The 72,089-nt window shown below is 41.0% G+C and overlaps 1 long non-coding RNA gene across 2 annotated transcripts; it reads right to left on the bottom strand.

Annotated features, from left to right (window-relative positions):
• Positions 1 to 19,115: 19,115 nt before the first annotated feature.
• Positions 19,116 to 40,388, bottom strand: LOC115896569. Of its 2 annotated transcripts, none has more exons than XR_004056486.1 (3): positions 40,160 to 40,388; positions 22,134 to 22,226; positions 19,116 to 19,567 (listed from the first exon to the last, which is right to left on the bottom strand). It is a non-coding gene; the product is annotated as an uncharacterized LOC115896569 (long non-coding RNA). The 2 variants fall into 2 exon arrangements; XR_004056487.1 differs by having other exon boundaries at positions 19,116 to 20,470.
• Between the last annotated feature and the right edge of the window lie 31,701 nt (positions 40,389 to 72,089).

Here is a 72,089-nt window from a genome sequence, read left to right on the forward strand (position 1 = left end):
AGTTCAGCATGGTTGGGGAGGCCTCAGGAAACTTACAATTATGGCAGAAGGAGAAGCAAACATGTCCTTTTTGACGTGGTGGCAGCAAGAAGTGCCAAGCAAAAGTAGGGGAGGGAGCCACTTATAAAAGTATCAGAGCTCATGAGAACTCTCTATCACAATAACAGTATGAAGGTAACTGCCCCTATGATTCAATCACCTTCCACTAGGTCGCTCCCACAACACATGGGGATTGTGGGAACTACAGTTCAAGATGAGATTTGGGTGGAGACACAGCCAAACCATATCATCTACCTTTATTCATTTATCCATTAAACATTTATCAAATGTCGGCAATAAGTCAGGTTTTGAGATAAGTTCTGGGACATAAAGACAATGAATAATCACAGAATCTGGCATTTAGTAAAAAGTGTTTTGGAACAAATGGATGAATAAATAAAAAGAACATATCTGTTCTAAAGCACTTATATTCTAAGGCAGCGGTCTCTAGCCTTTTTGGCTCCAGGGACTGGTTTCATGGAAGATAATTTTTCCATGGACAAGGTGACAGTAGGAGATAGTTTTGGGATAATTCAAGCACATTGTGTTTATCATGCACTTTATCTCCATTGTCATTATATTGTAATATATAATGAAATAATTACACAACTCACCATAATGTAGAATCAGTGGGAGCCTGAGCTTATTTTCTGGCAACTAGACAGTCCCATTTAGAGGAGGCAGTGACAGATCATCAGGGATTAGATTCTCATAAGGAGCATGCAACATAGATCCCTTGCATGTGCAGTTCACAATAGGGTTTGTGCTGCTGTGAGAATCTCATGCCACCGCTGATCTGAGAACAAGTGGAGCTCAGGTGTTAATGTAAGCAATGGGCAGTGGCTATAAATATAGACGAAGCTTTGCTCACTCTCCCACCGCTCACCTCCTGCTGTGCGGCCAGGTTCCGAACAGGCCATGGCCTGGGGGTTGGGGACCTCTGTTCTAGGGGCTAGATACAGACATGTAAACCTTTTTGTATCAATTTTCTAGGGCTGTTGTAACAAGGTCTTAAAACCTGGGTGGCTTAACCAACAGAAATGTATTGTCTCACAGTTTTGAAACTAGCAGTCTGAGATCAGGGTGTTGTCAGGGTTGGTTCTTTCTGAGGACTCTGAAATAGAATCCATTTAATTTGTGTTTCCTTGCTTCTTGTGGTTTTCTGACCATCTATGGTATTCTTTGGTTGGAGAAGCGTCACCTGTATCTCAAACTTCATCTTCACATGGCATTCTTTCTGTATGCATGTCTCTGTCTAAATGTTCTCCTTTCAAAAGAGACTAGTAATATTGCATTAGGACCCACCAAAATGACTCTCTTAACTAATTACATATACAACTATCCTGTTTCCAAATAAGGTCACATTCTCAAGGACTGGAAGTTAGAACTTCAACATTTTAATTTTAGAGGGACACAAGTCAGCCGTTAACACTTTGCAATAAAGTTATCTTTAGTATGATGAAAAGGGAATGGAATTGCAGGAACAAGTGGTGAAGTTAACTTGTTGAGGGTCAGTCTTTTTAGGTATGAAGAAGTTTTAGGCGTTGTGCTTTGACGTGGTAGGTGCTCAGCAAATGCACTTGATTGCATTTTTAATTGATCTGGTATTTTAAAATAAATTTGTCTTCAAAATCATGTGTACCACAAAAGTTTCTTAGAGAAGGCAAGCTCTTTTCAATATTTATCCATGTGTTCAGTTTCATAGGAAAGCTATGCTCAAGATAGTAACATTCGTGCTATTTGCAAGTAAGATTGACTTTGCAAAGGCAGTATTTATTCTTACCTATTCCTGCATGTTTCAAAAAAGAAATGAAATTATATCGCCCTCTAATTTCCAAAGATTTAGAGGCTCCATTAATTTCTTTGGGTTTTTGAGTATCTTAGATTCATCAGTCTAAGCTTTTTTAGGACAATATCAGGTTGTAGCAACACATGGGACTAGGCTGTGGGTCAGGAAGATGGATTCTAATTCTCAAGTCACTTTCCTTCTGTCTTAGTCTATTTGTTCTGTGTAACAAAATACCATAGACTGAGTGGTTTATCAACAACAAAAACTTATTTTTTGCAATTCTGGAGGTTGGGAAGTTCCAGACCAAGGAGCCAGCAGATTCAGTGTCTGGTGAGGACCTGCTTCCTCATGGATAGCTGTCTTTTCACAGTGAGGCCACATGGTGGAAAGGTATGTGGGAATTTCTCTATGGTCTCTTTTATAAGGGTACTAATCCCAATCATGAAGATTCCATATACATGACCTAATTACCTTCCAAGGCCCCAAATCCTAATATCATTACCTTGGGGGTTAGGATTTTAACATATGAATTTGAGGGGACATAATGCATAAAACATTCATGCTATTGTACTCTCTTAATACTCAGCTTCACAACATGTAAGTTAAAGGTATAGGCTATATCAGGGCTTGGCAAAGTACAGTTCATGGGCCAAATCCAGCCATCTGTCTGTTTTTCTAAATAAGGGTTTATTGGAATGACATTCATTTAGGTATTATCTATAGTTGCTTTTGTGCTATGATGACAGAATTGAGTAGTTATTGCAGAGAGAGTATGGCCTGCAAAGCTAAAATATTTACTATTTGGCCCTTACAGAAAAAGTTCGCTGACTCCTGAATTATATGGTTGTTAAGGTTCTTCCTGGTTCACAGCACTCTATAGTTGACTGCAGGGTCCTGTCAGAGAGTATAAAATGGAACTGAAACTGCCTTTGCAAAATTATGACAGTAAGAGAATCTGACATAGTTGACTGTATCTTGCTTCTAACCTCCAAGCTGTCCTTGGTCATTCCTGGCTATAGGCCAAGCTAACTTAGGGAAGAATTTAATTTACAATTTACCCTTAGGCAAGAATGATAATAACCCTTCCCTGAACTAAACCACCTTTGTGAAAACTAATGAAAGCCCACAAGGTTAGGAATATGAGAGGGGGCTGAATTCTGCTAAGACATAGGCATGGTTAAGTGATAACTGGCCATTGTTCCAGAGTCACAAAATTTATAATTGTTCATATAGATAACATCACTATTATAGAACCTAAGATTGGCCTTCTGAGATCATTTTCAGACTTTTGCCTTTCTGATGACCAACTGACTGTACTCAGGCCCACCCACTACTCATGACTCAACCAGTCTTGTGGCTCCCACCCAGAGACTGGCTCAGGGCATAAGAATTCTTTTCTATACCCCTGTGATTTCATCCCCAACTAATCAACATTTGCCATTCTCTAGCACCCTGCCCAGCAAACTATTCTTGAAAAACCCTAACCTCTGAGCCTCCAGGAGACTAATTTGCATGAGAACTCCAGAGCTCCCAAGTGGCTGGCCTTATGTTAATTAAATTTTTTCTTTACTGCAATAATGTGGACCCAGTGAATTGGATTTTGTCTGGGCAACAGGCAGAAAAAAACTGTTGGGTGACTACAGAACTTATTTTAGATTAACATGATGGATATCTGAGGATGTGGTATTGTAATTTGAGACACGGGATTTTTAAGAGTTAAGGAAGTCAGAAATGGGGGGAGGGTCTTCCAAGCACAATAATAGTTTTGGGCCAGGTGTGGTGGCTCACGTCTGTAATCCCAGCACTGTGGGAGACCGAGGCAGGCCGATCACCTGAGGCCAGGAGTTCGAGACCAGCCTGGCCAACATGGTGAAACCCCACCTCTACTAAAAAGACAAAAATTAGCCGGGCGTGGTGACAGGTGCCTGTAATCCCAGCTACTCGGGAGGCTGTGGCAGGAGAATCTCTTGAACCTGGGAAAAGGAGGTTGCAGTGAGTCGAGACTACACCACTGCACTCCAGCCTGGGTGACAGAGTGAGACTCTTTCTTAATAATAATAATAATAATAGTTTTGTGAGATTTCATTTCCAAAAGAAAGTTTGATGGCCCAACAGAAGAGGAAAATGAACATATAAATACTATAAATATTATTGTATTGTATAAGGAATAGGATACTATGATTTATGACCTTAATTAGTGATCTTATACCTCTTTCTACAGCTAACTAAGCATGTGAAATGAGAGGTCATTCAACCTTTTAGAGAAGAGGTCAGCAAACTTTTTCTTAAAAGACAAATGCTAAGTATTTTAGGCATTGCCAGCTATATAATCTCCGCCACACACAGACGCATCTCTGTCATTGCAGCATGAAAGCATGACACAATATGTGAATAAATGAGCATTTGCTGTGTTTTGATAAAAGTTTATGAATACTGAAATTTGAATTTCATTTTATTTTCAGTATTCATGAGATATTATGTTTCTTTTGATTTTTTTTCAATGACTTAAACATGTAAAAATTATTCTTATCTCATGGGCTGTGCAAATACAGGTGACAGAGTGAATTTGGCCAGTGGGCCATAATTTGCAGACTCCTGTTTTAGTCTTACATTCCTTGTGTGTAAAATGCAGATATAATTCCTCTACCAGTCATTCAGTGTGGTTATGATTGAATGAGAAACATTTGCCCTTGAAAAGTTCTTTGCATACAATAATATATTCAGATATAAGATATCCTTTTATAGTCACAAGACTTACTGAATTATCTACGGTTGCAGGATACACAATTCTCCTGGGAGCTGATGAGAAATTTATCTTTTTCATGAATAATTTTTGCTAAAGGAGGAGAAAAATAGGAATGCATCTTGCATATTTAATATGTATAAGCATGATTCTATTATTCCAAATATTCCTAGAACATTGGTTGGTAAATCAAGTAATTTCCAAAGCAGAGAAGGTTTTGAGCTGATTACCTCAACTTGGAAATCCTATTGTACTTTACTTTTACTCTTCTCATTAAACTTATTATTTTCTATTTATGAAGTTAGTTTATTGTACAGACTGGATGTGAGAAGGTGCAATCAGGAGTCAGCTGCATTATTATTATTTTTAGAACAGCTTTATTGAAATACAAGTCAGATACCATACAATTCACCCACTTAAAGTGTACAATTCTATGGTTTTTAGTATGCTCACAGAGTTGTACAACTATCACCACAGTCAATTCTAGAACATTTTCATTACCTAGAAAAGGGACTCAATAACCATGAGTAGTCATTTCTCATTTTTATCCTCCCCCCGTCCTCTCTCCTACACTCTGGCTCCAGGCAATCACTTATCTAGTTTCTGTCTCCATAGCTTCATTATTTTCTAAGTACTGCCTTCACCTACGCTCTTTGGGTTCTCCTTCCCTATGGCAAAAGATTTCTTAGGCAAATCTTATATGCCTGCAGGTATTAGTACAGTCTAATTATCAGGTGTTAAGAATTTTAGTTTAACCTTGATCAAAGCTCTAATCTGTCATCTAAGTCAACATTTCTGTCTGTCCAACCTTTCTCCTAGGTCTGCCCCTGATTCCTCAGTCCACCAGTGGGAGGGCCATGGACTAATTCTCTGCTCTGCCTTCTCCACCTCTTCTTCCCCATTCATCTGTGCTCTGGCTCCTGTAGAGTAAAATATTGAGCATGTGAGACAGAGAGACAGGCAGAAAGAGAGAGAGAGAGAATGGGAAAGAGAGAGAGGGGGAGCATGTATATGTGTATATCAAGTATGTGGGCTAAATTTACAAAGAAAGGGCAAGTATTATTTGCCTGATTCTGGTTTATTTGATTGCCAGTGGTTTCTTTCATGTCAAGGCAACGTTTTGGCTCTTCCTGACATGGGGCACTTATAAGAACTCTTTGAGTACCCAGTATGGAGCACATGCTATCCTCTTAGGCTCTTGACTTTCCCTTAGCGCCTGCCTATTGGCAGTACACTGCTGGCTTCCCTTCATCCTAGAGCAAGAGGCTTTTCAAGAGGACTCTGGTCCAGCTACCTTTCTATGTGAGTACTTACCTCCTCTTCCCTCCACACACTCTGGGTTTCTCTCCTCCCATCTCCCTGAGGAATTCTCTTGCCAACCTTTCAGGTGGCTGGAGGAGAGAAAGGGGATAAATGTCACTCTATCCCTACAAATACCCTTCAAAGTATTTTCTGTCTTCCTTATAGAATCTCTGGGCTTCTTTTATTGTGGTTGAAGGTTTTTGATGAGCTAAGAGTTCCTACTAGACTGGTTGAGTTACCTTTTAGCATGTCCTCCAGACGTGTCTAGCACACTTGTGTCAAATGCATGGGCATTAGTTACCCATCATGGTCAGCATCAGGTCTCCAGGAGATAACAAGAAATTGCTGTTTCATTTGTATATAGCTATTTGTTTACCCAGACATATTTCCTTTTACTGTATTCATTAGCTATCTGAGAGCAAGGCTCCTTTTAAAATTTTTTTCAGTCCATGTAACTTGTGTGATTTCTTCAAAGGACTTATTAGTGAGCCCTTGAAAAACCAATGATATGAATCAACAATGGTGGTAGGTAAATATTCTTAGCCACCAGGCTTTGTGGTGCTTGCATTAGGGAGAGGGTGATAGACGTAGAATACAGCCCACTCAATGAATAAGTAGACATTCAGTCCCCTAATTACTAATTAAATGGGGATAGAATGTGCCAAATTTTATAGTAGGTGTTGGGGATATAGCAAAGATAACAAAGACATAGCCTATGACTTTAAAGTTCTATTTTAATGGAGTAGGTATATATTAAAGAAGCACAAAAACCTACAGTTAATTTCCAATGTCGATAAGTGCTGTAAAACGAAAATGTAGAGTCCTGTCAGAAGGCATAAATGGAGTGGGGTGAGATGAGGATAAAGAAGCAGTTGGGGTCTGACCATGCAGAGCTGCAAGGCACTCAAGAGGATTTGGATTTTATCTTAAGAGCAATGGAAAGCCTTTGGAGAATTTTAAGTACAGGAGCATTGTGTTCCCATTTTCATGCCCAGGTGGTTCAGATTCAATAACTTTTTGGCATAGAGGACATAGATAACAAATATAGGAAAGGTCACTTATCAACAGAGAGCGATGCCTCAGTTTCAGTCCCACAAATGTCCTGCAAATCCTACTGCTGAAGTCATGCTTCCAAATCTTATGCTCCCTGCTGATCTGAGACTGGATTTGATCAGATGGAGCTGTGTTTAATGGACAGTCCTCTTCTCTGCAGAAACATTTTGGTGCAGTCCTGCAGATTTCAGATAACCTAATGGTGAAAATTCTGTTCTTTCAGTGGGAAACCATAGCAACAGGCCACTTAGGAGGCACACTATATAATCTATCTGTTCTTCACTTAGTATTCTGCAGTCCTGAAATAGTCATCATTGCCTAATGTGAGTATGCAAAAGGTCAGGCAAATATAAGCCCCATGACGATGCAGTTCTCTCTCTAACCACAGGGTAGGGGCAGGGAAGGCATCCTCTGTTGGAGGCAAGAATCAGGTTTATTGGGGCCAGGAAGAGGAAAGGATTTGGGACCAGCAGCTCTTTGTTTTAATACAAATTGTAAACCAATCTTTAATCTCCAAGTACATAGAATTGCTTCTTTTCTAAAGCCTTATACATAGATAAATTCAGTATTGTACTTGGTACCACAAATGTTAAACTGCAAGGTTTAGGGTTCAGAATGTTTATGTCCTAGCATTTGTGATGCCACAGCACATCTTCTCATCTGCTTTAAGTGAAAAATAATAATCCATAAGCTCTTTGATAATTGTATGTAGGATTCAGGACTACAAACAGCCAAAACAGCCAAAATTGCCAGCTTAGTATCCATCAAAGCATATAATTTAAAAGGATCTTTAGTAAAAGACAGGTGGAAGTGGTAAGATCTTTAGGGAAGAGGACTCAAAATAGTTGGTCACAGTGTAATTTAGTTAGTATTTGGTAGGTGGAAAATGGAGAGCCATAGAAAAAGAGAAAGGAAAAGGATGTTTTTGGGCTTTCCACTATGGTAGTAAGACTTTTGGAAATATATATATATATTTTGGAAATACTATATATATATAGTAAGCTGTCTGAGGGCAAGGCTTCTTTCACTTGCCCTCAGATAGCTTACCATAGTAGTAGTAATTAAGTAGTAAGCTATATATATATGTATATATAAAGCACATCTTAAGGTGCCACTTTCTTTTTCTTTTTAAACCCTAACTGGAAAAGTTTTCCCTTTTTCTTTCTCCCCTGTGATCTCACTGGGTCTTGCATTTCCATTTTGATTTCTGGTGCTTGGCACTGGTACCGTTTTGTGAAGTGGTTCTCCGAGCAGCCATCCCTAAGTGCTCCAGTGGGCTGTATTCTATGTCTATCACCCTCTCCCTAATGCAAGCACCACAAAGCCTGGTGGCTAAGAATATTTACCTGCCCCCATTGTTGATTCACATCATTGGTTTTTCAAGGGCTCACTAATAAGTCCTTTAAAGAATTCACACAAGTTACATGGACATGACACCATGGCCAGAGGCCTAGGGGAACAGAGGGGTGGATCCCAGTGTAAAATAGACACTTGCTAGGCGGACTGCACCTGAAGTGTAGAAAGGGAGAAGTCAGAGCTCCTGGAAATGATGCCCAGAGGTATTTAGTTTGCTTCACTCCTTTATCTATCCTTTCATTCTTTCATTTATTGAACAAATACTCTTTGAGCTTCTAGTTGCCAGGTGTTGTGCTAAGTATTGGGGACACAACAGAGAAGTGAATAGACATAGTTCCTACCTAACATGGTCTGCTGTGGAAACAAATAGGTAGGCAATTTCAATACAGTGTGATGAGGATCATGAGCCTTGGTCATGTGATTTGGTATGAGTGAGAAATAAACTTTTCTTGGCTTAAGCCACTGAGATTTTATGGCTGGTTGTTGCTAGATCTTAGCTTATCAAAGCTAACAGGCCGTATCTGGATGAAGAGGGATTAGGCTGGCCTAAGTCATCTCTTAAGCCTTGTTTTTTCATGCTTCAGGAAGGAAGAGCTTTCAGAGGCCAGGATTCATTTCACAAATTGATCCCCATTTAGCCACAATATTGTAGAAATTGGCCTTTCTTTATTTCTGTCTTACCAAGAAAGAAAGCTAGGATGGATATTCCTTCTGTTTACCTGCTGTTTAATGAAATCCTCCTGTGCTTTAGCTAACTTTGGCATCTGAGGAAATTTCACACCATCAATTCTCATAAACCAAGGGGGGAGTTCTGTTTATTTCCCAGCTTCCATGCGCCTGCTTGATACAAGTACAGCTGAGTAATTTTTCCCTACTTCTTGCCCTTGAAGAGCACCAAAGATGTCTTTAACATTATTGATTTTTTTCATCCTCTGCAACATTTTTAAGCAACAAAAGAAATTACCTACAGCTGCCTATCAACAGGGCTGGGGCAAATAGATTACAAAAGAAGTTTTATTTTAAATGAAATTGAACTAGTTTCTTCAACACAAAACATGCAGGCTGTCGCTTTCAGCCGTTTGCCGGAAGGGGGCAGTATAAGAACATAGTTTGCTCATCCCTTGCTGCGCCAACTCATTTAAGAATCTGCATTTCAGAGTGTTTATATTAGGAATCACACCAAGTGTTTTGTGAAATTATTTTTACATGTATTTCCAGGGCTGGGAAATTTCAGAGCGCTCTGAAAAAAAAAAAAAAAAGACCCAACATATATGAGAGGTTTTTAATGGACTTGGTTTATACTCCTGAAGACCAAAGTGGATTTGTTTTTTTCTTTTCTTTTCTTTTTTTTTTTTTTTAAAGCTGGAAGGTTGGACAAAAGGTAGGCTGAAGGAAGACCAGGCACATGAATTTCAGCCCATACTGGCCTTTGTCCCGTTTCTTCTACTCTTGGTGGACTGGTTAATGCAGAGTGAAAACTATTTGTAGAATTTGGCTTTCTCATATCCTTTCTCTGACTAGAGGCAGCTAAAACTCAGCAGTCCTTTAAAAAGGATTCCTAAATCAGCACGAATTCAGCATATTCAAGTGCACCAACAACTAGATATTTTGGAATAGAAATGCTGAATCTGACAGGTGTGGTGGAAACAACAGGGGCTTCTGAGTCTGTCGGTGAAAGTCTGCATGGACTTCAGCTGTCTTCTTTATTAACTGAGGGGAATGGATAAGAATCTCTGTGACCCTTTTTATATTTGAGTATCTATGATTCCAAAATCTGGAATTATTAATCTACTACGATTATTACTAATACTACTGCTACTGTAAATGACATTTATTACACTATTAACATCTGCAAGGACTATTAATGAATGCTTCCCATTCATTATGTCCTTCGGTTTTTACAGCAATACAATGAGGTAGACATTATCAACCTGATTTTGTAGGCTAGAAAGCTGAGGATCAGAGAAGTTTAATGAATTGTCCAAGGTCACAAAGCTAGCAAAGGGTGAAGATTTGATCCAGATTCAAATATTCTGCCTCCAAAAGTCTCTATCTATACTTAACCTTTGCTATGCTATTTTTTTTCTTTCAAATTCTAACACGTGTCCCTTTCTTTGGTTTCTGACATACCCATGCATGGTGCCAGGCTAATATCATTACTGTCTTTGGCCACTAGCCTTTGCCCATCCCAGTTTCTAAGTCTCCTACTACCCTCTTCCTATATATCTAAATATTATTCATTCTTCAAGTTCTAGGTTATGCCTAGGCTCTTGCCTGACTCCTGTAGCCCATATGAATCTGTTTTTCTCCTGGAATTTTATTGCACTTATAAACCATTCTGTATAATTTAGACTCAACTCAATCTTGTCTCTCATTTTGCTCTGTGTTTTAAATAAGTTGGCTTCGTCAACATTAACCACAGTGCAAGACTCTTGAGGATGGAAAACACATCTTAGTCTTTTTAAGCTCCTGCTATGAAGAGGACTTGCGTAACAAGTTGGGGATCAATAATTTCTTCTTGTTTGCTAGAGACAGACCTCAGGCAAAAATGATCTCTTTTACTTCCAAAAATTATGGCAGTCTCTGAGAAAAATAGTTTTCTAGTCTTACTTTAAAAACCAAACTAAAAACAAAACAATAAAAACCTAAGAAATTTCAAACCTCCCTGGCCAATATTGTTACTTATTTCACAAGTTGAACAATCAGAAATTATTTTTGTTATTATCATTACTATCATATAAATGGTTAACATTTATAGATTATTATATTCCAAGCATTCGGCTTAGTTGTTTTACATTAATTTTATTTCTATGTTCAAAATAGCACTATGAGGATAGCAAATCTCCCACTTTATAGACAGTATAGCAGGTTTAGAGAGGTCGAATAATTCATATAAGCTGTCACAGAGCTGGTTAGTGGCAGAACGAGGACTATAGCTTATTATTATTATTATTATTTTCTTGATTTCAGGCCTGGTTTTCTTGTGTTTGGCTTAATTGCACCATGTTGCAAATTAGCTTGTTCCTACAAATGACAATGCATGTCTGTTTTTCAAATATACCTGTTCCCCTCCACCTAGAAAACTGTCTAGCTTATTATTTTTAAATCTATATTTTAAATACTCCTCTCCGTCCAAGTGTCCAGTGGGAATTTGGCCTTCCTCATGATGGTAGACTGAATTAGGGTTCTCCAAGGATGTCTACATCCTAGTCCCCAGAACATCACAAATGTTGCAGATGTTGCAGAAAGTTTGCAGAATGTGATTAAGAGTCGTAAAGTGGAATTATCCTGCATCATTCTGTGGACCTTGAAGGTAACCCTAATGGCCCCTGTAAGAGGGAGGCAAGAAGGTCAAAGACAGGAGAAGGCTGTGTGACCATGGAAGTAGATACTGAAGCGATGCTGCCAAGAGTTCAGGAATGCTGCAGCTGTTAGAAGCTAGAAGAGGCAGGGAACAGATGTGCCCCTGGAGCCTTTGGAAGGAACTTGCCTTGCCAACTTCTTGATTTTAACCCCTTAAAACACATGTTGACCTCTGGTCTTCAAAGTATAAGAGAATAAACTTGTGTTATTTTCAGCTGCTGTGTTTGTAATATATACATTTTTAATAAGAGCCATAGGAAACTAGTACTCTAAAAGTTCTGTTGGATGTACACACTTTCACTGCCTGAGGAGCAGGACTGGGTCTGATGGCTTATACTAAACCCTTGCTCTCGCCTCTTGGAGCTACAAGGGATGAATCCATCTGAAAGGAGTGAAGAAACTAGGGACAGCTCTAAATGCTGTCTAGTGTATAGGCAGTAATAAGTGGGCAGTACAGGAGAAAAGTGCAATCGTACCCTCAATCCACTGAAGTTTTTCTTTATTTTGACAAAGTGGGGGGAAAGCTGATGGGACAAGATGTGACTTCATGTACCATGGAATGAGATGGGCTTACTGTTTGAGGGCTTTAATGAAGGTAGTTCTTTTTTTTTTTTTTTATTTTTTTTGAGACGGAGTCTCGCCTGGGCTGGAGTGCAGTGGCCGGATCTCAGCTCACTGCAAGCTCTGCCTCCCGGGTTTTACGCCATTCTCCTGCCTCAGCCTTCCGAGTAGCTGGGACTACAGGCGCCCACCACCTCGCCCGGCTAGTTTTTTGTGTTTTTTTAGTAGAGACGGAGTTTCACCATGTTAGCCAGGATGGTCTCGATCTCCTGACCTCGTGATCCACCCGTCTCGGCCTCCCAAAGTGCTGGGATTACAGGCTTGAGCCACCGTGCCCGGCCGAAGGTAGTTCTTTATTTTGTTGTGTTTGGTTTTGACCCCTTAGCAGATGATGTAGTTTGGGTGTTTAGTCCCCCTATATCTCATGTTGAGATATAATCCCCAGTGTTGGAGGTAGGGCCGGATGGGAGGTGTCTGGGGCATGGGGCTGGATTCCTCACAAAAGGCTTGGTGCTGTCCTTGTGAGAGTGAGTGAGTTCTCCAGAGACCTGGCTGTTTAAAAACATGTGTAGCACCGGGCACAGTGGCTGGGTGTAATCCCAGCACTTTGGAAGGCCAAAGCAGTGGATCATGAGGTCAGGAGATCAAGATCATCCTGGCTAACACAGTGAAACCCCGTCTCTACTAAAAATACAAAAACAAAATTAGCTGGACATGGTGACAGGCGCCTGTAGTCCCAACTACTCAGAAGGCTGAGGCAGGAGAATGGCGTGAACCCAGGAGGCGGAGCTTGCAGTGAGCCGAGATGGAGCCACTGCACTCCAGCCTGGGCGAGCGAGTCTCCGTCTCAAAAAAAAAAAAAAAAAAAAAAAAAATTTGTAGCACCTCCCCTTCTCTCTCTTGCTTCACTCTCACCACATGAGACGTCTGCTCCCCCTTCACCTTCTGCCATGATGGTAAGTTTCCTCAGAAGCCCTCACCAGAAGCAGATGTGGGCACCGCACTTCTTGTACTGTTTGCAGAACAGTGAGTTGAGTTAATTACATCTTTTTTTTTTTTTAATAAATTACCCAGCCTCAGGTGTTTCCTTATGGTAATACAAATGGCCTATGCCAGTAGACTTCTTCCTGTTTGGATTCAAATGTCTGTTTTCAAAATACTACCACCCAGACCCCTGATTTTAGCACAAGACGCTGTGGCCATCTGACATCCTTAAGCTGCCTACTTTTCATTTTGTTTGTGAGCCGTGGTAGATAGAGAGTTGCTGACCCTGCTTTTGGACACCAATATTATGCATTCTTTTAAAGTAGGTGATAAATATCCACCTGGGAGGCATGCTTGGTTTTGGAGGACAAGGAATAATGCTGAACTACTTGAGTTTGACAATGACAAACAGAACCCACAGCTGTTATGAGCTTTGTTGAGGAGTTAGGAAACTAAACCTTTGATGAAATCTTTTTGGAGGACATGCCAGTGAGGTCATCCATCAAGGCTGCTCCATTCTGTTTTTTCCCGTAGAGCTTAGCTGCCAAATGAGAATCGGAGAATTGTGAACAACCTCGGGAAATCATCTAGAAGCTGTCTCACACAATGATTAGGAACAAAGTTTTGTTCAGGAGCTCTCAATTATTTGTTGTATGACCTTAGATAAGTCTCTGAACTTCTCTGAACCACAGTTTCTCCATCTATAAAATGAGGATAATTGTAGTTTCTCACGTACACAAAAATCTTACCTCAGTATCTGGCACATAGGGGTCCATCAAGACCTTTTCAGTTACAGATAGCAGAAACACAATCCAAACTAGTTAAGTAAAAGGAATGCAACTAAAAATCAAAGACTAGACCTGGATTTAGTACTTCTAAGTTCCATAATTTAAAAAATATGATTAGAAAGACACATTCATTTCTGAATAGGTTATCTACCTGCAGGGGGCAAGGAGAGATTGCTTAGCAATCCTGGGAAAGGAAATAAACCTTTTCCTCTAAGAATGCTGGCTGAACAGGGCTAAGGAGGCCATGAGTTGGCCCCCCTGTGATCCATGAACCATGGAAAGTAATTTGAAGGATGAGTGTGTTCTGATTGGCCAGGCCTCCATCTCACGTTGGTTTGAATTCCTTTTGTTTGTAAGGAAGAGAAAAACAAATTCAAACTGTTTGAAACAAGAAAGAAAATCTATATGGTCATGATAGATGGGATTTCAAGTGAAGATCAGTCTACAAACTGTGTCATCAAGCATCGGATTTCTCCCTGTCTCCTCCTCTGTGTCCTATGTCATTGCCTCATTGTTAGGTTCCATACGTGGCCTTGACAGCTGAGGGTCTCCCTTGACAGGGTCAAAATGATTTCACATCTTACACCATATGATCTCTATTTTTTTTTTTTTTTTTTTTGAGACGGAGTCTTGCTCTGCCGCCCAGGCTGGAGTGCAGTGGCCGGCTCTCAGCTCACTGCAAGCTCCGCCTCCCGGTTCACGCCATTCTCCTGTCTCGGCCTCCCGAGTAGCTGGGACTACAGGCGCCCGCCTCATCGCCCGGCTAGTTTTTTGTATTTTTTAGTAGAGATGGGGTTTCACCGTATTAGCCAGGATGGTCTCGATCTCCTGACCTCATGATCCGCCCGTCTCGGCCTCCCAAAGTGCTGGGATTACAGGCTTGAGCCACCGCGCCCGGCCATGATCTCTTTTAACAGAGGAGATCTCTTTCAGTGCTCCCACCGTTATTTCTGGCATTCACTCTCTCTCTCTTTGACTGGCTGGCATTGAGTCACATGCCTCCTGTTGAACCCATCTCTGGGGCCTGGAGGATGGGATACAGAAACTGTATTAAGCGAAACGTAATTCATTCATTTACCTTGGAACATGACGAAGAACGGGGAGATGAGTACTCAAGAAAGAAAATCAGAATTATTTGGTAGGGGAGAGGGAAGCAAATGCTGGGAAGAAAGCTATTGGGCTAGCACAAACTCGGTGCAGATGACTCGTAATGGTTTTCTTATTTATAAGATAGGTTCTGTTACTAGAAAGAAGGTGAAGGGATATTCAGTAGGTAAAACCGTTAGCTATTTATGACACATCAGTCAATAATTGTTACTCATTATATTAGGATGTTATCCATCCATTCATTTTATAGAAAGTGGGGTCCAAAAGATGCTGTGACTTCATCAACGTAGCAGAGGTAGTAAGTGGCCAAATTGGTACTAATATATTCATCAATATATTCTTTTTTTTTTTTTGAGATGGAGTCTCACTCTGTCATCCAGGCTGGAGCACAGTTGCACCATCTTGACTCACTGCAGCCTCCACCTCCCAGGTTCAAGTGATTCTCCTGCCTCAGCCTCCAGAGTAGCTGGGACTACAGGCATGCACCACCATGCCCAGCTAATTTTTATTTTTATTTTTATTTTTCGTAGAGACAAGGTTTCACCATGTTAGCCAGGCTGGTCTTGAACTCCTGACCTTAGGTGATCCGCCTGCCTTGGCCTCCCAAAGTGCTGGGATTGCAGGCGTGAGCCACCGTGCCTGACCAATCAATGTATTTTTATGAAAAGAGGATATGGGAAGTATGTAGAAGGGCCTCAGGGTTCAACCTGGGATGTGGCATCAAGTAGAAGGAGGAAATGCACAAGCACAGACAAAAATACCAAGAATGGAAAAATGAGATTTCTTTTTTATTTTTTGAGACAGAGTCTTGTTCTGTCACACAGGCTGGAATGCGGTGGTGTGATCATAGCTCACTGCAGTCTTCACCTCCTGGGCTCAATCCATTCTCCCATTCCAGCCTCCAGAGTAGCTGGGACTACAGGAGCATGCCACCAAGCCTGGCTAATTTTTGCTTTTTTTTTTTTTCGTAGAGACAGGATTTCACCACGTTGTCCAGCCTGGTTTCGAACTCCTGGGTTCTAGTGATTCTCCTGCTTTGACCTCCCAAAGTGCTGAGATTACAAGTGTGAGACACTGCACTTGGCTGCAAAACCAGATTTCTAGAAAGCACAGCTGTCTTTTAGAAGGGAGATCTTCTGACAACTATTGTTCCGGTGTTTTACTTGAGGATCCATAGTCCAGAGTGTGGGAAATCACTGACACCATTAACTCAACAGCCCTGAGGCATGTTCTCTGCGTGTAGCCACTTCCAGCTTCTCCCATAGTGAGATGGGCTAGACATGTGGCTTCTTTTTTTGAATCCATTTTCCTTCATTTTTTCTTTTCATATATTCTTGCTCTCTTTCATAAGCAGTGTCTGTATCAATTTGTGGGAAACCATTTTAAAATTTTATTCGTCTCAGAATAATAAGGGTCAAGGACCCATCAGCATTTTAAAGAAAATGATTACATAATCTAAAGTCATCCACAACATTTCATGCTGAAATAAGAAATGATGAGTGTATCCAAAAAAGGGGTACTAAAACCATGGTCAGTGTAGGATGAGTTTGACCAGTGGGTGACTAGACTAGACCATGTGGGAATGGCAATTGGACATAAGGCAGTTGCTCGAGCAACCAGAGGAAGAACCAGGCAGATGGGACCTAGTATTTATAGAGTATGGTGGCAGGTGGCAGGTCTTAATCTTGGCTAGTTTTTGAAAGGATGGATATTTGTTTGAAAGAATGTTACAGCAGGCAGGCAGATAGTACCTGTGGGAAAAGTTAGATTTTTTTTTGCCTTGATATCCTTCACACCTAGTATAGTGCTTATCAAATAGTAAAGTCTTCATGTTTCCTCAAAAAAAAAAAAAAAAAAAAAGCGACATTTCGAGATGCAGAAAGGCAGCTGACATAAAGGGAAATGTGGTAGCTGGGAGAGAAGTAACACATCAGTAGACAGGTCTCCTTGGATTCAGGACATTCAGTGGTAAAACTGAGATGATCCTGGGTGTAACAGCATGGTTGGTCACCCTAGCCCACGTGGATGAATTCAAGGAGGACAGTAAGAGTAAACAGCATCCCTTCTCAACTTCCTACCTGTCATGTCTGGTTCAATTCAAGGTATATGGACAAGTGTGGGACCGATTTCCTTGACTTAGATCGCCTCTAGTTTGTTGCTTCTTTGGGATGCGAGATGAGGCGTCTCTTAAGCCTTAAGTTGGTTCAGAAAAACCAATTAATGTCCAGGTATCATGATCAAAATGACCATGGGCGATATGCAATATGCACTGATTCTTGGCCCATCAGAGCACGTATCATTTGGTTGTTAATAATTTGGTCTTTGGGGTCAAAGGGGCCTTGGTTTTCACCCCTGACTTCACATAATAGATTAGGTGAGTTACTCATTTCTCTGTTCCTTCGTCTATGAAATGGGCATAATAGTCCCTACATCAGAGGACTATTGTAAAGCCTAAGTGCTTTATATTCTTAATACTGAAGTGTAAAGCACTCATTACAGCACCAGCCTCATAGCAGAAGACCAATTAATGATAGATAGATACTATCTTATGATAAAGCTTTCTCATCTGCTTATGTGGGCTTAATGATAATACTTTAATATTTTCTAAACACAACTCTAGGTTTGAGAATAACCCAAAGGTGTACATAGTCCAGAAAATAAATGAATTTGATTAAGAGATAAGACAAGCTAGTACATAAAATATGAGAAAATAACTCAAATTTAGTGTTTCATGCACCTGTTGAAGTCTGATAGGATTGTACATTGTGTGAATTATTAAAAAGCAACTCAAATCTGGAATGTTTGTGGTTAATATACTTTTACTGAAAAAAGATAACCATAAAATATAAACTTATAATTTAAAATATTTTTTTCCTAAAAGATGTACCAATATGGTACCTCATATAAAAATGTACCTTATATAAAACCTGTCTATTGAAGTGTTACCTCTCTCCCAGCTACCAAATTTCCCTTATGCCAGCTGTCTTTCTGCCTTATATAAAAATCATTTATGTAAGGTTTCCAGAAGATGGGAAAAATAATTCCATGCCTCAAAGAATTTATATAAATTCATTTTAAGTGTCTTTGCAATTTATTGACGATAATTAATGTTAACTTTGATGGGAATATGATTACTGTTATCTATCTAAATGAATATATTCATTTCCAGAAAAGCAGATCAGCAGGTGTTTATGAACCATGAGTTTGCTTCAGCATTAAATGGGAGGTCTGCTAGTGGGTTTTGCTCTCCTTTCCGCTTCTAATTATCTTTGGTCTTAAACAGATCACTTGTGCTCTTGTGCATAACTTTCTCACTTACTACTTTTATTTGTGGGGGATGGGAGAAGGATACAATGACAAATTAAATGTTTACTCTGGGCTGGACATAGTGGCTCATGCCTGTAATCCCATCACTTTGGAAGGTTGAGGTGGATGGATCACCTGAGATCAGGGGTTCAAGGCCAGCCTGACCAATATAGTGAAACCCTATCTCTACTAAAAATACAAAAATTAGCTGGGCATGTGTCACGCGCGTCTGTGTGAAGAGACCACCAAACAGGCTTTGTGTGAGCAGTAAAGCTTTTTAATCAGCTGGGTGCAGGTGGGCTGAATCCAAAAAGAGAGTCAGCAAAGGGAGATCGGGGTGGGGCGATTTTATGGGATTCATGTAGGTAGTGGAAAATTACAGTCAAAGGGGTTGTTCTCTGGTGGGCAGGGCAAGGGTCACAAGGTGCTGGCGGGGAGCTTCTGAGACTCATTGTCCAGAAGGAATTTCACAAGATAATGTCATCAGTTAAGGCAGGAACTGGCCATTTTCACTTCTTTTGTGATTCTTCAGTTGCCTCAGGCCATCTGGATGTATACCTGCAGGCTTGGGCTCAGAGGCCTGACATTGGTGGCATGCGCCTGGGGGCCTGTAGTCCCAGCTACTTGGGAGGCTGAGACAGGAGAATTGTTTGAACCCAGGAGGCAGAGGTTGCAGTGAACTGAGATTGTGCCACTACACTCCACTCTGGGTGACAGAGCGAGACTCCGTCTCAAAAAAAAAAAAAAAAAGGTTTACTCTGTAGGTAAATGGTTTCCAACTGGTTCTCCCCCAACCCCCACCCCTTTCCTGTAGACATCTGGCAATGTCTGGTGACATTTCTGGTTGTCACAAACAAGGGGAGGTGATGTTACTAGCATCTGGTGGATAAAGGCCAGAAATGAAGCTAAACATCTTACAGCCCTTCTTCTATGTCAAAGAATTACTATGACCATAAAATTAGTTGAAGATTTTTCTCCTTTTACCATTAAAAAATTAGAGAAAAATATCTACCCGTGTTCTCTGCTTTACATACTCCTAAGATTTGTAAATTTGTTTGTAAACAGGGTTTTTATGAATGAATTATGGATGTCCTTCTCCATTCCAGGCTCAGTGCTGAGTGCTGGTATGTGGTAAAGAACCAATTAGGTATGGTCTTTTTCTTCCCACCATTCAGTCTTGTGGATGAGTCCAACAGTGACATAGAAAAACAAGAGGAAATATACATTACAACTTAAATGTCATGAGGGAAAACAACAGGGAGCCACAAAGGGAGGTTAACAGGGAGATTCTCCTTAGAAACAATGCTCGAGGAAGCCCCTCTGAAGAGGTGACTGTTGTGTTGAGACTTTAAGGGTGAGTTGGTGCTAGTGTTTTAAAAGATGAGTAGCAAGATGTTCTAGTGTGTTTACAAGCTCCGAGATGCGAAAAAACTTGCTATGTCAGAGGAACTGAAAAAATCTATTGTGACTCGAGTGTTGTCAGTGAAAGGGAGAGAAAGGTGGAATGAAGTTAAAGAGACAAAAGAGATAGGCAGCCAGCAGAGCCTGTGAGTTCCTGGAAGTGTGGGAATGAACTTGGATGGTTTTGTAAATGTAAGGGGTTATCACTGAAAGGATTTCAGTAGGGAACACATTCTTATTTATGCTTTTAAAAAAGATCATGTTGACTGATACAGGAAAAAGGAATTGGATGAGGGCAAGAGCAAAAGCAAGAGGCCAGTTCGAAGGTTATTACAATAGCCCAGGCAAGAGACAATTATGGTCTGGACTTGTGTAATGGCTGCAGAGCTGAAGAAAAGGTGATCTAAGGAAGACGTAAGTTAAATGGATAATCGATAAAACTTGAAGTGGGTAAATTTGGAGGAACATGAAGGAAAGACAAAAATCAAAGGTGACTCTTAGATTTCTGCTTTGAAAAACTTTGTAGATGAATGAGGGGTGCCATAGTTAGATGTCAATGACAAGGAAAGAGAAAGGCGAGAGGGCACAAAAATTAAAGAGTTCTGTTTCAGACATAGTAATTTTGAGGTGCTTGAGAGTCTTCTAATAGGAGATTCCAAGCAATCGGCTGTAGAATACCTGTCAGAAATCCAGAAAAGTCAGGTTACAGATGTAGTCTGGAAGTAACTTGCAAAGAAAAGTTAATGAAGGCCATGGGAATTGATGGGATCATCTGAGAAGGGGTACAGAGAAAGAACAGTAGTAGGGGGTCTGGTACTGAGCACAGAGGGATTGAAATATTTAGACATCTGGCCCAAAGAAATACAATGCATTGAATGATAACATTTTGTTTGTTAAAAATTTTATTTCATTCTCTTTCCCCCATTCCTCACATTTTAGGTTCCACATTTTTAGTCATGCTTCTTTTGTTTATTGAGCTGATAGAATTCCAGCATTAGCCTTCAACCCATAGGTGCCTGTAATTGCTGGTGCAAGAAATCTTAGTGATACAAGTAGAAAATTCCCACCTTTTCTTGTAGCTACAGAAAGGCAGATTCTATTTTACATCATAACTTCTTGTAAGACACACTAGGACTTCACATATTGTTAAGTCCTATGAAAATAACCTTTAACCTCTAGAATCTCTGCAAATCTCATTAGTTTTGCATAATAATGTGTTGTCTTGGAAATAATATTTAAATGTACATTTTTGTTTTTTAAAAAAGTATAAATACTTGTGAATTTTCTGTTAAACAGAAAAAGGAACCTTCTTCTTCTACATGAAGGAAGGTTAAAAAAAACAACCTTGTATCTCTACTAATTTCTTATTTAAGCAGAACATTTGAGAAACTTAAATTAAAAACATTTAAATTTAGCAGACAGAGAAGCCAGCAAGGAGGGTTGAAAAGAAGCTGTCAGAAAGGCTGGTAAAGAAAACCGGGAGTATGAAGCACAGACCATAATGAAGAGACTTTAACGAAAGTGGTCAGTTATGTGGAGATGTCTAAAAAGATAATGACTGAAAATGTCCAATAGATTGTTACAGGATGGAGGTCACTGGTGACCTCGGCCTGGACAGTTTTAGCATTGCCTGAAGAGGAGGCTGGTCTGTGCTCAGTGGTTTGAGAGGTGAGAAAAGTGAAGGAACTCTGAACGGTGAGGGAAATCTGAACGAGGGAGAAAGGTATGAAGGAAGTAGGTGTAGAGTGCTGAAGGAGGCACCAAGTATCCCCTAAGCAGCATGGAACCAGCATGTAGCAGCATGTAACAGAAGATCATTTTGCAACTTTTTATTTTATTTCCAAGACCTGTATAAAGTTAGTGGGATAGATCTTTTATCCCCATTTATTGATAAGGAAGTAGAAAGCCAGTTAATTACTCAACATTTCAAAGCACAGAAATAGGGAGTCACAGAAGCCAGGGCTTGAAATGAGGTCTGCAGAACCAAAGCCAGTGCTCTTTCATCTTTAACACATAAAAGTGGGAGGAGGAAGTAACAGAAGAACAAAGCATCCAATACAGATCTTTCTAACCTCCCCTCTCTAACTGGGCCTATACTTGGTTTTAACTTTTTGCGTGTGAATGAAATGGTGGAATATGCCTAATTCTTTCCAGAGGAAAGGCTGTATCTGAAAATGCTATATTTTTAAAGGAACCACAATTTAGAGAGTAATAAGCAATGAAGGATAATTTTAAAAACTTAGCGGCAACATCTGAAGCCCTCTCTGTTGCTTCGACTATGCTAATAAGAGGTGCTGTGTCCTGGAAGTATCAGTGTCAAATAAGCTTTGTGTAGGCTCACCTGGTTCATCCTGGTTTCTCAAATCCAACTGCAACATAATGAGAAACTGAGTAAGTTGGTCATAGGACATGGATGTGTTGAACTCTTGAGCACCTTGAATTTAAAATAGGAATAGTATTTTTGTATCATATTCTTTAAAATTTTTGAAATCACTGTGGGATATGATGAGGTTTCTCTTCAAATAATCTGATCAGTCTTTTATTCTTTAATTCATAGTACCCTCCCATTTCTCTCCTTTTTTCCTTCTTGCCTTTGTTAAATGCCCAGGCATGCCACAGTACCAGGTGTTATCAGTGCCAGCTCACATTCCTTTCCTTATTTGGAAAGAGGACGAAGTTTCTGGCTCATTACAGACACCCCTTCCGCTTTCCCTCCACTTTCTTTTACGTGCCCAACCTGTCTAAAAAAAAAAAAATCAAATGTTTAGCCAACTGGGATTGGTTTAGATTGCATGACCCGACCCCGGCCAATGGGGAAAGGGTACAGGGGCAGAACTTGCATCAGGAATAAAGGCTCTTGTGCCCGTTTGTTCAGGTGTGTTCTCATGGCAACTGGCTTAGGAAGCACCCCTCTGTGCAGAAGTAAAATTGCTTTGCTAAGAATCCTTTGTTTGAGTGTTCAATTTCCTTAGGATTTTGAGCGTTATTCCTAATACCACCTGTGCAAAAATTGTCAGTGAGAGAATTATGGCAGTGGGAGAGATCTGATCTAACCAACCCTCCTTCTTGTCGTTATCCTTCAAGCTGCCTTAATTATTCCTGGGCTTAAGGCAAGCTGACTTTGGAAGACATTTAGTTTATAGTTTAAATGATAATAGCCCTTCCCCAAAACTCAGCTGCCTTTGAAAAGCTAATGAGAGGCCAGGAGCCTAGGAGGATAGAGGGGCCTGAATTCTGCCAGCCATTATTCCAGATGTCACAGGATATGCAACTTCCTCAATTATTCCTGCAGATAACATCACTATTGTAGAACATAAGATTCACCTTTTGAGGAATCTTTTTTCTTTTTTTCTTTCTTTTTTTTTTTTTGAGATGGAGTTTCACTCTTGTTGCCCAGGCTAGAGTGCAATGGTGCAATCTTAGCTCACTGCAACCTCCACCTCCTGGGTTCAAGCGATTCTCCTGCCTCAGCCTCCCGAGTAGCTGAGATTACAGGCACCCACCACCATACCTGGAATATGTTTTGTATTTTTAGTAGAGATGCGGTTTCACCATGTTGGCCAGACAGGTCTCAAACTCCTGACCTCAGGTGATCCACCCACCTCGGCGTCCCACAGTGCTGGGATTACAGGTGTGAGCTTTTCTAATATCTTTTTAGATTTTTTTTGTATGTCTGACACCGATGATGACTCTATCTGGACCTACCAACTCCTCCTGTGGCCCCACCCAGAAGCCACTCAGTGCAGGAGAATCATTTCACACACCCCAATGATTGTACCGCCAACCAGTCAGTAGCAATCACCCGTTGCCTAGCCACCCCACCCATTCCCTGAGACTGTCTTTGAAAATCCCCTAGCCTATGGGCCTTTCATGAGACTAATTTGAGTAACAACCCTTTCCCCTGCATGGCGTGGCCAACCTCACATCAATTAAACTCTTTCTTTACCGCAATGTCGTGATCTTTGTGTGACGGGCAGGAAGAATCTGTTGGGCAATTATGATATCAGAACATCTGGATTTGTTCAAGATATGAAACTGTTGAGATCCACTGAAAATCGTTTTACAGCTTTTTCTTAGTCTTTGAAAATATGCAGGAGGCGAACATCAACATGGAAGTTCTGAGAACGATCCAATTAAAAATAAGAGGCTTATTTACTGTTGCTGAAGCTTGACAACCTTACTGGAATGGTGGTTTTCGTTTAAAAAGATCTGAGATGGTTACTTCTAACAGTGCTACCGCCTTCTGTCTCGGTGAGGCCTCCACCTCCAGCCTAGTCTAAATCCTGTGGCTGCCTGCAAGCCATTGTTTCTTGTACCAAATACTAATGAAGTGCTTTTTTCCCCTTTACTCTGCCCTCACAAGCTTCATATCCTGCGATCAATTTGATCTACTTTAGAGCCTTATACATAACCTGACTACTTCATTATAGACTCTTAATGAAACTTAAAACAAAACCTTTTTCTTATGGAAAATTTTAGTTATTTTCAAAAGTAGGCAGAACCCTTATATACTTTATGAAAGTATAAGGAACCCTATGTACCTATCACCAGCTTTAACAATTACCAACTGCTTTTTTAGTTACCATTCCCCTCCCTTATGATTTTGAAGAAATTCTCGGGTATCATAGTAATGCAACTTTTTTGCTTTGATCTCATCAGAATTGCAGTTGCTTGCTTTATGTATGTTAAATGTACAAAACATATTCATTATGTTCTTACATATTATAATGTTATACTTATTGTTTCTATTATGGGAATGACTATGAATTAAACATTTTGCTTTAATATTTATATACCTTGTGAATGGGTACATGGTTCAAAATTTAAAAAATTCAAAAGGATATCCATAAAGGTAAGTCTTTTTCTCCCCACCCCATCTTCCTTTCTCTCCTAGCAGACAGTACTCTTGCTGTATTCTTATACATTTGTGTTTTTGTTTGTTTGTTTGTTTTTTGTGTTTTTAGTAGAGATGAGGTTTCACCATGTTGGGCAGGCTGGTTTAGAACTACTGACCTCAAGTTATCCGCCCGCCTCAGCCTCCCAAAGTGCTAGGATTACAAGCTTGAGCCACTGCTCTCGACTGCATTTGTTTATGAATATTGCATACATTTAAAAATACACGTATGTGTGCATACATGTGTGTGTGTGTGTGTGTGTGTGTGTGTGTGTGTGTGTGTAAGCAACAGAGAGAGAGAGAGAGAACGGAAGATGTAATAACTTCTGACGATGTCTGGGTGTGGTGCTGACATATCTCTCCAAGAAGAGAAGGTTAGGGTTCCAGGGAGAGGACTTATGACAATAAAGTTCTTTTTAGTTCTTTTGAGAGGATCTGCTTCTAGGCAGATAAAGGATTTTAGGAACTCAAGTGCCTTCAGTTCAAAGTAATTTTGATGCCATAGTAACTTATTCTGGACCCCTTCACGTCTTAAAGGGGGATATAAAGTCTTTAGGATGTAGCTTTTGTATTTAAGGAGTTAAAGAGGAAGAAAATTGTGCTGCTAACATCATTGGGAGAAAAGAAGATCATTTTTATATGTATAAATCTGCCCTTATTCACACAGCACATGCAGCAAGACAGGGAGATAGAACTCTTTTTTCTTTGATTTCCCCTTAGAGTTCATATTCATGGTATCTGTTTCCCAACTCTAAGTCTGTCCTTGGATGCTCCTGGAATCATATTTCGCATAAATAACAGCAACAGCAGCAGCAGCAGCAGCAGCAGCAGCAGCAGCAGCAGCAGCAGCAGCAGCAGCAGCTAACACTTACTGAGTATTTACTGTGGGCCAGACACTGTTTCAGTGCTCTAAAAGCATGTATTGGATCCTTACAACCATCCTATGAAGGAGGTACTATTGTGAATGGAGAAACTGGGAGCAGAGAAGAAAAATAACTTGCTCAACCTCACAGCTACTAAGCAGTCAAGCTGAGATATAGATTCTGTCTGACTTTAGAATCTGTATTCTTAAGTCCTATGATATCTTTCTTTTGAATAACAATATTTGGGAGAAGGGATGCTTCCCAAGTGATATGGGTTAGTTCACTGATGTTCAAATTCTTACCCTAGAAATGGGGGCCAGGAGTTGGACAGGCCTGGGGTTCCACGAGCCAAAGCCAGGTATAGGATGGGACAGTACTGCTCAAGGACCACCAAGGAAGGCCACACGGCAAGCATCTAGGAGAGAAGCTGAAGTCAAGTCAGACACACAGTTGAGCCAAAGGATTGCCCTAGGGAAGTTGGGCAGAATTTGAAAACACGTGGGAAGCAACAGGGTAGAAACTGGAGACATCAGACATTGGGAGAGAGTAAACAGGTTCAGCATCAGGGGAAAGAGGCTAATCTCAAGAGAGATTTCCTGAAATACTGGTGCCCGGTGTTAGGGGCTTTTTTAAAAAGGAGCTTATAACCTCTTTTGTGGTGGAAGAGATTTGATAATCTCTTCTTGTGTTTGCCAAAAACAAGTCTGTATAATAATCACATAGAAAGCTGATTAAGGATGGGTGCATTTGCTCATGCCTATAATCTTAATGCTTTGGAAGGCTGAAGTAAGAGGATTGCTTGAGCTCAGGAGTTCGAGACCAGCCTGGGCAACATAATGACACCTCATCTCTACAAAAAAATTAAAAAACTTCACTGAGCATAGTGGTGCCTGCATGCCTCTAGTCCCAGCTACTTGGGAGGCTGCAGTGAGTGGAAGGATTGCTTGAACTTGGGAGATGGAGGCTGCCATGAGCTGTGATCATGCCACTGCACTCCAGCTTGGGTGACATAGTGGGAATTTGTCTGAAAAAAAAAAAAAAAAAAAGAAAGCTGATTATATATTCATATTCTTGGGCCCCAAGCTCTGAGATTCTTATGTAGAAGGTCTGAAACAGGACCCTGAAACCCCATCTCCAGCAGGTATCTCACTTGGTTCTGAAGCAGAATTTCCATGGACCTCACACTGAGAGACGATGGATAAATGTGAAGAGGCAAAATTGTTTTCTTTTCATTTGCCCTAAAATTCAATTTAGTTAAATGGTAGAAAAAAATGGTGCCAGGAAATTATACATTAGAGGCTAGTCAGGGCTATATATAAAACAGAAAAAAGATATCCATGAGGGTGGGGTGAAGAGGGCATTTCTATTGTACATGTCCATTGTCTCGGTCCACATCAGAGAAACAGCTGGGGCAGGGATTTTTCACTTGATAGTGCTTTTCATGCACCTAAGAATAGCCTGTTTCCTATACCCAATATATTTGAAGATCAAGGGGGAAAAGCTAGATTGGGAATTCCATTTATTCATGTTTTCATCATATACTTATATAAGTAAATAATGGAACCTTCATTGGGCACCTAATATTTGCCAGACACTGTTCTAGGATTTTAGAGACACACAAATGAAGAAAATGGATAAAGTCTTTGATCTCATGGGGCCTAGAGGCTAGAAAGGAATAGAAAGACATGAGCTCGAGTGAAGGTTCATTTTATGTTTCAACTTGGCTGGGCTAAGGGATGCCCAGATAGTTCGCAAAACATTATTTCTGGGTGTGTCTGTGAGGGTGTTTCTGGAAGAGATTAGCATTTCAATCATTAGACTGAGTAAAGATTACTCTCACCAGTGTGGTTGGGTATCATTCGACCTGCTGAGGAGCTGAAAAGAACAAAAAGCCAGAGGAATGGTGAATGCTTAGCTGGGCCCTCCCTATTTTCCTGCCCTTGGACATTAGCACACCTGGTTCTCAAGCCTTTGGACTTGGACCAGGACTTACACCATTGGCTCTACTGGCTTGCAGGCCTTTGGGCTTGAACTGAAACTGTGCTACCAGCTTTCCTGGGCCTCCAGCTCTCGGATCATGGGATTTCTCAGTCTCCATAATCATGTAATCCATAATTACATAATCATAATCATCCATAATCACCAATCCCTCATAGTAAATGTATTTCATATACTAGTATGTCACTGATTGGTTGTGTTTCTGGAGAACCATCAGTAACACAGCTTGCATAGTGGCTAACAATGCAGTCTCTGGAGTCAAGACTGCCTGGTGTAAATCCTGGTTCCACTACCTACTAACTGTGCCTCACTTTCCTCAGTTATGAAAAATGGATAATAATGATGCTGCCCTCATGCAGTTGTGAAGATTAAACTAATGTTTGCAAAACAAATATGCCTGGTACATGTGTTTAATAAATAGCACTGTTTTTCCAAGGCTAGAGGTTTGTTCTTCTTTTAGTGTCTTTGATCTATGGTTTTTGGTCATTCACTTCTTGGATCACCTTTATTTGTTTACCACTTGAGTGGAGCTCAGGTCAGGAAAGCTTCTTGCTTCTCCAGCAACTTTACTTAGAAAGGAGGTCCTGTAAGCTTCAAACTTGGCCACTTATTGCAACAGAAACATAGAAATGTCTGTAATCTTGTTGATGCCCAGCTCAAAGTTTTGAATTATTCTAGTCAGAGTGGGAAAATGTTGGGGAAAGGAAAAATAAGTGATATTCACTCCATGGGATTTTTAGAAAAGTATTCTGCATGAATATTCATGGCCCTGACCAGCATTGGTGACAGCGAAGGTTGGCCCAATTATAGAAGTTATAAAATTATATAATTATATAATTATAAAATTATAAAAAATAATTTTAATTATATAAAATTAAAAATATTTATATTATAGGGCCCAGGCAAGGTGGCTCATACCTGTAATCCCAGCATTTTGGGAAGCTAAGGCGAGTGGATCACCAGAGGTCAGGAGTTCAAGATCAGCCTGGTCAACATGGTGAAACCCCATCTCTACTAAATATACAAATATTAGCTGGGCGTGTTGGCATGTGCCTGTAATCCCAGCTACTGGGGAGGCTGAGGCAGGAGAATCCCTTGAACCTGGGAGGCGGGGGTTACAGTGAGCTGAGATAGCACCGTTGCACTCCAGCCTGGGCAACAGAGCAAGACTCTGTCTCAAAAAATAAATAAATAGGGGGGCGGAGCAAGATGGCCGAATAGGAACAGCTCCAGTCTCCAACTCCCAGCGCGAGTGACACAGAAGACCGGTGATTTCTGCATCTTCAACTGAGGTACTGGGGTCATCTCACTAGGGAGTGCCGGACAATCGGTGCTGGTCAGTTGCTGCAGCCTGACCAGTGAGAGCTGAAGCAGGGCGAGGCATCGCCTCACCTGGGAAGCGCAAGGGGGAAGGGTATCCCTTTTCCTAGCCAGGGGAACTGAGACACACAACACCTGGAAAATCGGGTAACTCCCACCCCAATACCACGCTCTAAGCAAACGGGCACAGCAGAAGAATATATCCCTCACCTGGCCGGGAGGGTCCCATGCCCACGGAGCCTCCCTCATTGTTAACACAGCAGTCTGCGGCGATCTAACCGCAAGGCAGCAGCGAGGCTGGGGGAGGGGTGCCCGCCATTGCTGAGGCTTAAGTAGGTAAACAAAGCCGCTGGGAAGCTCGAACTGGGTGGAGCTCACAGCAGCTCAAGGAAACCTGCCTGTCTCTATAGACTCCACCTCTGGGGGCAGGGCTCAGCTAAAAAAACAACAGGGGAAGCAGCCAAGGTCTGAGCAGACGCAAACGACTCTGTCTGACAGCTTTGAAGAGAGCAGTGGATCTCCCAACACGGAGGTTGAGATCTGAGAACGGACAGACTGCCTGCTCAAGTGGGTCCCTGACCCCTGAGTAGCCTCACTGGGAGACATCCCCCACTAGGGGCAGTCTGACACCCCACACCTCACAGGGTGGAGTACACCCCTGAGAGGAAGCTTCCAAAGTAAGAATGCGACAGGTACACTCGCTGTTCAGCAATATTCTATCTTCTGCAACCTCTGCTGCTGATACCCAGGCAAACAGGGTCTGGAGTGGACCTCAAACAATCTCCAACAGACCTATAGCTGAGGGTCCTATCAGAAGGAAAACTATCAAACAGAAAGGACACCTATACCAAAACCCCATCAGTACGTCACCATCATCAAAGACCAGAGACAGATAAAACCACAAAGATGGGGAAAAAGCAGGGCAGAAAAGCTGGAAATTCAAAAAATAAGAGCGCATCTCCCCCTGCAAAGGGGTGCAGCCCATCGCCAGCAACGGATCGAAGCTGGTCAGAGAATGACTTTGACAAGATGAGAGGAGAAGGCTTCAGTCCATCAAACTTCTCAGAGCTAAAGGAGGAATTACGTACCCAGCGCAAAGAAACTAAAAATCTTGAAAAAAGAGTGGAAGAATTGACAGCTAAACTAATTAATGCAGAGAAGGTCATAAACGAAATGACAGAGATGAAAACCATGACACGAGAAATACGTGACAAATGTACAAGCTTCAGTAACCGACTCGATCAGCTGGAAGAAAGAGTATCAGCGATTGAGGATCAAATGAATGAAATGAAGTGAGAAGAGAAACCAAAAGAAAAAAGAAGAAAAAGAAATGAACAAAGCCTGCAAGAAGTATGGGATTACGTAAAAAGACCAAATCTACGTCTGATTGGGGTGCCTGAAAGTGAGGGGGAAAATGGAACCAAGTTGGAAAACACTCTTCAGGATATCATCCAGGAGAACTTCCCCAACCTAGTAGGGCAGGCCAACATTCAAATTCAGGAAATACAGAGAACGCCACAAAGATACTCCTCGAGAAGAGCAACTCCAAGACACATAATTGCCAGATTCACCAAAGTTGAAATGAAGGAAAAAATCTTAAGGGCAGCCAGAGAGAAAGGTCGGGTTACCCACAAAGGGAAGCCCATCAGACTAACAGCAGATCTCTCGGCAGAAACTCTACAAGCCAGAAGAGAGTGGGGGCCATTATTCAACGTTCTTAAAGAAAAGAATTTTCAACCCAGAATTTCATATCCAGCCAAACTAAGTTTCATCAGTGAAGGAGAAATAAAATCCTTTACAGATAAGCAAATGCTTAGAGATTTTGTCACCACCAGGCCTGCCTTACAAGAGACCCTGAAGGAAGCCCTAAACGTGGAAAGGAACAACCGGTACCAGCCATTGCAAAAACATGCCAAAATGTAAAGACCATCGAGGCTAGGAAGAAACTGCATCAACTAACGAGCAAAATAACCAGTTAATATCATAATGGCAGGATCAAGTTCACACATAACAATATTAACCTTAAATGTAAATGGACTAAATGCTCCAATTAAAAGACACAGACTGGCAAACTGGATAAAGAGTCAAGACCCATCAGTCTGCTGTATTCAGGAGACCCATCTCACATGCAGAGACATACATAGGCTCAAAATAAAGGGATGGAGGAAGATCTACCAAGCAAATGGAGAACAAAAAAAAGCAGGGGTTGCAATCCTAGTCTCTGATAAAACAGACTTTAAACCATCAAAGATCAAAAGAGACAAAGAAGGCCATTACATAATGGTAAAGGGATCAATTCAACAGGAAGAGCTAACTATCCTAAATATATATGCACCCAATACAGGAGCACCCAGATTCATAAAGCAAGTCCTTAGAGACTTACAAAGAGACTTAGACTCCCATACAATAATAATGGGAGACTTCAACACTCCACTGTCAACATTAGACAGATCAACGAGACAGAAAGCTAACAAGGATATCCAGGAATTGAACTCATCTCTGCACCAAGCGGACCTAATAGACATCTATAGAACTCTGCACCCCAAATCAACAGAATATACATTCTTCTCAGCACCACATCGCACTTATTCCAAAATTGACCACATAATTGGAAGTAAAGCACTCCTCAGCAAATGTAAAAAAACAGAAATTATAACAAACTGTCTCTCAGACCACAGTGCAATCAAACTAGAACTCAGGACTAAGAAACTCAATCAAAACCGCTCAACTACATGGAAACTGAACAACCTGCTCCTGAATGACTACTGGGTACATAATGAAATGAAGGCAGAAATAAAGATGTTCTTTGAAACCAATGGGAACAAAGATACAACATACCAGAATCTCTGGGACACATTTAAAGCAGTGTGTAGAGGGAAATTTATAGCACTAAATGCCCACAAGAGAAAGCAGGAAAGATCTAAAATTGACACCCTAACATCACAATTAAAAGAACTAGAGAGGCAAGAGCAAACACATTCAAAAGCTAGCAGAAGGCAAGAAATAACTAAGATCAGAGCAGAACTGAAGGAGATAGAGACACAAAAAACCCTCCAAAAAATCAATGAATCCAGGAGTTGGTTTTTTGAAAAGATCAACAAAATTGACAGACCGCTAGCAAGACTAATAAAGAAGAAAAGAGAGAGGAATCAAATAGATGCAATAAAAAATGATAAAGGGGATATCACCACCAACCCCACAGAAATACAAACTACCATCAGAGAATACTATAAACACCTCTACGCAAATCAACTAGAAAATCTAGAAGAAATGGATAATTTCCTGGACACTTACACTCTCCCAAGACTAAATCAGGAAGAAGTTGAATCCCTGAATAGACCAATAGCAGGCTCTGAAATTGAGGCAACAATTAATAGCCTACCCACCAAAAAAAGTCCAGGACCAGATGGATTCACAGCTGAATTCTACCAGAGGTACAAGGAGGAGCTGGTACCATTCCTTCTGAAACTATTCCAATCAATAGAAAAAGAGGGAATCCTCCCTAACTCATTTTATGAGGTCAACATCATCCTGATACCAAAGCCTGGCAGAGACACAACAAAAAAAGAGAATTTTAGACCAATATCCCTGATGAACATCGATGCAAAAATCCTCAATAAAATACTGGCAAACCGGATTCAGCAGCACATCAAAAAGCTTATCCACCATGATCAAGTGGGCTTCATCCCTGGGATGCAAGGCTGGTTCAACATTCGCAAATCAATAAACATAATCCAGCATATAAACAGAACCAAAGTCAAGAACCACATGATTATCTCAATAGATGCAGAAAAGGGTTTTGACAAAATTCAACAGCCCTTCATGCTAAAAACGCTCAATAAACTCGGTATTGATGGAACGTACCTCAAAATAGTAAGAGCTATTTATGACAAACCCACAGCTAATATCATACTGAATGGGCAAAAACTGGAAAAATTCCCTTTGAAAACTGGTACAAGACAGGGATGCCCTCTCTTACCACTCCTATTCAACATAGTGTTGGAAGTTCTGGCTAGGGCAATCAGGCAAGAGAAAGAAATCAAGGGTATTCAGTTAGGAAAAGAAGAAGTCAAATTGTCCCTGTTTGCAGATGACATGATTGTATATTTAGAAAACCCCATCGTCTCAGCCCAAAATCTCCTTAAGCTGATAAGCACCTTCAGCAAAGTCTCAGGATACAAAATTAATGTGCAAAAATCACAAGCATTCTTATACACCAGTAACAGACAAGCAGAGAGCCAAGTCAGGAATGAACTTCCATTCACAATTGCTTCAAAGAGAATAAAATACCTAGGAATCCAACTTACAAGGGATGTAAAGGACCTCTTCAAGGAGAACTACAAACCACTGCTCAGTGAAATAAAAGAGGACACAAACAAATGGAGGAACATACCATGCTCATGGATAGGAAGAATCAATATCGTGAAAATGGCCATACTGCCCAAGGTTATTTATAGATTCAATGCCATCCCCATCAAGCTACCAATGACTTTCTTCACAGAATTGGAAAAAACTGCTTTAAAGTTCATATGGAACCAAAAAAGAGACCGCATTGCGAAGACAATCCTAAGCCGAAAGGACAAAGCTGGAGGCGTCACGCTACCTGACTTCAAACTATACTACAAGGCTACAGTAACCAAAACAGCATGGTACTGGTACTAAAACAGAGCTATAGACCAATGGAACAGAACAGAGTCCTCAGAAATAATACCACACATCTACAGCCATCTGATCTTTGACAAACCTGAGAGAAACAAGAAATGGGGAAAGGATTCCCTATTTAATAAATGGTGCTGGGAAAATTGGCTAGCCATAAGTAGAAAGCTGAAACTGGATCCTTTCCTTACTCCTTATACTAAGATTAATTCAAGGTGGATTAGAGACTTAAATGTTAGACCTAATACCATAAAACCCCTAGAAGAAAATCTAGGTAGTACCATTCAGGACATAGGCATGGGCAAGGACTTCATGTCTAAAACACCAAAAGCAACAGCAGCAAAAGCCAAAATTGACAAATGGGATCTCATTAAACTAAAGAGCTTCTGCACAGCAAAAGAAACTACCATCAGAGTGAACAGGCAACCTACAGAATGGGAGAAAATTTTTGCAATCTACTCATCTGACAAAGGGCTAATATCCAGAATCTACAAAGAACTCAAACAAATATACAAGAAAAAAACAAACAACCCCATCAAAAAGTGGGCAAAGGATATGAACAGACATTTCTCAAAAGAAGACATTCATACAGCCAACAGACACATGAAAAAATGCTCATCATCACTGGCCATCAGAGAAATGCAAATCAAAACCACAATGAGATACCATCTCACACCAGTTAGAATGGCAATCATTAAAAAATCAGGAAACAACAGTTGTTGGAGAGGATGTGGAGAGATAGGAACACTTTTACACTGTTGGTGGGATTGTAAACTAGTTCAACCATTATGGAAAACAGTATGGCAATTCCTCAAGGATCTAGAACTAGATGTACCATATGACCCAGCCATCCCACTACTGGGTATGTACCCAAAGGATTATAAATCATTCTACTACAAAGACACATGCACACGTATGTTTATTGCAGCACTATTCACAATAGCAAAGACTTGGAATCAAGCCAAATGTCCATCTGTGACAGACTGGATTAAGAAAATGTGGCACATATACACCATGGAATACTATGCAGCCATAAAAAAGGATGAGTTTGTGTCCTTTGTAGGGACATGGATGCAGCTGGAAACCATCATTCTTAGCAAACTATCACAAGAAGAGAAAACCAAACACCGCATGTTCTCACTCATAGGTGGGAACTGAACAATGAGATCACTTGGACTCGGGAAGGAGAACATCACACACTGGGGCCTATCATGGGGAGGGGGGAGGGGGGAGGGATTGCATTGGGGAGTTATACATGATATAAATGATGAATTGATGGGTGCTGACGAGTTGATGGGTGCAGCATACCAACATGGCACAAATATACATATGTGACAAACCTGCACGTTATGCACATGTACCCTAGAACTTAAAGTATAATAAAAAAAAATAAAAATAAATAAATAAATAAAATATAAAAAATAAATAAGAAAAATAAAAAAATAAAAAATAAAATATAAAAAAATGTACATTATAAAATGGAAAGAGTTGATGCTTTTTGAGATGTTAGGAGGGGATATATGGAGCACTGCATGATTTGATGATATCTGTGTATGAGTAAGTATACTTTAAACACATCCAGATTCTACTGCATTCTTTCTCAGGAAACTGCCAAATAATTAATTTCTCCATACACACCATTTAAAAAACAAACCTCCTGTCACAGACACACTTTTGCAATAAAAAACTATTTAATGAATAGACTAATTTAGAATGTTTACATATCACATTCAAAGCTTGGGGAGCACCTGGGAACTAAAAAATACATTCTCTTAGTAGGGATATAGGCTAGAGTCAGGCTGGCTTTCAAATGTAACATGCTGGTTTTTAGATGCGCATGGAGCCTTGTTTCCTGGTTGCATAATAGAATGGTGCAGGCAAGTTAGTAAATTGTGTATTTGCCACACAATAAAAAAACTCGCTAAAACCTGACACCCTTGCTATGAGGATTGCTCAAAAAGTTTTCCTTCAACACTCTTCCCAGATTCTGTTTATCTCAAAAAAGAAGACACAGGCTGATCTGCATTCTGCAATTGACTGCCCCATAGCCTCTGCAGTGTGCAGATTTGAAATTGACTTTCTCCCTGGAGGATGTTTCTTGGACCAGGAGGGTAAGAAAAGTCAGCTAAGCCAAGGCATCTTTAAAGATCTTCTCTCTGAAGTAAGATACAAACTGTGCTCTTTAGACAACACATTTTCAGTGTTCTAAATCATGACCTTCCCTACTTCAAATGAATACCAATGAAAATCAATTCCTCCTGGAGTGAGAAATAGAATATACTGGGGTTTGGAGGTAGGTGGGAAGGGAATTTTGTATGTGATGGGAATTGTTGGCTTTCCAGGGGTTCCTGAAAATTTTGCAAGTTTTGCCTATAGGGAAAAGAGCTAAATTCCTACACATCAAAGAGAGCGGGCAATAGGACATTTACCTCAATTTTGGAATTAAAGAAATGTTAGAATCTTGTCACAAAATGGACATTCAGAGGCTTCTGAATGTAAAAGCACTTTTTCCTCAACAGAATCACTGCACTCCAGAATGATCATGCTTATCTTTACTTTGACAAACACGGTACTGAAAAAAATTAAAGGATCGGATTAGGCAGACCTCTTTTCAAATCCTGACTGTGTCACTAAAAGCTCTGCATTCTAACTTCTCTGATCTTCAGTTTCCCTCTCTGTAAAATGGAATAATACCTTGCAGAGTTATTCTGATGATTAAATGTTATTACTATCTAAAGCAATTAATGCAGTACTGGCACTCATTGGGAACCCAAGATACAGTCCTTTTTCTTTCTCTCTGTATCTCTCACATCCATACACACCCTACACCCCGATTCCCTCTGTGTATTGCTGTATCGTCTCTTACTTTTTTCTCCCATGTGCTCATTCGTTAAGGCTCAGCTCCTAATTCTTACCTCCCTGCCTTCTATAGAGATCTCACCTTTTCACTTTTTCTAGTGCTTGTAGTTTAGTTTATCATCCTCAGAAATGTTTTATTTGGCTGGGTATGGTGGCTCATGCCATTAATCCTAGCACTTTGGGAGGCTGAGGGAGGCGGATTGCTTGAGTCCAGGAGTTCAAGACCAGCCTGGCCAACATGGTGAAACCTCGTCTCTAGTAAACATACAAAAATTAGCCAGGCATGGTGGCGCAGGCCTGTAATCTCAGCTACTTGGGAGACTGAGGCATGAGAATCACTTGAACCTGGGAGGTGGGGACTGCAGCGAGCTGGGATCATGCCACTGCACTCTAGCCTGGGTGATGGAGTATGGAGTGAGAGTCTGTCTCCAAAAAAAAAAAAAAAAAAAAAAGAAAAAGAAATGTGTTATTTAACTAATGTGGCAAATGTAACATTTACCTATTCTATGGCATCCAAAACCTTGAAGGACACGTAGCAGGTCTATAATGTTTACTGGTTTATATTATTGTATACTTCAGATAATAAACCCCTTAATTTCTTCTTCTTTCTAAGTGAATCTGAGCACATCATTAATAATAGTTATAGAATAACCATATGGTTTACATGTATTTACTCAAATTTTTTCAAGCACTCTATGAGACAGGTATTATTATCCTCATTTTGCCAATGAGCAAACAGGGTAATAAGCAAAAGATGATTTGCCCAAATTATATACCAGGCATAGATACTGAGGATTTAAATTCAGGTCTTTCTGATTCTAAAGCTTACAGTTTGCAATATTACATGAATTTTTCCATTAAGTTTTTGATAAAAATGTAGTTAGGGTTTAAAGTCTTGGCTTTGGAGTAGAACAGATTTTCTCTGTAAGTGCTCTTCGTTGTTCTAATTGTCCATTCATTGGGACAGCTACAGCCTCTTGTTGGTCCTTCCTATATGATTCTTGGTCCCTGTGAGCAGTGCGAGGAGGTGATTGGATACCTCTCCCTCATTGAGAGGTTTCAGGATAATTCAATCTTCTTACTCTTCTCATCATGGACATTATTGTACCAGCCGGTACCTTTCTTAAAAGGGCAAGAGAGAACCATAGACAGAGAGTCATCTTTTTTAGAAGAAAAAAAAAGGACTCTTCTCAAGAGTTACATATATGGCTTTGGCATCTGCCAAAACAAAACAAAACAAAAGAAAACACTCATTTACAAATAATTTGCTTCTTAAATAGAAATTTTTCCTGCCATAGAACTTTGATAAATAGCTTGAGGAGTGATATGACCCCATCTGTCTGGCTAATCCAAATTGTGTTTTCCCTCCTTAAAATCAGTGAAAGGAACAGTACAATTGCAAATAAATTCTATTTTTCCCCACAGATGAGAAGTATTTTCTATACTACAATGCTTTCCAATTATATTGGGTGGTTTCATGTTGAATAACAACAGAAGCTCCCAAATTGAGTGCTTGTGGCCAGCATCCGAAGTTCAATAATTTTGGTAATAGATCTTTTTCCTGCTTAAATGGATATGTAAAATGGATATGTAAATGAATATTAGAGGTTTCAAGGGATATAACACATTTTTTTCCAGGCCCTATAATTTCTGCTTTGGATAATAGTGATTTTTCATTACATTTCTAAGTTTTACATTATTTATATTTTTAAAAAAATCCTTAGTGCTAGACTTGTGGTTTCTATTTCCTTTTGGAGGATAATAAGTTCATTAGGTTAGCAAATTATTTAAGTATTTAATGTTGTTCTCTTTGCTGTGAATTGCTGTACAATTTTTGGGAAGGTGATTTATAATTTCTGGCCTTTTTCCCTGCATTTTTGAGAAGGCTGAATAAACATATTTTCTGGAATTAAGAGTAAAAAACAGAAGAGAAACATTTGAGGGAGGCACTATAGGGTGGAGTTTCATTCTTTAATGTGGTCCATAATCAAACTGAATTCCCAAAGTTGGGTACAAATTAAGTATGGAAATCAATTTTATTTCATGTCTTTCTCAATTTAGTTCCTCACTTTGATTTTTCTTTCAATTGGCTTGAGTGTATCCTCAGGTAAGACCCTGTTTTTATGCATCTGAGCATATCTTTATGTTTTCTTTATGTATGAAAGACAAGTGATTAGGATACCAAATTATTAGCTTACTGAATTTTCCTTTCAAAATACAATTGGTTGTTAAATATTGGGCCAGTCCAGTTTTTATTATTTGTAGGTAGCCGGTTTTCTTCCTCCTGCCTCAACGCTTTTAAAATGTTTTCTTTAGCCCAATAAACCAAATATTTGTCAAGATGTGCTTTGATATGGGCCTCTGTTGATTTCTCATGGAATGCGGTGAATGCATTCAAACTGCATTTTCAGGCTTTATTACAATTTTTTTTTTTAACAAGGAAATTTTTTTTGCATCATATCTTTAATTCATCATGTTTTAGCATCAGAAATTTTACCTTGTGGTCTTTTGTAGATACTAAGTTTACCTAAAAAAGACAGTAAACTAATTCTTTGTGACCCAAGGATATTCTATTGTCCATATCATGAGACAATGTGATGCTTGAAAAAAGTATTTTTATAACCAAGTCTATATGGATTATGAAACACCTTTACTTCAGCAGTAAGAAGAGGCTATTTTTGTTTTTGGCTCCTAGTTTTTATTGTCTACATGGCAAACAGTACCTGGGTGCTTTGCTCACAGTTTTGTAATCCCAGATAGATCTCTTACTTCAAAACATCCAAGTGGTGTAACCTTAATGCAAGAAGGAAATCTAGGTTGCTAGGGCCAAAAACACTATGGGTGTGTGGGTGAAAGAATTGGTTAGCAATATTTAAAATAAACAGAGTAAAAGGAAATCTAGATTTTAAACTATTCGGTTTTCATACTGTCCATATCTTTAACTATAAATAAGCTGAAAAGAATTATAAACATAACTGCATAGTTTACTCCTTTCTTTTTTATCACAAGCTTATATAACTGTAGAAATATACATTGATAATCAGGCTTGTCCCAATTGCTCTGTTTTGTTGCTTGGGAGTATGTCTAATTCCTAGCTTGGCTCACTATTTTCTTTTCTCTATATCTATCATTTTCTATCTCATCAAACTCATCTTCTTGCTTTTTGTACTTAATCAGCAACAGTTAATCATGATGTGAGCCAATATCTCATTAAAGCTGAGAAGTGGAAAAGCAAAGATGGAAGTAAACTCAAAATATGAGGTGAGACTTTTAGGAAGGGTAACGTGTGATTGAGCCCTTTAAGGATGCAGAGGACTACCAGGCCTGGAGAAGACACCTGATAGAAAAGGTGCTGGTTAAGGAGTGGTACCATCATTTGGGTACTTTTTAGGTAAAGATAGTTTGTGAGTGGCTTTATGTTGCAAACTGAGTACAATGAGATTTTTAAACTTTTTAGGGCAGTGGGAACATAAAAATGAGTTTTAACTATGACTACTAAGGGACTCAAGTAAGAGCATGAGTGATACTGTCACACATACGGCTGGCAGCAGGCTAACACTTCTTAGGTATGAATCAGAAAAAGGAGAGGGAAGAAAGCCAGCAAGGGCAGGTTGAGCCATCAGATATATCAGTGCACAGAAGCGTCCTGAGGTCTTTAGGTCAGGAAGTCAAGGTAGAAATAGGGAGACCTGGATATTAGTCAGGGTTTTTTAGAGGGACAGAACTAATAGGATAGATGTATATATGAAGGGGAGTTTATTAGGAGAATTGACTTACGCGATCACAAGGTGAAACTCCACAATAGGCCATCTGCAAGCTGAGGAGTCAGGAAGCCAGTCTGAATCCCCAAACCTCAAAAGTAGGGAAGCTCATAGTGCAACCCTCAGTCTGTGACCCGAGAGTCCCTGGCAAATTACTGGTGTAAGTCCAAGGATCCAAAAGCTGAAGAACTTGGAGTCTCATGTTCCAGGGCAGGAAGCATCCAGCACAGGAGAAAGAGAATAAGCATCCAGGCAGGAGGAAGAAAACAGATGGAGAAAAATGAAACAGAAGACTTAGCCAGCCTAGTCTTTCCATGTTCTTCTTTCTGCTTTTATTCTAGCCATGCTGGGAGCTGATTAGATTGTGCCCACCCAGATTGAGGGTGGGTCTGCATCTCCCAGTTCACTGGCTCAAATGTTAATCTCCTTTCTGTAATGCCCAGACCCGCGATGACCTGAAAGCAACCACCAGAGTCCAGAGACAAAGCCAAGCGGCAGGGATCGCTTTATTTCGAGTTCGAACTCGGTTCCCTCCAGCTAGGTATCAGATCCTAGGGAGAGACCCCGAGCTCGGTGTTCAGCCGTCTTTTATAGTCAGACACAAACAAGTTACAGCAAGTTACAGAGTCACTGGGAATTTTTACAGTTGTAGGTTTACAATTGGCTGACATTTAAAGTTAAACATTAGTCAGTGTTTATTGGTTCCCGCCCTTTGACCAAACCACAAACGGTCACTTGCCCTGCTAGGGACTTTCCAGGTAACCTTGTTGTTCTAGCATTAAGGGGAGTTTCCTGACTTTTCTGACCTCTGATATTCAGTATTTTTCCACTCCTCATTTCGTGACACCTTCACAGACACACTCAGAAGGAATACTGCATCCTTCAATCCAATCAAATTGACACTCAATATTAACCATTACCATCTGCGGTATCAGGACTGAGAACCAGGAACCAGGATGACAGAGAAAGTGGTCAGTGTCATTAGTAGAATATCATAGTAATTAACTTCAAGGAATGTGATAGGATCAGGATCAGTGCACCAAAACTGACGTTCAGCAAGCCCCTCCAATCTGTCCCTTATTTGAGGTCAAGGCTGTTGTTTCAGTGGGGAAGGTCTTACTTGGGTCCTTTGTTCCCGAGTGAAATGCAAATTGAAGGACATTTGCATTTGTAAGAGACAGAGACTTGTCAGATGGCTTCATTTTCCATCTACTTCCTGTCTGCAACAGTGCCAAGTCACCTCCCAGAGATTACCGGCATGGCATCTGCAAGTTGCTAAATATAGGATTCTACAACTTTTTGAAAAGTCTTTGCCCCTCAGCTGATGTGGCACCAAGTCATGGACATCGACAAATAAAGGATGATGGATTTCCAGCACTACATTGTAGCAGGACGAGCTGCAGACAAAACTCCTCAGACACCCAGTTAAAGAAGGAAGGGGTTTATTCGGCTGGGGGCATCGGCAAGACTCCTGTCTCAAGAGCTGAGCCCCCCGAGTGAGCAATTCCTGTCCCTTTTAAGGGCTCACAACTCTAAGGGGTGTGTGTGTGAGGGTTGTGATTGATTGAGCAAGCAGGGGGTACATGATGGGGGCTGTATGCACCGATAATTAGATCGGAACAAAACAAGATAAGGATTTTCACAGTGCATTTCTATACAATGTCTGTAATCTATAGATAACATAGCCTATTAGGTCAGGGGTAGATCTTTAACTACCAGGCCCAGGGTGCAGCGCCGGGCTGTCTGCCTGTGGATTTCATTTCTGCCTTTTAGTTTTTACTTCTTTCTTTGGAGGCAGAAATTGGGCATAAGACGATATGAGGGGTGGTCTCCTCCCTTACACCAAATCTGCTACAGTTTTGGAAAGAGGACTATCCTGGAGGCATGTGCGTGTGTGTTATGGCGAGTAAATTTTCTGTCTCCTTCATTATTTTCCTTAAAGCAGAAATTTTGGGCCTTTGGTGACACTCACTCATCACATTCCTTTTCCTCATTTGTGTCACTATTGTTTTATAAAATCCTAAGAAGCAGACACATGATTTCTAAATAAAGAGTCCTTTAAGAAGAGATTTAAGGATAGTATAAATTTTCTTTTTTCAGTGCAAACATAAAACTTGTCTCTTAGAAAGGCACATAGCCATTGGCTTAAGGACATTGAATAAGAAGGAGGACTGAACACAGACATTTATCTTTGCACTCTCATAAACCTCCCAAAATGAATAAAAAGTATGTACTCATTTTAAAAAATGAAACAGAAGAGAAGATGACAACACCGGAAAGAAGTTAACAACATTTTGGAAACTGAAAGCAGATGGAAGCTGAGTTAACCAATTTGAAAAATCTGAAACTAAAGTCTGCAGTGAATGAAGCCAATAAAAGAAAAAAAAATGATGTTCTAGAATCAAGAAAGGCTTAGCAATTGGAGATACCAGGCACCTTTAAAAATGGGGCATGAAAAGAAATAAAAATCAAGGGATTTATTAAACCTTGGTGTAATGAGCATTTAGACTCCCAGATCATCTCTCTCAATCCTCCTAGCCTGGAACCTGTCCCTTGTCCATCCTGGTAGATAATGGGAGCTTCACATTGAAGAGGTTTGTACAGCTAGGGTACTAGTGAGATGCTGAATATCTGTAACTTGGATGGTGAGATACCTCATTCCTATTCTTCTGAAATGCTTTTAGAATACTGACAGCCAGGCTTTTTTATGCCTAGGAGGAGGGACCCACACAGGCTGACAGTTGGGTGCTCCCCAACCAAGTGGCCCAGTCTCTACCCCACCATCTAATTGTGACTTTAAAGTTACCTGGATGTATTACTTTACTAAAATTAAGAAAATATTAAGTAAAAAAGAATAACTCACAGCCTGTTAAACCATCTGCTTCTAGCAAGAAGGAAAAAAAATGCTTATCGTGAGGCAAGAGTAGGGGATCTAAGACCATGTAGGGGATGTTTCTAAGGGTATAGCATAATAGATAGGAATCCCACGTCCACAGGTATGCATGTAAAGAAAGCCTTCACAGAGACTGACTGATTGGAGCTAGACTTGGGGAAATGGAGTTAACTCTACAGGCACCTTCCTTGAATTTTTTTCCAAGTAAGTGTAAAGAGAAAATCTGTGCTTATCAGAGTCTTCCTGTTTTGTTTTGTGGTTTTCACATTGCTTTTTCCATTCTTTTTCGAGGTTGCAATGGCACCTCTAAAAGCCGTATGTATCTCGCTTATATTTGTTCATTCATTCATTCAAAAATATTTTTTATGCTGTTCTGTTGCCTTCAGTACTATTCTAGGCAGTGTCCCTGAGTCATGCAGCTTACACTCAAGAGGAAGAGATTGACAGAAATAACACTAGTTTCTTTCTTTCCTTCCTTTTATAGGAGTTGACTTCCCCCTCTTCTGGGGCCAAAAGCAGGGAAATAAGATATTTCCATTTTAACATTTGTTAGATTGAGAAATCGGACTTAAAACCAAAATGAGGAACCCAGACTGGAACTTCTCTATGGAAGGAATCAGCCCTTGAGGTGATAGTGGAAAGCCAAGTGTTAAAGGAAACTGTGAAACTGGAATATCAAGATGAGCAAATGGGATATACTGCACTAAGCTGCAAGCAGTCCACTCTGGGAAAAAGCACACGTACATGATAGATATAGGCACAACTATTCTCTGAGGTCTTTTTGTTCAGTTTCTGGGAGATTTCCTCACCTTATTTATTCAAGTATTCCAACGAGTTATACACACACACACACACACACACACACACACACATCCCTATACATACGTCTATAAACATAAACGTGTGTGTGTATATATATGTATAGTTGTTCTCAGTAGTTCTTTTTTGTTGTGTTCTTTTTTCTTCTCTTCTTACCTCTCCCTCTTTCTTCTTTTATTAATAGTACACTGTTGTATTCACATATATTATAGCTTGTCTAATCTTTTAAATATAGCAAGGATAGTTTATTTGAGGTTTTATTCTCTCTGTAAAGACTGTTGCCTCCAAGTCACTTTTATTCTTTTTTTGGACGTTGGTGATCCCTCAAAAGTGGGGCAATAAACAACGGACAGGAATCTCCTGAGGGTATGTGTGGGGTTTCTGAACTGATCTTAATGAGTCTTTTCACTGAGGGAATTCCTAATGGAGAATCCCTCTTTTCCATATGTTGTCTCTACCCGTACCTATGCCTTTTATTTTCCTCTCTATAGAGTAAGCTTTTCTTATTTGCTCTAGAGAGTTAGCCTCCTTTATCCTTTTGGGGCAGGTAAGATGCACAGACTGACTGAAGTAGGAAAGGAATCAGGGATGTAACTGTTTCTGAGAATTCTCTTACTACTTCTTTAATGGTCTTTCAAACAATTCTCTTGTTTTTAATTTTACGTTCATATCTATTCCTGGAGAGCCTAATGTTGCCAATTCCAGAGACTTTGCAGATTCTGCAAAGCATATTTGCTTTTTTCATGGCTTCTTCCACTGCTGGTTTAGGATTGAGCTTTCTTTAAACCCTTTAGTCAGTTACCATTCATCCAGCTTTCAAAATTTTGCTGCCGTTGTTGCTTTTTTGTTTGTCCTTATGATTTTGTGCCCTTTAAAAAGTTCTTTTCTGATGTTTTAGTGTAGTTTTGGGAAAGAGTAAAATAAATAGAAATTTACCTGAAGGTCTCTCTTGTTTTCCTAATTCTTTTAAAAATTACACCAATCATTCAAAAATACATGACAATGTATGACATGAATTTAAGATTCAAACAATTTATCATTATATGAAACAAAATGTGACTGTCTTTTCCCTCCCCTTGGATTCCATATTTCACCTCTTCTGAGATGAACAATTTTAACTATTTGATAATTACTTTTCCAGTACTTTTCCTGTGCATTTGCATGCACTTGCTTATATATGTATACATTTCAAAAAATAATTGGGATCATGCCAGATATATGCCTTTATGAGCTGCTTGTTTCTGTTTGCTCATTTTTTAAATTGGTAATCTTTTCACATAAATACATGTAGATATTTCCCATCCTTTGAACAGCTGCCTAGTATTCTAGAATACTGGTACTATGCTTTATTTGTCCTTTTGTCTATTTAGGAACTTTCTATTTGTTTTCATGTTTCCTCTATTATAGGCGGCCCCAACCCCGGGACGATGATCCATGGCCTTTTAGGAACAGGGTGGCGTAGCAGGAGGTGAGCAGAGGGCAATCGAATGAAGCTTCATCTGTATGTACAGCCACTCCCCATTGCTTGAATTACTACCTGAACTCCACCTCCTGTCATATCAGTGCAGCATTAGACTTTCATAGGAGTGTGAACCCTATTGTGAACTGCACATGCGAGGGATCCAGGTTGCACACTCCTTATGAGAATCTAATGCCTGATGACCTGTCTCTGTCTCCCATCACCCCCAGATGGGACTGTCTAGTTGCAGGAATACAAGCTCAGGGCTCCCACTGATTCTACATTATGGTGAGCTGTATAATTATTTCATTATATGTTACAATGTACTAACGAGAGGTGACAATGTGCTAGCAGCCCTCACTCTCAGTGCCTCCCTGGCCTCCGGCCTCAGCTTCCACTCTGGTGGTGCTTGAGGAGCCCTTCAGCCTGCCATGGCACCGTGGGAGCCCCTCTGTGAGCTGGCTGAAGCCGGAGCCTCCTCACTCTCCTTGCTGGGAGGTGTGGAGGGAGAGGCGCGGGTGGGAACCGGGGCTGCGCTCGTGGGCTGGTGTGAGTTCCGGTGGGCGTTGGTGCGGGCTGGGGGGGCCCTGCGCATGGAGAGGCTGGCCAGCACAGTGAGGGGCTTAACACTCGGGCCAGCAGCTGTGGAGGTTGCGCCGGGTCCCATAGCAGTGCCAGCCTGCCGGCGCTGCATTCAAATTCTCGCTGGGCCCTAGCTGCCTCCCCTGGGGGCAGGGCTCGGAGACCTGCAGCCTACCATGTCTGAGCTCCTCCCCCTGTGGTGGGCTCCCGCATGGCCTGAGCCTCCCTGAGGGGTGCCGCCCCCTGCTCCATGGCGCCCAGTCCCATGGACAGCCCAAGGGCTGAGGAGTGCAGGCCTGGCTTGGGACTGGTGGGCAGCTCCCCCTGCAGCCCTGGTGCAGGATCCACTGGGTGAAGCCATTTGGGCTCCTGAACTGGATGGGGACTTGGAGAACTTTTATATCTAGCCGGAGGATCGTAGGTGCACCAATCAGCACTCTGTGTCTAGCTCAGGGTTTGTAAATACACCAATCAGCACTCTGTGTCTAGCTTAGGGTTTGTGAATACACCAATTGGTACTCTGTATCTAGCTAACCTAGTGGAGACTTGGAGGATTAGCACTCTTGTGACTCTGTGTCTAGCTCAAGGATTGTAAATGCACCAATCAGCACTCTGTGTCTAGCTCAGGGTTTGTAAATACACCAACTGGTACTCTCTATCTAGCTAACCTAGTGGAGACTTGGAAGACTAGCACTCTGTGACTCTGTGTCTAGCTCAAGGATTGTAAATGCACCAATCAGCACTCTGTCTAACTCAAGGTTTGTAAAGGCACCAATTGGTACTCTGTATCTAGCTAACCTAGCGGAGACTTGGAGGATTAGCACTCTGTGACTCTGTGTCTAGCTCTAGGATTGTAAACACACCAATCAGCACTCTGTCAAAACGGACCAATCAGTGCTCTGTAAAGTGGACCAATCAGCTCTCTGTAAAATGAACCAATCAGCAGAATGTGGGTGGGGCCAGATAAGGGAATAAAAGCAGGCTCCTGGAGCCAGCAGTGGCAACCTGCTCCGTTCCACACTGTGGAAGCTTTATTCTTTTGGTCTCTGCAGTAAATCTTGCTGCTCTCTTTGGGTCCACGCTGCCTTTATGAGCTGTAACACTCACCATGAAGGTCTGCAGCTTCACTCCTGAAGCCAGCGAGACCACGAACCCACCGGGAAGAACTAACAACTCCAGACGTGCTACCTTTAAGAGCTGTAACGCTCACCACAAAGGTCTGCAGCTTCACTCCTGACAGCGAGACCACGAACCCACCAGAAGGAAGAAGCACCAGACACGTCTAAATGTCTGAAGGAACAAACTCCGGACACACTGTCTTTAAGAACTGTAACACTCACCACGAGAGTCCACGGCTTCATTCTTGAAGTCGGTGAGACCAAGAACCCACCAATTCTGGACACACTAATAATAGAAATAAAGTGCACAATAAATGTATTATGCTTGAATCATCCTGAAACCATCTCCCACCCCTAGTCCATGAAAAAAGCATGTCTTCTATCAGACTGGTCCCTGGTGCCAAAAAGGTTGGTGACCACTGCTGTATTATAACAATGCTGTGGTGAACGTATTTGAACATTCTTTTGCACATGTATAAGTATTTCTTTAAGAAAATGCTGGCTGGGTATAGTGGTTTGTGTGTGTAATCCCTGTGCTTTGGGAAACCAAGGCACAAGGATTGCTTGAGACCAGAAATTTGAGATCAGTCTGCGCAACAGAGCAAGGCCCTATCTACACACACACACACACACACACACACACACACACAGCTGCTGGGTGTGGTGGTGAGGGCCTGTAATCTTACCTGACTAGTCAGAAGGTTAAGGAAGAAGGATCCCTTGAGCCCAGGAGTTCTAGGTTGCTGTGAGCTATGATCTCACCACTGCACTGCAAACTGGGAAACAGAGCAGGGCTTTGTCTCTGAAAGAAAAAAGAAAATGGTTAGTGGTTCCTAGCCTAGGTATGTGTTTTCTAAATTTAACTCAGTTGCACATACTGAATAATTTTTCCATTAAATTGGCTAATCTTAATTGTATTTTATAGAAGCTTTTATTTGTTCAATATGTATATAAAGAGGAAATAAGTATCACCATAAATAGATGGTAACTGTAAAAGTAAGTGCAAATTTCATAAAAACAATATTATTGAATTCAAAGTGGATGTGATTGCCTGCTTTCTTTGTTGAAAGGAATAGTAACAAGTATTGGAGAGATGTTAATATCATATTGTAGCAGGACGAGCTGCAGACAAAACTCCTTAGACACCGAGTTAAAGAAGGAAGGGGTTTATTTGGCTGGGGGCATTGGCAAGACTCCTGTCTCAAGAGCCAAGCCCCCAAAATGAGCAATTCCTGTCCCTTTTAAGGGCTCACAACTCTAAAGGGGTGCATGTGAGAGGGTCGTGATTGAGCAAGCAGGTGGTACGTGACTGGGGGCTGCATGCATCGGTAATTAGATTGGAACAAAACAGGATAGGCATTTTCACAGTGCATTTCTATACAATGTGTGTAATCTATAGATAACATAACCGATTAGGTCAGGGGTTGATCTTTAACTACCAGGCCCAGGGTGCGGCACCAGGCTGTCTGCCTGTGGATTTCATTTCTGCCTTTCAGTTTTTACTTCTTTTTTCTTTGGAGGCAGAGATTGGGCATACGATGATATGAGGGGTGGTCTCCTTCCTTATTCCCCCCTGTTGAAACTCTCACTCATTTTATTAGTGGGAGATCTCACTTTCATTTTCATGTCTTCTTGCAAGACAGATGGATAGTGATTCATATAGTACACTTGTGCTAAAGCATTTTGGTGAACTAAGGTAGCGATGAAGCTTTTTATCATTTGTAGAAGTACAGGTAGCAAACAAGGGAGTAGTAGGCAGGTTCCTATTATTATTATAACTCTTATTGTAAGAGTTTTAAACCCTCCTAGTGCTGGGAACCATTTTCCAAACATGGTCCCAGGATCAAGTCCATTCCTCACTTGCATGGGCACATGTGCCAGTTTTGTCATATCTCTAACTATGTCTTCAACTACTTGCCCTTGATCATCTATTTGTAGATGGCAATTAGTAAGGTTAAATTTCCCACAGACCCCTCCTTCAGCTGCTAGCAAGTAGTCGAAAGCCAATCTATTTTGATAGATAGCGTTTCTCATCTGAGTTTCTTGCTAGGCCAGAATAGTCAAGGCTCTACCAGTTTTATTAGTGATTATTTCTAAGACAGCTTGTAACCGTATGATTCGGTTGATCATGTAAATGGGGGTCCGGTATCCCCACAAGCCATCTCGTGCCCAAGTAGCAGGCCCATAATATTGTATGATTCTCTCAGTGGGCCATTCATCATCTATCCAATTTCCTATAGCTATGCTTCTCTTTTCGTTGGAAGCATAGACAGAGAAACCCAGGAGTTTGCCTGTTTTTATGGACAGTAAGAAGAAAGATGGTTTAATAGTGCAATAACACAACTACCTGCCCACTGGTCAGGTAATTTGGCGTAAGCTCTATGCCCACGTATCCAGTATAATCCAGTGAGACTGTCCAGTCCTGGTACTCCAGGTGGGTCCACACGGTTTGCAACTTTGGGAATTTGCTAAATGGATTCCTCTCTGTTTGATTTGAACTCCACCAAGTGACTGTTTTTGTGGTACCATTATACAGTTTCTGTCCCAGACAACAAAGTCATCCTACGGGGTGAGTGAATTCTTTTCCTTCTCTAGCTATGCAATATTGTTCAATAACTGAGGCTTTTAGGACCCAGAAATTATCAGGGTGGTTCTTTTGAGCTGGGAATTCATCAGGAACTGGGTCTGTAGGTACTAATTCTTGGGTTTCCCATGGCCATTGATCTCTCATTACAGTTCCTCCACATACATAACATGAAGTGACATTGAGAGACTGGGCTACATGCTCGGCTAATTGCAAAAACAAATTTCTTATTTTTCCTGGAATTTCTGGTACTGGCACATTTAGTTCATCATAGAAAGTTTGAAACACTGGCTCAGGAGAGCGTTTGTAAACTTCTCTTTGAACCAAGATATTTACTCGAGGATCCAGTCCAGCCCCATCGATTCCCAAGGTCACACGCTCCCCTGTTTTCCAGCATGGATCAAGGGGATTGGTTATTACTAGCTTTAAGGGGTTACACTGTCCCTTAGTACAGGAAAGGCCATTTTTTCTTTCTGAAGGTGGACTGGATCCTTTTCATTTTTTATCCAAGTAGCCCAAATGATACAAGACCAGTATCCACATTCATTCCCACACAGTCCTAATTCATGAAAAATGTACTTATTTTCAGTGATAAAGCCTTTTTCCCAACTAAAAGAGCCACATCCCTTTCCTAACTTATTGCTATTAATGACGGCACAGGCATCAAATTTCAAGATTACGTGTTTGGGCACCCCTTTTTCTTCTGGCTAATACTTTACTTGTATCATTTGAGTCCCCACCAGTCTTCAGTCCTTAATCTTATTTCAAAAACTGTGGACATGGGAGGCTCAGAGGGGTCATAACATACATCTGGTCAGTCGGATGGGCTACATACCTTGTACTGAGTGTCATTATATAAACGTGTTCCTTTTAAAGTTCCTAGGCATTCATAGTAACTATAGAACAGAAAGATTGTTTTAACTTGTTGCCCTACCTGAGTAACCTAATGTATACGCTGAGAGCAGTCTTCCATGCGGGGAAAATCAGTGGAAGTTTTTACTATACAAGTCCAAGTTATAAGGAAAATGAGTCCCGTGATGATTCTCCTCATGCTTCGCCCATGCGTAGACCAGTCAGCTTCCGGGTGTGACTGGAGCAGGGCTTGTCGTCCTCCTCAGAGTCACTTTGCAGGGGTTTTCCAGGCTCGGTTTTGCCTCCAAGGTTTCATCGGCTGCAGTTTCACATGGCTGTGGTGGATCCAGGCTGGAATTCCTTCTACCTTTACAGCCATGGGGGTGGTCAGGATGACGGTCTGAGGTCCTTTCCACCATGGCCGCAAAGGGGCTACGTTCCAGTCCTTGAGCCACACGCAATCACCTGGAGAGAAAGGGTGAACTGGGGAGAATAAGCTAATGGGACACCTCTCATCTACCCAAGTTGAGATTGTTTGTGTAATTTTTCCTAAAGCCTGTAGCTGTTGCTGTAATTCAATTTCACCTAACTCTCGGGGAGTGCTTGGAAGCTCCCGTAGTATAGGAGGAGGCCTATGATACAGTATTTCATAAGGGGAGTATCCTGTTTTCTTAGAAGAAGCGCATCTAATTTTAAACAATACCATAGGAAGGGTCTGTATCCACTTTAATCCTGTTTCCTGACATACTTCTGACAATCCGATTCATTCACTCCACCTTTCTGAAACTCTGAAGTCGGTAGGCGGCATGTAGCTTCCAAGTGATTCCTAATGACTTTGCTGTTTTCTGTACCAAGTCAGCCACAAACGCCGGGCCGTTATCTGAGCTGATTCGTAAGGGCAGTCCAAACCTAGGAATAACATCTCGGAGAAGCACACGGTTACCTTGGAGGCCTATTCAGTTCGTTTTGGATAAGCCTTCACCCACCCAGAGTAAGTACACACAAGAATCAGCAAATACTTGTTACCTCCACATTTTGGCATTTCTGTGAAATCCACCTGAAGATCCTCAAAATGAGCCGCTCCATAAGCTTGTACGCCGGGTGGAACAGTGGGGCCTTGCCTCGCATTATGCTGTCGGCAAGTAATGCACTGTTGTGCTACGGCTTTGGCAAGGGCTGGCAAGTGTGAGACGTAGAAGTACTGGCCTAACAGTTTTTCAGGTGGCTCTTAACCTAGATGAGTGGTTTCGTGCATGGCCAATACAATTGTGGCTCCTAGCAACTGCCGCACAGCTACCCTCCCATCTGGCAGTCTGATCTATCCTCCTTTTATTACTTGCCCCTCTTCTGCGTGGAAGAAGTCTTTTTCTTCTCCAGAATAGGTAGGTACCAAGTCAGGTGTTTGAGGGAGTAAGGGGGCTACTACTGATGCCCGTTAAGAGGCAGATGCTGCTTTTTGAGCTTCTGAATCAGCTTGAGACTTTCCTAAGGCCACTGAGGTGGAGGATCGCTGGTGTCCCTTGCAGTGCATGACTACCACCCTCTGAGGTTTCCACACTGCCTCTAACAATTGTAGAATTTCTTGTTGATATTTTATGTCCTTTTCCCCAGAGTTTAACAGACCCTTTTCCTTGTATAATGCTCCATGTGCTTGGAGGGTTAGAAAGACTTATTGAGAGTTAGTGTAGATGTTTACAGTCTTACCTTCACTGAGTTCTAGAGCCTGAGTTAAAGCAATGAGCTCAGCCTTCTGGGCTGAAGTGCCCTGTGACAATGGTTTGGCTTCAATGACAGCATCCAAAGTTACCACCGCATATCCTGCACATCTTTCTCCTTGTGGATTAACGAAGCTGCTCCCGTCCACATGTAACTCCCAGTCTACTGATGCCCATGGCTGGTCCCAAAGGTCAGGTCTGCTAGAATAGACTGAGTCCAACACCTCTACACAGTTATGCTTGACCGGCCTCTCTGATACTGGGAGCAGGGTGGCGGGATTTAGGGTGTTATAGACTTCAATGGTTACATGGGGATTTTCACAATTTTCACATAGCAAGCTTTGGTACTTGGTTAATCTAGCATTTGTTAGCCAATGATGTCCTTTGGTATTCATCAAAGTTATCACAGCATTAGGGGCCTTTACATTCAGGTTTTGCCCAAGGGTTATTTACTTCTTGTGCTAACAGGGCTGTTGCTGCCAGGGCCTTTAGATATGGTAGCCAGCCTTTGGAAACCCCATCTAGTTGTTTTGAGAGATAGGCCACTGGCCTTGGCCAGGGCCCCACAGTCTGGGTTAAAACTTCAACTGCCATTTTTTCTCTTTCTGGCACATAGAGTGTAAAGGGCTTTGTCAAATCTGGTAGTCCTAGGGTGGGGCCAACACAAGTTTTTCCTTTAACTTACAAAAGGCTTGCTGTTGTAGAGGCCCCATTCAGAAGGCTCCCGGTCACCCCACTTTGTAACCCCATACAAAGGTTTGGCTAGTACTGCAAAGTTTGGGATCCATAATCTGCAAAACCCCACAGCTCCTAGGAATTTTCTTACTTGCCTTCTGGTTTTAGGTTCCAATAGGCTGCAGATGACCTGCTTTCTTTCTGACCCCAGCTGCGCTCCCCTTTCCGAATAGTGAATCCCAGGTGGTGTACCTGCTGTCTGCAGATCTGAGCTTTCTTCTTGGACACCTTATACCCACAGTCCTCCAGGTGCCAAAGCAGGGCATCCGTCCCTTTTGCGCACCCGACTGCTGTGGAGTGTCCCAGCAGAAGGTCGTCCACGTACAGGAGCAAGACGCAGCCTAGGTCTTTAGCAGGAGTCTCAAGCCAGGGCGTCCCCGAAGATAGTAGTAGAGTTCTTGAACCCTTGGGGAAGCCGAGTCCAAGTGTACTGAGTAGTGACACCTGACTCTGGATCTTCCCACTGAAAGGCAAACAGCTTCTGGCTCTCAGGAGCTAGTCTTATGCTAAAGAAGGCATCTTTTAAGTCCAGACAGGTAAACCAGCTGTCCTCAGCGGGCAGCAGCCCTAACAATGTGTAAGGGTTAGGAACTGTTGGGTGTAGAGTCACTGTAGCTTGATTGACCAAGTGCAAATCCTGTACTGGTCAGTAGTCCTTGGTCCCTGACTTAGGGACAGGCAGGAGGAGGGGTATTCCATGGAGACTGGCAAGGAACTATAATTCCATAGGCTTTCAAGCGCCTGAGATGAACCTGGATTCCTTTGAGAGCTCCTCTGGGAACCGGATACCGCATTTGTCTAAATGGTTGGGCCCCAGGCTTAACTTCTGTGAGTACAGGGGCTTGGTTGACCGCCAGTCCTGGAGGATTTTCCTCTGCCCATACTCGGGGCCATTGCTTAGCTAGAGCTGGTTTTATCTCTCGGCCTGGCTTGGTTAGAAAAAGTCTCCATTCTTCTTCCTGGGGGACTGTAAGGGCCATGATAATTCCTTTTCCTGGTAACTTTAGCTGTAAAGAGCCCTGTTTTGTAAAGGAGATGGTGGCTCTCAGCTTGCTAAGCAAGTCTCTTCCCAGCAAGGGCAAGGGGCAGCCAGGCATGTATAAGAACTGGTGAACTATCTCATGTCCCCCCACCAGGCAGGTCCGTGGTAGACAGAAAGCCTGCTTAGTGGAAACTCCTGTTGCTCTGATCATATCAATGGTTTTCTTGGATAAGGGGTGACCGGGGTGGTCACTACTGAATGTTCAGCACCAGTATCGACCCAAAGCTTAATGTCCTTGCCCCCCATTGTAATCCTGGCCATGGGCTCCTTGGGGGCACTCGAGTCCGGTCCCCTTCAGTCCAGTAGCCCTTCAGCCAGATTGAACAAAGCTCCCTCATCTTTGTCTGAGGTCTTTTGTTCCGAACCACCTTGCTTTTCCTTCAGTTGAGGACACTTATCTTTCCAATGTCCTATTTCCTTACAATAGGCGCATTGGTTACATTGCAAGCATGAGCGATTAGGCTGGGTATTCTTCCCTGAACCCCTCTTTCCCTCGCCTTTCAGGGGAATTCCCTTAATGGCCGCGGCCAGTAAGTCGGCGTTTCACCTAGCCTGGTGTTCGCCTTTCTTATGGCTTTCTCTGCGGCTTGTTGCATCTCTATTCACAAACACTTGATTGGCTATTTCCAGTAACTGTGATTCATACCCGCAAACCCAGCCTGTTTCTGCAATTTTCTCCTGATATCTTTTGCGCTTTGACTAACTAAGGCCATGTTAATCACGTGCTGATTTTCAGGGCTATCTGGATCAAAAGGAGTGTACATACGGTAAGCCTCACACAGTCTTTCATAGAATTATGCTGGATTCTCCTCTTTTCCTTGGATGACCTCAGAGACCTTATTTACATTTGTAGCCTTTTGAGTCCCTTTCTTTAGACCTTCTATTAATGCCTTACGGTACCATCTTAGCCTCTCCATGTCTGGTCCCTCGTTCAGGTCCCATTAGGGGTCTGTTCCTGGCAGTTGAATTCTTATATATTCTTGGGGGTTTTGTTAATTGGCTGGGACGTGCTCCTCTAGCCACTTAGTCACCACCTGGAGCACCCTTCGCCTTTCATCTGTATTAAAGAGGTACATGAGCAGCTGGTGGCAATCAGCCCAAGTAGTATTATGAGTCCATATAATAGTTTGGAGCAAGTCAATTAAAGCTTGAGGCTTTTCAGTGTAAGATGGAGTATTATTTTTCCAATTGAGGAGGTCAGCAAAGGTGAAAGGTTAATACACAAAGGCACGCCTTTCCACCATGTGTCCATCTTCATCTACCCCAGTATACTGCTGCTCTCTCAGGGGCGTTTGGGTTCCAATCGTGGGCCATAAGCGAGCTGTCAAGGGAGGAGTTTCTCCTGCGGCTTCACTTCCGCTCTTGTCTACTCTGGGTGGTCTAGGGATGTGGTCATCTGGTGGAGGTGGAGGTGTTGTGGGCTCAGTGGTGAGGAGCCCTTCCTCCCGATAAGAAGGGGGTATTGCTGGTTCCAGTTCCTGCCATGATTCTTCTGGTGTTGGGTCAGACAGGACTTTTGGTGCCGACTTCCCTCAGTGGTTGGAGCAAGGACCTTCCTTAACTAACTGTCCCTTTGCTACTAGTACTGCTGCTGCTTGTCCTCTTAACCAGTGTGGGGGGTCCAAAACTAGCTGTAACCAAGAATCTATATATGGGAACTAATCTGGTTACCCTAACGTACAGGTTACCCTGTGCCATACCTTCGAGACAAGGAACCTGTCCAGGCTTCCTTCTAATGGCCAACCCACCTCTAATGCTGGCTAGTCTATCTCACACAAAGTTCTAAATTTTCCTGGTGTCATGGTGGCTCCATAGTCTCCCTTAAATCCATTTTTGAAAGTTTTCAACATAGTTCCTAGTGGGGTGGGCTTACTTTGTGCCTGACCCATGTTTCCTCAAGACAAAACACCACACTCACACCACATACATACCACAAAACAAAGAATGGTTAAAAAGGACACACACGCACTTTTGCAGTTTATGCCAAACCAGAATCAAAACCAAAATCAGAGCATCAAGAAATCTAAGCCAGGTCAAAACCAAAACCAAAGTATCAAGCAATCCAAGTCAAGACAAACACCAAAGTGCTGGTACAGGCACACTGTGGGTGATCAGGCCACGCTTCCACTCAAATGGAGCAGGCAGGTTCCCAAGACCAGTCCTGTCAAGCAATTTAAACCAAGTCAAAACCAATACCAAACCAAAGTGCCGATAAAGGCATGCCATGGGTGATCAGGCCACAGCTTCCACTCAAATGGGGTGGGCAAGTTCCCAAGACCGGTCCTGTCAAGCAATTCAAACCAAGTCAGGACCAAAACCAAAACCAAACCAAAGTGCTGATAACAGCACGTCGTGGGTAATCAGGCCACGCTTCCACTCAAATGGAGTGGGCAAGTTCTTAAGATGAGTCTTACCAAGTTTCAGATGTCTGGACTCCAAGTACCAGTTCCTTCCCGGTGTTCGGCCACTGCGTTGATCCTCCACGGGGGCTTGCCACACACTGCTCTGGAGAGGCGTCCCACCGGGGCAAATGCCTACCCGGGAACGCTCTCAGGATCCTCGTCGCTTGGGCTGGTTGGAGTCCCCTGTAGGAATGTTCCACAGGGCAGGCTTAAGCCGCCTAAGGAGCTGCCTCGACCATCCGCCAATCACTTCGCTTCCTGGTCAGGGAACCAAGAAATGCAGCAGGATGAGCTGCAGACATAACTCCTCAGACACCCAATTAACGAAGGAAGGGGTTTATTCGGCCAGGGGCATCAAACTCCTGTCTCAAGAGCCGAGCCCCCCAAGTGAGCAATTCTTGTCCCTTTTAAGGGCTCACAACTCTAAGGGGGTGCCTGTGAGGGGATCGTGATTGATTGAGCAAACAGGGAGTACGTGACTGGGGACTGCATGGACCGGTAATTAGATCAGAAAAAAACAGGATAGGAATTTTCACTGTGCATTTCTATACAATGTCTGTAATCTTTCGATAACATAACCAGTCGGGTCAGGGGTCAATCCTTAACTACCAGGCCCAGGGTGCGGCGCCGGGCTGTCTCCCTGTGGATTTCATTTCTGCCTTTTAGTTTTTACTTATTTCTTTGGAGGCAGAAATTGGGCATAAGACGATATGAGGGGTGGTCTCCTCCCTTAATATTAGTACCAAATCAAAGACTTTCTCCTTTAAGTATTTTTTAAAAAAAGAAAATTAGAATGTATTTTTCATTGTGCAATTCAACACTATACAACCTCATGTTCACACACAACCTAAATTCATGTGCCATCAGTGGGTAGCCTCTCCTTCTAGTGCAATAGGGTTACCATTGACAGTATTCTCTTCCTTTATTGCTCCACCATGTTACTCCTCTTCTCAAAGTTTCTTTAGATCTTCATTGCTTAGAGAATAAAGTAAATATCCTAAGACTTAAGGCTCATCAGCTGATCTCAACCAGCCTCAATATGGGTTGTTTTTGCGTCTGTAATGCTTTTTGAGTTTTATAAAATGACTATGTATACAGAATTGCTTTGTTGTGGCATTTCAACTTTTACATCTTTTCTCGCATTCTATTTATTGTATCTTCTCTAACACACCATTACTTCTTGTGAGTAAGACCTGTGTGTTCCATGTTCCATCTTCCCTTTTTTGATGTCCTTCATTACCTAGCACAGTGCCATCTACCGGGTAGATACTTCATGATCAGAAGGTAAATTATTGACTCCTAAGCTTTGTTATTACAAATTCAGCTTTCATTACACAAAAGATTAGTGGAGATAATTCAACTGTGAAACCATCTAAATTCTCATGATAGCACAATTAGAAGGTTCTTTGTAATATTACAACATGAGAAAATACAATAGAAGAGAGGACATTTTAGTGGCAGCAGACACTTTTATACTGAGTTTGGGATCATGTTTATCACATTTGTTTTCTTAATTTGAAAGCCTAAGCTCCCATATAGCTTTTTATGAACTAGCTGATTTTCATGTTTCTGAGTCACTTTGGAACACATTTTATTTTAGTAAGAATAACCCATGGAGCAAAAAAGACAACAGCCTCCTTATTATCATGCTCTGCATATAGGGATTTTTGTCTTTTGGCTGCCAAACCTGTATTCCACATTGTCCAGCTTTAGAAAATGGATTGTTTTTAATGGGTGAGTTTGAGTGACAAAGGCAGAGAGCAGGCCAGTGGCCTGTCCCCTCAGTTGATCGGATTAGATCTGAGTGAATAAAGACATGTAATGGGCTGCAGACTTTAGGGGGAAATCTGCAGTGCACATTGGCACTTCTGAGTGGCACTAATATTCTCCATTTGTCTTACAAACTCTTTAAAATGCCATTTGCATTAATGATGGTATAATTGACATTGCTTCTCCAGAAGCTCAGAGGATTGTGGGGAGGTGTAATAAAAAAAAAAAAAATTCATTTCCTCTGAAGATTCTCATGTAGCTACAAAATGCGAAGAGACAAGGACTCCTGTTAGTGTGTGATGTCATATTAATAAAAAATCAAATAAGCACAAAACCTATCCATCATCACAGTTTTCCCAGTAGCCTTTTATCTCATTGTACATTATCTTTCTAATTGACACATATCAGTATTATTATGAATGGTAGATATAATTTTTTTACACTAAATACCCAGAATTCTTCATGATCCATTTGTTCACATTGATTTCTCTTTAAGAAGTGAAACTATTATAGTTGCAGCAATAGCTTAATGTGTCAAACACCCATGAATGTGTGTGACAGAGGAGACGTGGGCAGGGGACTCAGGATTCAGTCTCTGCTATAACTGAATGGGGTTGAAATCTTTATGAAAGAATGACCTTTTAGAGGTCAAAGATCAACTGCAACATGTTGGAACCATAATTTAGAAAGACATATACACAGATGTCAATAAGGTTTTAAATGAAACTGTCAGATTTTTAACAAAGTCAGTTATAATGTATTTATTCCCTAGCTGTATGCTGAATCTGTGTATATTAGCAACATTTTAATAAATGTTTTGTGAGCAATGGGTTAGTAGAGGACATAAGTAATTTCTAACTAGCATTTTGTAAACCTATATTAGTAATGTGTGTTTTCTTGTAGTATTTTACTGAAGTTAAATCAGGCAAAAGACCAGAGAAAACCAGAGTATAAGCATAATTTAGATTCCTAAGGGAAGAGTTTCATGTTTTTTTTTTTTTTGTTTGTTTGTTTTGTTTTTTTACTAATGCCAGTAAAATTCTCCCCACTCATAATACTATGCCAAATGGAAAATATCTATCTTCTAATGACACTTGGTGTTGGAGAACATATTTCTGAGGCATTGCATTATTCTGAAGCGCCTTCTAAGTCATTCAGGAAAGATCAGGTTATGTGTAGTGATGTGAAATGTTGAGGTTGTTCACACAAAAAATTATAATTTTTTGATTTTTAAAATATTTTATTTATTTTATTTTAGAGACAAGATCTCACTCTGTAGGCCAGGCTGGAGGGCAGTGGTACCATCATAGCTCACTGCAGCCTCCAACTCCTGAGCTCAAGCAATCTTACTATCTCAGCCTCTCAGAGTGCTGGGATTACAGGTGTGAGCTATTTTCAACTACATGTAGTGTGTATGTGTCTTAGGGCATGCTTAATTGCAAGGAAAACAGATCTATTCAAATGTGCTTCAGGAATTTGCAGTGAAAAATTGAGGAGAATCACAGAGAAGTCAGTTTTAGGAAGTATGGCCAGACCTTGAAGTGAGTAGAGGGATAGAGACTTAACTCAAACTAGCTAAAGCAAAAGAGAGATTGTTTCACAGACCTGAAGACTCATGCAAGTAGAGTCTTCTGCTCCTTGCAGATGAACTTACCAAGCCAGGTGAGGGTGAACACTTTAAGAAGATCCTGCTTTTTTTTTTTTTTTTTAATTTATTATTATTTTTTAAATTTCATGAGATGGAAAGTAGAAGTACTCAATATAAAAAGAAAGAACATGAAACTGGGTCAGGCAGAAGCAGAGATCTCCATGTGGTAAAGCAACCTCCACACTATGGACATTTTGAACTAGAGGATTATTCCTTTTCTGTTTTTTTTTTTGAAACGGAGTCTTGCTCTATTGCCCAGGCTGGAGCTGGAGTGCAGTGACACCATCTCCGCTCACTGCAACTCCTGCCTCCTGGGTTCAAGTGATTCTCCTGCCTCAGCTTCCCAAGTAGCTGGCATTACAGGCACCTGCCGCCACGCCCAGCTAATTTTTGAATTTTTAGTGGAGATGGGATTTCACCATGTTGGCCAGGCTGGTCTCGAACTCTTGACCCAAGTGTTCCACCTGCCTCGGCCTCCCAAAGTGCTGGGATTACAGACAGGAGCCACCATGCCCAGCCAACTAGATAATTCCTTATTGTGGCAGACCGTCCTCTGTGTTATAGGGTGCTTAGCAGCATCCCTGGTCTCTATCCGCCCTGAAACATGGGAGTAAAACATTTCTTGAGACGTTTCCCAATGCCCCTGGCAGTCAAAATTGCCTCTAGTTGAAAACTTCAATACGGGAAAGTAGATGTATGGATTTCAGACCATCACAAAACTCCTCAATCATTTATAGCCTCTCTTGTTGTGGAGAGAATCCAATAAGGGGTAAAGAGAAGTGTGGAAGGTTTTTTTTGTCGAGTTCTTCCTAGTGAGAGTAGAAGTTTCCATTAAAGTTCCTATTTTATGGGACAAGGTGAGAATGCATAGGGGTAGAGGGGGTGGTGTAAGAAGAAGAGGTTTCCAGGATACCTTTAGTGTGTTGTATCTTTTCACAGTACGTTGAAGTGTAGTTTATCTATTTCCATGGAAATGTGTGTTAAGCTAGGCTCATCTCTCCAAATTGGTCTGTTGAGCCATTTAGATCTATCATTCTCAGCAAACTATCGCAAGAACAGAAAACCAAACACCGCATGTTCTCACTCATAGGTGGGAACTGAGCAATGAGATCACTTGGACTCGGGAAGAGGAACATCACACACCGGGGCCTATCATGGGGAGGGGAGAGGGGGGAGGGATTGCATTGGGAGTTATACCTGATGTAAATGACGAGTTGATGGGTGCTGACGAGTTGATGGGTGCAGCACACCAACATAGCACAAGTATACATATGTAACAAACCTGCACGTTATGCACATGTACCCTAGAACTTAAAGTATAATAATAAAAAAAAATAAAAAAAAATAAAGCCCTATACTATTCAAAGTATCAGACAAATATGGCAAAGAAACTGGCAGTTTATACAACAGTTTGTAGTGTTTGAGGAAACCAAGAAAATTTATTTCTGACTTGATTCTTACCTTACTTGTATAAGTCTATGAAGAGGTGCATGGCAAATACAGGATTTGAGAGTCACCAACTGTACTCACTAGTCCGTCCTTGTTTTGTTTTATTTGTATTTTTAGCCAGGTAGGTGTTTCCCTTTGGTTGGATGGAAAAACAAGTCAAACAAAACAAAATCTAAAATAACTCTCTGCCCAACTTTCACAATATCGTCAATCCTATTCTTTAATGTCTCCATTGATTATTTTAATCTTTAATATACTTTAAATTTCATTTTTAAATTTTACTTTTTATTTTGTTTTATTTTATTTTATTTTTTGAGATGGAGTTTTGCTCTTGTTGCCCAGGCTGTAGTGCAATGGCACAATTTCAGCTCATTGCAACCTCAGCCTCCTGGGTTCAAGCAGTTCTCCTGCTTCAGCCTCCCAAATATCTGGGATTACAGGCATGTACCACCACGCCCAGCTAATTTATGTATTTTTAGTAGAGACAGGGTTTTGCCATGTTGGCCAGGCTGGTCTCGAATTCCTGACCTCAGGTGATCCACCTACCTCAGCCTCCCAAAGTGCTGGGATTACAGGTGAGAGCCACTGTACCCGGCCCTTTTTTTTTATTTTAATAAATTGTGTCTTCACATCATTATGCTGTTTTTCCTTTCTTAGTTTACATTTGATTTTCTGCTCTTATATCATAGAAATTTCATGGCATCCTTTTGAGGGGTGTTATAAAATTAGTAATGATTTTTCCTCTATTTCTACTAGTAAATGACTATCAGAGTAATGCTCTTTTAATTCTTCAGTATGATATTCGCTTCTTAATGTTTTGCATATATCATTCTTTGAGCACATCTCTGCCTTTCTTTATCTCTATCCATCCTCAAATTAGGAGATCTTTATTCAGATAGTGTTTACCAGCAGGGTTGTGTGTTTTTCTTATGGCGCTTCTCACTGTTTGCTAAATTCTTGTATCAAATCTACCACAAGAAAGTAGCTCATTTCCCAATGCCTTACAGATTCCAGTACTGAGGTTCTTAAATTCTCCTGTCTGGAAACGTCACATTTGAGCGGATTTCAAATATAAAAATTATAACCCTTGCATGTACTTCTTTCAGGCTCGTTCTGTTTTAGCTTTTCTAAGAATACATTCTTTTCTAGGAGAGATGCACCTCTGCAGCCCCTCATTCTGTGTCACCCATTTATATATTTTTGAAAGTTGTCATTCCCAAATGCCAAGTACTATTTCTGGTTATCTTAAGCCAGAAAGGATTTAATACTTTGGAAGAAGTTAGGACATTGTACGAGTATTGGGATGGTAAAGGGGGCGTTACCGCTGCAGTTGGGAATGAAATGTAAGTCTTTTACCTTTGTGTCACTTAATCTAACTTTATTAATATATGGAGTGGGCGCATCCAGTGGGCTGGAATTAGGTCATGTGCCTGGGTTGGACTCCTTTCTCTGAAAAACAGGGCAGCAGGGTGTTGTCTCACACCAGAATACTCAAGTTGTGGGTCCAATTGTGTCCTCCAAAAAGAAATGTTGAAGTCCTAACCCCAAATACCTGGAAAGATGACCTTATTTAAAAACGCGGTCAGATATAATTACGTTAAGATGAAATCATTAGGGTAGGTACTAATTCAATGCCTGATGTCTTTATGAGAAGGAGGAAATTTGGACACTGACACACAAGGGGAGAAGACCAAAACATGACAGAGGTAGAAACTGGAGTGCTGCAGCTGCAAGCCAAGGAACATGAAGGATTGCCAGCAACCATCAAAAGCAGGGAAGAGCCAAGGAAGGATCTTCCCCTAAAGCCCTCCGAAGGACCATGGCCCTGCTGACACCTTGACTTCAGACTTCTAGCCTCCAATACTTCGAGAAAATAAATTTCTGTTATTCTAAGCCATTTGGTTTGTTTTCAAATGTTATTGCAGCCCTAAGAAATTAATATGATACACAATGGGGGATTCCTTTGAAATCGCAAAGAGGGGTGGGTGATGATGGACAACTGTAGATATCCCAAGGTCCAGTTGGGAGAGTGTGTAAGGAGACAGTATTCACCATACATCTCAAAGTGGTACTCTCGAACTAGATGACTGCTCACCGAGTTTTCTTATTGGTACAGATCCTGGATCTCTCAGGCATGAGACTAGAGTGAAAGAGGAATAAAATGTCTTCCTACCTTCTCTCTGGGTTGTTCTGTTTGATGAACCCACGCATGGGTAAGGGATGTTTTTTTCTTTATCCAGTTTCATAAGCCATAGAGTTGTGAGAAATTCCTCCCAGATTTTGGCAATAGTGTATCTGTTCAACTTTATTTTAAGCTCTTTTTCAGTTGTTATTATGTGTGAATATTCATGAGACTTTTTGTTAGAAGTCAGGAGGATCTGCACCAAAGATACCTCTTTAATTTCCCCTATTTTTTTTTTCTTCTATCTTTTAAATTGTAGGTCTAAGTGAAGAAGGTTTAGAGAATAAGGGTAAAATGGGCACCAAGTTAGACCTCAGGTCATGCTGGGATTTACTTTAAAAATTTGTCAGCTTTCTTCTCCCTTTCCCCTATAATATGAGATAATTTTCCTATTTCTAGAGACTTCTAGATTATCTACAGCTATCTTTACATAGGTACTGCAGTCTTAATTAACAAGTTATAGAACTGAACATTTTCCCTTTTGTAATATCTTGGTTAGTCCTTGAATTATGTAATATGTAAATAGCATGAAGCCACTTTAAAGAACTTTGAAAGTAAAATTATGCACTGAAGTACTAAGCCAACAGAATTAAGAGTAAACGAATGTGGCTGCTTTTGAATAATAATTCAAAGGATTTAATGGAGGTAAGCTAGTAAACAAGTGTAAGAGACTGAAGACATAATCTTGGACTTTGAAATACTTTTGAGAGCATTTTGAGCAATAGTTTGTTAGCTTGAAATTTATTTCAAATGTCTATCCCAGGAACGTAATTGAAGGAAAAATGGTTAGTCTAATTTAGAACTTTATGCTCTATTTTAAACTTTGAAAAAGTTAAAAAAGAATCCTGTTAGGGCCATAATGAAAGGGTTTTCTTTAAAAAAAAAATCAGAAGTCTTTCTTTTTTTTACTTACGTTGAAGATATGTTTTTTGATTAAAATGCAGTAAAAGCTATACTAGAGGAAATTTAAAGGGATTTGTTCTCAAAGATAAGGTATTTACAAATGAAGGCTATCCAAGATAATTTAAAAAGCGGTGAGACTTGATGAGGGGAAATCAGTGTTTCATGTTTGTTATGTTATTGCCATCAATCAACTCTGCAGAGAAAAACAAAGAAGAAAGAAACAAGAAAAGGACGAAGTCATTTATCTTTAAATGTTCAAAAGGTGCAGGTACTGTCTCTGCATTGGTTTGCAAATGAAAAGATTTTTCTTCTTTTTACTTATTTTCGTAGACCTCCCTAAACAAGGGAAAGTATAATTTAGAAGATTCAGAGTCAATGAAAATTGTTGTGTGTAGGAGCTTATAGAATTAATTTTAGTTGCTAGGCCTTTAATACCAGGGTGTGTCCTATGCACTGTGCCCTTTTAAATAATCCTTTTACGTTGCTCAGGGCAGATATATTTTGAAAGTGGCACCTCTATTAACCTTAGCTGTATGCCTTTTAGAAAAGAAGAAAAAAATCACTGGAATTCTATTTTGAATGCTACTCATGCTGAACAATTGTCACAGAACATTAGTTTGAAATCTAAATGAAGTCTTGACTATTCTTTTCAGGTAGGAGAGAAACAAGGCAGGGAAGAAAAACAAAGATGCTTCTCACTCTGAATTTCTATTATGATCTTGTGATGTTATATAGGAGCATCTCGAGGAAACTCAAGAATCAAAACAAGACACTTGAAACGGGGGAGAGAATTATTTATGCAAGTCACAGTGCCAGACAGCTAGATGACAGTAACTAATGTTTCTTGAGTGCTTATCAGATGCCAGAAGAGCACTAAATGAATGCATTCCATGCCTTACTTCTGTTTCCTCCCAGTCTGTCACCCTCATAGGACCTCCACCTAATATTATCATGCCAGTTTTACAGATGAAAAATCTCCCAGCACTTTAGGAGGCCGAGGTGGGAGGATCGCTTGAAGTTAAGAGTTTGAGACCAGTCTGGGCAACATAGCAAGATCCTGTCTCTAAATAAATAAGTAAATAAGCCAGGCATGGCAGCATATGCCTGTAATCCCAGCTACTTGGGGAGCTGAGGTGGGAGGATCACTCGAGCCTAGGAGTTAGAGTCTGCAGTGAGCAATGATGCTGCCACTGTACCCCAGCCTAGGCACCAGAGTGAGACCTTATCTCTTAAAAATAAAAGAAAAAATTAAGGCACAGAGAAGTTAAGAAACTTGGTTGGGGTTCTCACCACTAGTGAATGGTGGACCTAAGATTTAACCCTTCGGACTGCCTCCCTAGACCTTATTCTTAACAACTCTCTAGGCTTCTTGTAACACCTCCTCCATCTCAGATCTGATTGAGAAGTGTAGAAGATGTAAAGTTCAGTGAATGAGTTGGCTGATTATTTATAAGTTTCCAGATGTGCAATGCTGTGTGGACTGTGGTGGGCGTGTATTGATTTTGTCTGTTCAGCATCTCCTCTCTCTTATTTTGGTATCCATATCCTGATTTTGCTTAGGGGAACTATCCTTCCCTCATCATGTTTGTCTTGGTGCTCTGCATTTCCTTGGCTAATGGGTAGATATGAGACATAAGCCAGCGTGATCACATGCTCTGTTCCTGGAGTTTGAATCTTGAGGGGGATGATACAGATCTAAAATAGTTGCAGGTTTTTTTTTTATCCTGATAGAAGTGTCTGGTGGAGACTGACGGTTCTTGCAATGAACCGTGATTACTGAAACTGCTCTGCTTGGGCCTTCTCATAAGTCTGGGATGTTGGCGTTTCTGTAGGCCGTCCCTTGTTCCTCCCATGCATTCCTTTCTGCCTTAAGAGAACCAGATTCTATTTATTTTCTTGCAACCAAAGAACGTTAACAGAATCACTGACAACTGTTTCTTTTTCATAAGACTGATAGTGGTGTTGCGGGGAGCCTCCAGCAGCTCAGCTTGTAACACCATGACTAGGGTTCACAGCTTGTGGGAAAGGTGTAAGAGAGTTTTGGGCCTGTTGCTTTCTTTTCTTCCATGCATGCATCTGCCACTTTGTGTCAAAAAAGTAAATTTTTTTTGGTAGGGATGAATTTTTGGTAGAAATGAATTCTGGTTTCACTCAGAAGCTCGTGGTGTCCAGTAGTGAGAAACAGGCAAAACACAAAAGAGTCAGGTTCTGGTATTAGCTTGCTGTTATAAAAACTCTGTTAGGCTCTTCTTAACACATGTATCTTTCAAATAAAAAAAATAGTCTTACTTGAGGCCAGGCATGGTGGCTCACGCCTGTAATCCCAGCTCTTTGGGAGGCTGAGGTGGGTGGATCGCCTTAGGTCAGGGATTCGAGACCAGCCTGACCAACATGGTGAAACTCCGTCTCTATGAAAAATACAAAATTAGCCAGGTATGGTGGTAGGGCTCCTGTAATCCCAGGTACTCTGGAGGCTTAGGCAGGAGAATTGCTTGAACCCAGGAGGTGGAGGTTGCAGTGAGCCAAGAGCGCCATTGCACTCTAGCCTGGGCAATGAGAGTGGAACTCCATCTCAAAAAAAAAAAAAGAAAAAAAAAAGTCTTACTTGACAGACATATATACAGATATATATATAGATAGATAGATGTAAGATATACATGATACAATGTATATATGATACAATATATATAAGATAGATATATGATATGACATATATACCAGTTTATATACAGATATATAAAGTGGCTAAAATTATTATTTAATTTTTTAAAAAATTTCAATAACTTTAAGAGTAGCATGGCTTTTGGTTACATGGATGAATTGTATGGTGATGAAGTCTAGGATTTTAGTGTACTGGTCACCCAAGTAGTGTGCGTTGTTTCCAAAACATAGTTTTCCATCCCTCACCTTCCTCCCACCCTTCTCACAATTGTGAATTGTGCTGTAATAAACATAAGTGTGCAGGTGTCTTTTTTATATAATAATTTCTTTTCCTTTGAGTAAATACCCAGTAGTGCAATTGCTGGATCGAATGATAGATCTGCTTTTAGTTTTATAAGGAATCTCTGTACTGTTTTCTGTAGAGGCTGTACTAATTTACATTTCCACCAGCAGTGTATAAGCATTCCCTTTTTACTATATCAGCATCAACATGTATTATTATTCCACTTTTTAATAATGGCCATTCTGGTATCTCATTGTGGTTTTAATTTGCATTTCCCTGATCATTAGTGATGTTGAACTTTTTTTTTTTTGAGATGGAGTCTCACTCTGTTGCCCAGGCTGGAGTGCAGTGGCAGGATCTCGGCTCACTGCAACCTCTGCCTCCTGGGTTCAAGCGATTCTCATGCCTCAGCCTCCCCAGTAGCTAGGATTACAGACGTGCGCCACCACATCTGGCTAATTTTTGTAGTTTTAGTAGAGATGGGGTTTCATTATGTTGGCCAGGCTGGTCTCAAACCCTGACCTCAAGCAATCTGCCCACCTCGGCCTCCCAAAGTGCTGGGATTACAGGTGTGAGCCACCACGCCCAGTGAACTTCTTTACATATGTTTATTGGCCATTTGTATGTCTTCTTTTGAGAAATGTCTACTCATGTCTTTTGGCCACTTTTTAATGGGATTATTTTATGTTTTCCTTGCTGGTTTGTTTGAGTTCCTTGTAGAGTCTGGATATTAGTCCTTTGTCAGATGCATGGTTTGCAAATATTTTCTAAAATGGTTAAAACTATTATCACATCTTTGGAGAGCGCAAGTAGACCTATATCATCCCCTGCTTCCTTCTTTCTCCATACTTGCCTATTAATAATAAGCAACATTTGGCCAGGAGTGGTGCCTTATGCTTGTAATCCCAGCACTGTGGGAGGCCAAGGCAGGGAGATCACTTAAAATCAGGAGTTTGAGACCAGCCTCGCCAACACAGTGAAACCCTTTCTCTACTAAAAATACAAAAATTAGCCAGGCCTGGTGGCCAGGGCCTGTAGTCCCCAGCTACTCTGGAGGCTGAGGCAGGAGGATCACCTGAGCCCGGGAGGTGGAGGTTGCACTGAGCTGAGATCGTGCCACTGCACTCCAGCCTGAGCGATAGAGCAATACCCTGACTCAAAAAAAGAAAAAAAAATAAAATAATAAGCAACATTCACTGCCTCTGTTTATTGAATTGGCTGGATTTTTTCATGTATCTCATGTGATTTCCCTTGCTTAAAATGCCCTTTTCTGGCCGGGCGCGGTGGCTCACGCCTGTAATCCCAGCACTTTTGGGAGGCCGAGGCAGGCGGATCACAAGGTCAGGAGATTGAGACTATCCTGGTTAACATGGTGAAACCCCGTTTCTACTAAAAATACAAAAAATTAGCCGGGCGTGGTGGTGGGCGCCTGTAGTCCCAGCTACTCAGGAGGCTGAGGCAGGAGAATGGTGTGAACCTGGGAGGTGGAGGTTGCAGTGAACCGAGATCGCGTCCCTGCACTCCATCCAGCCTGGGCGACAGAGTGAGACTCTGTCTCATAAAAAAAAAAGAAAAAAAAAGTGTCCTTCTCCAATATGTGCACCCAGCAAACTCCTATTAAGCCTTCAAAACCTAACTCCAGCATCTTCTCTGTGACCATAGCCTTACCCTATTCTGCCAAGCTTTGTCCCCATACGCTAATCTTTGTGAGCTTATCTTACTAGGATATGAATTACATGGTATCTCAGTTATTTAACTCTAAGTTTATTTCCACCATTTGACTGTGAACTTCCATAGAATAGTTCCTTGCATTTTTGCATCTGTAGCATATTTTGACATCAAAAAGGCTTAGTAAATATTCAGTACACCTTGAAAAAAATTCCCGAAACTTGCCATTAAAAGAATTCTATTACTGATGCACACTATAAATTCAAAACTTCTTTGAAAATGCTGAAAGTCATCTCAAAAATGATGTTTTACAACTTACTTTTTCTTCCCTGTTCATACATTTTTGGATTACGTTACTAAGTTTTTAAAGTTGCAGTGCAATCATGGGAAACCATGTCTGTTACCTATACAGTTCATGTCCTCCGGACTTGATGACTTTCATTTTTCCTGTAGGCCTTTCTGTATCTCCTACCTCTGAATCCCCAGAAATATCATTAGCTGTGTGTTTGACAAGGCAATGCCACAGCAAGTTAGAGCAGTGAGGGAGAAAAATAAATTCTCAGCACATTTTGTACAAAACATTCAGAAAACAGACTATGAGGTTGCTGAAGGCTATGCATCTATTAAAAGTTGTGATTAACAATAGAAACATATTTTAAAGTTATTGGAACTTTTACTTTTTTTTTTTAATCAAACTGGCTTTATTTCAGTTTTGGGGGACTATCATCTCCTAAAGTCCTCCTTTTGGTTGAATTTGTCTTGATTTTAGGAGGCACAAAAGTATCTCAAGTAGAAGAAATGAAGATAGTAATGAGAGAATGCTCCATCACAGAAGTTGTTGTATTTATATGCAGTTAGTTACCTACTGGTATGTATATACTCTTGGGAGAGGTTTTCCCTTCTGTCCATTTCCGGTCTTCTACTATATATGCAAGTATTTTCCAAAGGGTGTTTTGGGAAATACTGCTTTCTCTAAGTATTAATTAGTGTTGAAGGGTGGAGAAAAAAGCTTTTTCAAGTTAAATTTCATTTGGAAACATGAGATTAAACAATGTGTAACCAGTTTTTCACCATTACATGTGTTAATTGCAGATGAAGCCTAAACCTACTTGACCATAGCACTGTCATAGATAATGTTCCATGGAGGGCACTTAGGCAAATGCTGCTCAGATAGTATTATATGAATCTTTCTGTTAAAAGAACAAATTCACACTGACGGCTATTGAATATGTTGTAGCATTGCTAACCTTCATTCACTTGCGTTCAGCCTCCAGAGAGCCTTAGAATTAATTTGCTGTTTTCTGTTCTCCGTGAATAGGTCTTGCTCAGTCTCTTGCTTGATGACCCTTTTCTAAGTGCTTAGGATACTATGCCTTTATATTTTTCCTTTCCTTTCCTTTTTTTTTTTGGAATAACTGACACTAATATCAAAACATTTCCTTCCACAGAACAAAACAACACAACACAAAACAAACAAACAAAATCTAAATACCAATCCTTAATGTCTGTCATAAGAAGTTAGCAAAATTCAACAGGATGAGTTCTATAGTAATAACTCAGGTTTGCTGGGTCCTGAATCTAGTGCTGTCCTGAATTTGCTGACTGGGCAGATCTTGTTGTCTATATAATGAACACATTATACTAATAAGCCTTGTGAGCAAGTTCATTTTTCATAAATTTTACTCATTAATTCAACCCGTATTTACTGAGCATCTTATACTGGTCCTAGGGCCATAGTGACTACAATAGAATAGATGTGAGCTTTTATGAAGGTTTCTATCTGGTAGGGTAGAGAGAGAAAAAAGAGAGATGACAGTACAGGTGGGTAGGTGCAGTGATGAGTGAAGTTTTATGAAAATACAGAAAGGCCATCTGTATATGCAAAAGATAAGGAAGTGAGAGGGAAAGGATATTCCAAGCAGGGAAGAAAACATATGAATATGTTTTTTATTGAGCACATAATTTGTGTCCCTGTATTCTAGGCACTGGAGATAACGCAGTTTCTGTTTATAAGAGAACACACATAAATAAATGGTTATTTACAGTCAAGTTTGTGAAATGTTAGAAAGAGGTTTCTACAGGGGCACGCAGTGGGAAGGATTTGTAGCTAGAACATTATGATATTGCCTGATACACGGTAGCTAAGAGTTATTTACTTGTCAAGTATTACCTTAAAACATCCCTAAAATAGGTTAAGATATATTTACAAGGCAGGGACTCTCTGGGACACAATTGTTTTCCCCGTGTTGCCGTGACATTTACCACCCACAGCTCAATTCTGTGCAAGGAACCTGTTACTACTGAGGTGTCTCAGAGATTCTGTGCTTCTTTTGTTCGTTGGTTCATTGAATAATTCAAAGGCTTGAGAATCGTTTCTTTTTATATTCCTTCTATGGCTCAGATTTGACCCATTTGCTATTTATATATTTAATAGTGACCATCTTTGTCACCCGAACACTGTACTTTGGCCACACTGCTTCCTGTTCTTTGAATGTGCCAAATCCCTGCCACTGCTGGGCTTCACACACATTGTCCTCTACACTTGAGGATGCTTCCTTCTCTCTTTGTTTTGAACAACTCAGCTTACTCATAGTTTAGGTCCTAAGAAGAGGAGTTTCTCTTAGGATTGTCTCAGACCATCCCTTTCCTAGAGCAGGTTAGGATCCTCTGTAGGTCTTTTTAATGCAGTTATTACCATAGCAATTAGCAACACATATAATTATGCTTTTGTTATTTTTCATGTTGACTTGACTAAAAGATTGATGAGGATAGACACTGTGTATCTGTCTGTTGCTCCTTGCTGAATCTCCAGTGCCTACTACAGAGCCTCATTATTCTAGTAGGCATCCAGCAAAATAATGTTGGAATGAGTGAATCAATGAAGAGTAAGACAGATGTTTTAGTTTAGTTTTGCAGAGGATCAGAAAGTAGAAAATAATAGGATGGAATGAAATGTCAAACTAGTAATTCAGATAATAGTAACTACAATTTGGAACATATGTGATGTATCAGTGAGTCAGGTTTTAGAAATTATTGTAAATCCAGACAATAACTCTACAAGGATAAACTTGAAACTCACAGAGGCAAAGAACCTTGCTAAGGCTCACACTACAGTCTGTGGAGAAGCAAGCATGGACCCAGATCTATGTGACTCTTGTCACACATTTCATAACATTTCATT

The sequence above is a fragment of the Rhinopithecus roxellana genome, chromosome 3 (genome assembly GCF_007565055.1).
Source record: "Rhinopithecus roxellana isolate Shanxi Qingling chromosome 3, ASM756505v1, whole genome shotgun sequence".
Lineage (NCBI taxonomy): Eukaryota > Metazoa > Chordata > Mammalia > Primates > Cercopithecidae > Rhinopithecus > Rhinopithecus roxellana.